A 70,119-nucleotide genomic window follows, 5' to 3' on the forward strand; every position below is an offset into this window, starting at 1 on the left:
ATAATATAACTTTTTTTCTCAAGAAACTTGTCAGCTATACCAGGTTACAAGAACTCTAGGCAACCTTCAAAGTCTTCTCAGAACTGATGATCTCAAGTGGTAATCTGTGTGTGTGCACATGTGTATGTAAAGATACACACACACACACGCACACACACATATAACCAGATCAATTGTGTGACCACTGAGGAACAGATCTAAGTATTATCTATAGGAATGTGAAAAAAAAATCTAACATGGTTTAGTCAGAAAACTTATATGTTTGCATCGATTTCTTGGATACCATCCCATCCTTCCAGTCTAGTGAGAAATGAGACACATGAGAAGGAAGAAAGGCTCCTATAAATAAGAAATGGACCTCAGGTTTAGTAATTTAATAACCTCCATTCCCATCTTTCCCTTCACTTGCCAGATGGCCCTCTTTCTTAAAGAGCAACTGCTTTTCGTTTAGGATTGTTGCTGTCATGGAGTCACGTTTCCTAATAAACTAATTGTCATTCATTTCATTTAGCATCCTAAAGATGATTCTTAATCAAGAAAACAAAAACACACAAAAATGTAGCTATATAACTAATCTGCTGAATCTTTCTGTTTTAGCAAAGCTTTATGCATATGTGAGTGAAACCTCACATAACAGTAACAACAATATTTTGAAAAAATACAATTTTCAGAAGAAACCCATTGTCCCTGTTCTACACTGTGCGCAATCTAGTCAAATTTCCTTATCGTCTGTGGTTCTTGAAGCACATATCACATTATCTGGGTCAAAAATCACAATTTTGGGCCTCACTTTTTCCAGGATGAGCCGAGCTATCTCATGAACCATTTTATCAGGACAGTATTGGCAAAGCTTCATGACTAGCTTCTTCCTCACTGGCCACATAGGCAACATCATGTGTGGCTTGGACACTGCCTCTGATCAATATGGGGAAGGTATGCTGTGTGCTGCCAAACCTTGGCAGCATGTTCTATATAAAGTAGCTCACTTTTTCAGCTACTTTTTCTCTCCAGCTCTTTTTCTTGGAGGACTACTATGCAAGATGAGTCAACTGATTGGGTTCAGGTGTTGCCATGATAATCTGAGTGGGTAGAGTTAGTTTAACCTTGTGAATGACTGATTCCCTGGAAATTAAGTGACTGAGCCAGTGGACCCCGTTCTAGTATTAAATCTCCCTCCTTATTAACACAGTTAAACATATTGTGGGAATAGGGTCATTTAGCTGAATTACTAATTGGCTGCAGTTATGTAGACCTTTTGGGCAGTCCATTTTTTAATTGGCAGGAACTTTTTTTTCACCCTGCCTCCTGCCTTATCCACTTTCAGCACTGTTTCCCTGGATCTCCTCTCTCCCTATATGCATTGTTTAGAGTTTATCTTCCCAGTCCCTGTCTAGCTACAGCAATGCCTTACATTCATGAGTACAGCTATTGGAAAATCGCCTGCTTATAAAATTGTTGATTTGCTATCATTTCATCCTAACAGAGACTTTTGAATGTAGCAAATGAGCAGTAGCAAGGCAGCTGGAAACACTTTGGAGGATTTCAGTGTTTTTTATTACATTTTTTACAAACCTCTTTTGTATGGATTCCCACCATGCAATCTCTCAGACTGTTTATTTTTGCAAACCATAGACATGTGCACATAAATACTGAAAAGCATAGGGGGTAGGAGCCCAGGCAGTTTAACAAACCATATTTACACAAGAGGAAGGTACCTCTGAACATAAATACATAAGCCTGGCTATTTGATGGATAAAGTCATTCACAGCCATGCCGAGCTGGACTCTGACTGGGTAGGTCCACCTGAGGTGCCAGGGGCTCAGCCTGATGGTGTGATCTGGGATGAGTTTGGGTTGGTGACTCTTGAGGAGGTGGTTCTCTGCACTATTAGTTCGCCCACCTATTTGTTGGACCCAAGCCCCTCCTGGATTGCTAAAGAGGTCATGGGGAGATCTGCAAGTGGATCCATGTGGTGGTGTGCCCTCTCCTCAAGAGACCATTGTTGAACCCAACTATCTTAGACAACTACCATCCAGTTGGGCTGCAGTTGCAGAGGACCTTGGGGGAAGCAGATTATCTATACTTGCTTCAGTCAGGTTTCAGTATAGATATAGTTCAATATAGATGTAGTATTCAGTATAGATATAGTTTTGGTCACCCTTGTTGAGACCCATGGTAGAGCTGAGATGGAAGGGGTGCATCCATCCTTATGCCCCTTGATCTCTCAGCAGCTTTTGATGCTGTTGAGCATGGCATTCTTCTGGACTGGTCCCAGGAATAGGGGCATTGTATTGCAGTGTTTCTCTTCCTTCCTTTGAGTACGGTTCCAGTTGGTGTTGGGGGGGGGGTTGAGGTTGCTTTCTAGGCCTCTATTTTGTGGGGTGCCACAGAGTTTGATACTGTCTCCCCTCTTGTTCAACAGCTACATGAAACTACTGGGTGAGGTAATCCACCACTTTGGGATTGCAGATGATATCCATTTATATCTTTCAACCCCAGGCTGGCCAAGCAAGGCTGTCAAAGTCCTCTCCCAGTGCCTGCAGGCTGTGTGGGCCTGGCTGAGGAGAAACTGACTCTGACTCAATCCTACCAAGACTGAGTAACTGTTGTTGTTAGGACCACCTAGATCTGGATTTTTCCTTCCTTACTCCTGGATGAGGTTGCACTTCCCCATTCAGGAGTGCTGTGTAATCAGCTCCTGCTCAAAGAGCAGGTGGCAGCTATGGCCAAGGGGTGCTTTGCACAGCTCTGTCTGGTGCACTAGATGCATCCCTTCCTAGATCAGGCAACCCTCCAGACAGTCACTAATGCTCTTGTCACCTCACGGCTCAACTACCATTTGTTCAATGATCATTCAAAGTTACAATGGCACTGAGCGAGGGGGACTTACGATAGGTCCTTGGAGTTCCCGCCATTGCAGCATCCCTGCAATCACATGATCATGATTGCCTGGCTTGCAATTACGATGTTGTAGTGAGCCACAGTCACATGATCATGATTTCCGATGTTCCCTGCTGGCTTCCCACAAGCAAAGTCAATGGGGAAGCTGGCAGGAAGTCAGAAGTCACAATCACATGAGGTCCTTATTTAACAACCCACATGATCCTCATTTAATGATGGCAACTGGGACTGCCAGAATTGCCATCACTAAGTGATGCAGTCACGTGACATCATGATTTATGACTGCGTCACTTAGTGACAGAGTTTCTGGTCCCAATTGCCATCATAACCCGAAGGCTACTTGTACCGCAATGAATTCTACATTGGGCTGCCCTTGAAGGTTACGTGGAAGCTTCAGCTGGTTCAGAATGCAGCAGTGTGAGCAGTGGTGGGTCTGCCTCAGCTTGCCCACTCCACACCTCTGCTTCAAGAGCTGCACTGGCTGCCAATATGCTTCTGGGGGTCAAGATGCAAATTATCACCTACATGGCAAAGGGACTGATTGTCTGAGGTACTGCCTATCTCCCATAGTTTCTCCCTGAGCCAGTGGAGTGGGAGTGCTCTGAGTCCCCTCAATCAATGTCATATGTCAGGTTCCAGGGAGAGTGCCTTCTCTGCTATGGCGCCTGTGCTCTGGAATGAGGTCCCCACTGAGATCCAGATGGCTTCCCCCCAATGGCATTCTGGAAGGCCTTGAAGACCTGGCTGTTCTCCCAGGCCTTGGGCTAGGATGAGTAGAACCCCTTGTTAGATGTGGTTGTCATATGTTGCATATGTTTTGATTTCAGGCTTTGCCATTTTGTTTATTTCCCTTACTGTATTTTCATTTATCTTATTTTACATTGTGAGCTGCCCAGAGTTAGTCTGGAGTTGGGCAGTGCTGAAGTAGGATTAAGCAAATAAATACATAAATACAATTTCCCACCTCCCAAAAGGAAGAGTAGATAGACAAAAAATAGACAAAGGTCCTGTGGAACATGAGGCTTTCCCACCTGGTCAAGCTAAGTTTGCAAACTCCAGCTGAAACCATCCCCAGAGTTTCCCTCCTCCCACTCCCCCCTCCACTGTATGTATGTATGTATGTTTGTGAAGAAGCTTCACAAAAAAGGACAGGGCTAGGACCAAAAAATCCATCTATATTGACTGAATTAATAACTTCTAATAAAACTGCTTGAACACTCAAAACCTCAAAACATACAGACATGTTCACATATACATAGGGGCATCCTCAGCAAGTCAAGATTTCATCAAAACGATGAAATGTGGTTGGGATATCACACCACAAGTTCTACCCCTAATGTACTTGCTTGCTTTGTCCCAAAACAAGTACAAAGGAGGTTAAGTTGATGGAGTGATGTTGCACAGTGCATCTCATTTGCCAGCCCCCAGCCCCTCCAGCAGAAACAAAAGTTACTGGTAGATGTTAAAAAGGAGCTAGATTTACCAGCAAAGAGCCCCTCCCAACCACCACTAACCTTCATGCTAATTTTCAAAGGCATCCGCACTTTGCAGCAGGAATGTCTGCAAACACTTGCAGTGCTTGTTCCATTGATTTCAACACTGGTTATGCAGGTGACAATAAAACTTATTCCATTGCAAACTTTCTCCAACTGATCTAAGCTGACAATAGTCAAATAATGAATCAAAGTCAACAGGGCCAAAAATATGTTTTGCTGACTCTAGATTGTGTCTTGGGCCTTGTCTTATATTTTTGCTGTCTTTATAGGATGCTTGGCTGTATTTCTTGAATCCTTATTTGTATTTACAGGCACTCAAGCTATATATGTCACTGCACTCATTATGGACTTTTCCTTTCTTCAAGAGGAACCCAGTGAGTGCTATAAAAGAGATCATAATCCTATCCCAAGACTTTTTCTCCTCTGCTCCTTTCAGTGAAACAGTGCTGTTGTGCAACTACATTATCTGGTTGATTTCAAACTCTTTGATTCTTTCTGTCCTCAGACTTATCTTTTCAGTTTAAATTACCATATGGCTAAATTACCCACACAGAGTACAATACTGTGCAATGTTATTCATAAATTTGTAAAGTAAATCCCACTGGTGTCAAGTGAGTCTAAATATGTAAGCAGTCTAAAACTACATATCCAAACATAAGCCCAACAGAACATCTTGAGAGTTACCCATAGGTGTTTAACCTTAAGATTACACTGTAAATCACATATTTGCCATATGGTCTTTCTTTTACAGAAATAATATATGAATTCAAGCTTATTATCATGAATGCTATCATAATATAGGGTATCAGGATAAAAAAAGGGACTAATATTTTTCCCCTGGGAAGTTTCATCATTGATGAATAAATCGATGGCAGGGAACACTTTTAATATTTTGTCATATCATTAGGCATACATATGTATGTATGTTTTCAGGGAATGGATCTATAAATGTAACATTTCCACTTCCATAAAGGCCTTCAGTTGTTTAAAAAAGGCAGCAGCATCTCAAACTTAGCTTTTAATGTTTAATTGAAAATAAATTTAATTAAATCATAGCCCTATACAAGTCATTATCAAGGGTTGAACTCCAGTGTGCCCAGTTGTTAGGGACAGTCTGAGTCTTCTGATTCAGAAGCTGGAGCTTGATCTTGATTGAGAAGGCTCAACCTGCACCCTAGGAATTAGCTGAAGAAAATACATCAGAGGAGAAATAGGTACCGGCTGAGTCAGCTGATCCCCAGCCCAAGCCAGGCAAGCTCTGGGGCCAAGCAACGTATCTCAGATTAAGAAGAGAAGAACAAAGGAAGTCAAACCCTCTACTTGAAAAAAAGAAGTGAGACTCAGCCAATTAGTCAAGCTAATAATAAGGGCTATATACAAAAATGGCTTTTGTTATTGGCTCTTTGTGGTCAACAATGTTAGAAATTTCTACCTGTGATTCTGTATGCTGTTGTTGACTACATGGAACCTTAGACCGGAAATGGACTATTCTTGGATCTTCCTGGACCAGAGATTCATTTCTCCAGGCTCTATTGCTAAAGTTAGCTCTTGTGCCTTTTTTTTTTTTTGTGCAGAAATAATTGAGTTTGCAGGGTATTTGGGGTTACTTCAGTGAAAGATTTATGATTGTAATAAATACAGTATATTGAGTTTGTTATCAGAAACCAGCTGGGTGTGTGTAACTGCCAGCATAGAACAATGATGAAACCAAAGGCACTTCCACACAATCAGGATTTTCATTTGCAAACCCCTTACAAAACAGTTTGAAACCAACCTGCTATTGATGGTCTGCTGAGTTCAAAATGCAGCAACCAGCACTCGTCTTCTTTTCCTTTAGCTGACCAACAGGATGGTGATCTTTCGGCTTGGTGTCTCCCACTAAGCCAAAAATTAAATAAATTGCTAGCACTATACCCCTCCATGTTTTTCAGTCCACATATTTATATGCATTTGCCTTATGATGAGAAAACAAATCTGAGTGATTGCTGTGATGGAAGCTATGTAAGGTGAACTTGACTATAAAAGCAAGCAAGCAAGTAAGCAAACAAACAAATGTATTAAAATGTTCTAAAGGCTTCCCAGCTGTCTTGCCAACATTCCTTTATTGCCTTTAAAGGTCTTTGTCAATTGTAAAAGTGAAATAATAGCATGCCAGTAATTTTGCAGTTGGGCACATCTGCAAAATATTGCATGTTGCTGTAACAACCGGGTGGTGGTGATGGTAAGATTAAATTCTAAACATACATACAAGAAGAGGTAAGATCTATGACAAAACCATTGAATTTCTATGAAGAATTTAATTAAAAATGAATGGCTAGCTGTGCCCCAATCTGGAAGGCAGGGGAAAATGGAACACATACAATATATGTGAACTACAGCAAATCAAAGAAAAATACCATGTTAGTTGCAGAGTAGAGTCAGAAATAATCTCATCTTCCAAATCTGACAATGTTATAAAATCAGCCAGTTCTGGAACAGATGCCAAGTTGTGTACAACATTGTTGTAGAATTGCTCTTATTTTTTTAAAAAACAAATGCATAGGATTGCCTTGGACACTTCTGAAAAATAAGTGTGTGTGAGTGTGCATAATATAGTCCAAATAAAGTCTGAACAGAGCTGAATAATTCAAGTGATAGAAATATTGGTCCAGTGAACCAATAATATAACTGACAACTGTAAGATATTCCATTTAACAATTGAATAATTGAAATTATTCAAGGACCCAGTGCTTACTGACACCACTAAAAGATGCTTAGCTTTCTTTGTAATTAACTATCATCCACAGATTATCAGAAGATGTTTCTTATTTTGGGTTCCTGAGTTGTTTTTTTAAAAATAATTTGGAACTCTTACACAGAATTAATCAACAGTACTCTAAAGATGAGCAGGCTTCCTTGTGTGTTGTTCATGCATATTTTAGTTCAAAACTACTTGTTCAATAAGCAGGCCTCTCTTCTATGGAGCCAAGGCTTTCTCGTGCATGCAGGCTTCCATTCAGCAATGGACAGCGTTCCTGATTAGGCAACCTCAGACATGCCAGAGATACGTCAAGCACCTGGGAAAAATCTGGCAGGACAAATGGATCTGGCACTCCACGTTATTTGCAGTTCTCTTTTTCAGGCTCCCTCCCTTTATACTGCTTGTGCAGCACTGGCTCAAATAACTTCCCCAGATTTAAGTCTCTTCTTGAAGAATGCATGGAGAAAACCTTTCAGGAGTTTTACTCTGCCCCAGTTCTTTTTGTTTTCCTCTTCCTGGGTACCAATAGTGTGGAATTATTCATAGACAGCTGGGGCCTGTGGGGTGTCACTCGGAGAGAGAACAGAATTTTCTGCAATTTCAGGGGCCCTGAAATTCCTTGCTAGATCTGTCCTCCTCTTCCTTTTCCTCCTTTTATCTTTTTTGCCGATTGAAACAATGCCTCACAATCATCCCAGGAACAACCCCAGTCCAGTTCCAGAGGTGACGTGGAACTCTGGGCTGAAGGAAATGAATGAAACCTGGAAAGGAGTGATTGCCTGCCTTGGGGTAGTGGTCTTCCTTCTGATGACTATTGGGATTATTTATTGGCAAGTAGTGGATCAGCCAAACAAGAACTGGATCCTGAGAGGTAGTACCAGTGGTCTGATCTGGGAACAAAAAGATCACAATCTCATCCTTCAGACTCTGAGAGAAGAGAGAATCTTACTGAAGATTCACATGGGTAGCTTCCCAGATGTGGAAGTGCCTTTCATGAAGAACATATGTTGGCAGAATCAGACTGAATTCTGTTACACCTGGGAAGCTATAGTGGGCCTGAAGGTCTTCCTGGACTCCAACCTTTCTTCCAACAGTGAGTGTTACAGCGTCAGCTGGACTCCCCTTCACTGCCAGGTGAAATTAAAGGTAATTAATTACAGCCTTTCTTTATTTTCCTTGTATTGTATTCTTCAAGTAACTTTATAATAAGACAGATCCAGCTGTCGTGATGTCAAGATAGTAGTAATATGAGGAAAGAATAAGCATTTGGCCAGCCTGGATTTCAGATTAGTGACTATCATAACAAACAGTTGCTGCACTGATCTTATTGTAAATATAGAAAATCTGTATTTCTACCTTCCCAGCATGCAAAAAGATCTTTAAAAAAATCTAAGAGGGGAATTCTTCTGCATAAATGCTATAAAATCTCAGGATGCAAGAGGTAATGAAGAATATTAAACTGGTGCTCATGAAATTAAAAATGACAATTATACTATAATTAAATCCCAAACTGATTTCAGTGCAGTATTGTGGGTGAATGGAGGCTGTATTATTCAATGAAGGTTCAAGCAAAGCATTCCCTTAGAACTGTTTCTTGAAGGAATGTGGCCCTCTCACTTCTAAGAATGAAGAAGTCACTTTACCTCCCTTCCATTTGCTTGCTGAACTTCCCTGTAATCTCCTCTAGTTCTTGAAATACCCAAAAAAGGTTATTGCACAGGCACTAGCCACACCTGCACAGAAGACTCTTCCAGCTTCTGCAAAGGCTGGAGCAGACTGAAAGGAGTCTGGAAGGCAGCACAAAGTGTGTCAACAAGACAAATTATGTTGCCTCTTTCCTTGGATTAAGAGGATGTCATCTCCACAGTATGAAATTCTTGAATCCAAGCTATCTTGCACAGCTTAATTGTTGAGCAGATGTTAAGATAAAACCATAAAATACATAAATGTACAACAGTGTCAGAAAATAGCAACCTAAGGAAGATGAGTTGTCACCAAAGCTAATTACTCAAATAATTGATAATAGAATGATAGAGGTCTTCCATGCTATATTTATCCTGTCTATGTGTGAGACAGTATGTGAAAAGGCTTTAGATTAAAGGAATTATGAAACTAACAAATGTCTCTGTATCAGAACCAAAATTTAAGAACTGTGCTTCTTTCTGGACATACAAAGCTGGAAATGATGTTTTCAAACACATGTATGGGCATACATAATGGGAAATCTTCTACAGTACTGTGAGAAATTAGCTTTCCTTCCAAATAAATATGTTAATGATTGAGATCTTGCAAAATGAATATTGCAGCCCAAGAGATTTTATATTTGAATTAAAGACAATAGGGATGCAATATTAATTAAAGAAACTTTAATTAAAATGTGTTTTGTAATCAACAGCTGATCTGTCTTATTCGCCTCCTTCTTTGTACATGTTCCCAATCAAAAGGCATTATGTAGTGGTTTGGTCACAACACTTTTATGGAAAGGGGTGGGGGGAAGGAGATACCATGAAAAAACATGAAATAGAGTGGCACCTGAACTGCCATACAATTTCACACCTGCAAAAAATTGCCTCACTTGGGAATTATTTACTAATACGTTAGTCATTCCTGGAAAAAAAACAATCAAAATTTATGCCGTCCATGTGAGAAATACTTTTCCATTTCAGAATTCTGGAAAGACAGGCAAGAGAAGAAGTCATAGCAGAAATAGTATAAACAGTTGAATGAATTTATTCTGTTTTAAGCACGAGGATTATGTTGGGTTAACTTTCCTCCATCACAGTGAATCATAGCTCAATTTTTTTTAGAAGTCCACCAACTGCAGCATAAATAAAGTCAAATCTTTTCAGAGTCAGATATTGGTGACTTGAGAGACCACCATGTAGACTCAAAAGGGCCTTGTTATACCTTATGCTATCAAACTACTCTGTTCCAGGAACCCTAGCCCTTAATTAAGAAGGGTTGATGCTTCTACTACAGGATCTAAAGAGTACCAGTCTTTGTCCTATTCATATGCTCTACATCTGGAACACTCACCATTTCTGCCAAAATGCTCAAATGATGTTTGCCTCCTATTTGATAAAGAAAAAATGACATAGGGCTATGTGTATTTTCCTTGTCTTCCATGCAAACCATTCCTTGATCACATGGAAGTCAAAGCTTGTATTGTTGAACACACAAAGACTTGTGCTACATGTATGGCTCTTTAAAGATGCCAGCATCATCCAAGCAAAGCTGGTGAGGATGGTTCAGTTTATGGGGTATATAATGCCTGAATATGACTAAGGTGTGGTATTAGCTTGGAAACAAATTCTGCTGTTAGTTCTGCTGGTGTTTCACAGTTGCATTCTTCATTCATGTTATATGGAACATACAAGTTTGAGAGAGTTCTTTTAACTTTAAATGACTCCAATGAAGGTGGACCTAGTCCTCTGAAATCCATAAATTCAAAACTTATATAAAGTCACCCAATGAAACTGAACCCTAGAAGAATCAGGACAGATAAAACAGGAAAAAAATTACACAATGTGTATTTAAACTTTGGAATTCACTACCATGAGATGTGGTGCTGGCTACCAGTTTGGCTGGCTTCAGAAAGTGTTGGACCAATTCATGGAAGTCATGGCGATCAATGGCTATTAGCCTGGATGGCAGGGAAGGCCATCTGCTGAGAGACTAGCGGGCTTCCTTGTGCAGTTGTTGGCCACTGTGTGAGCAGACTGCTGGATTTGATGGGCCAGGGGTTCAATCCAGCATGGCATCACTTATATTCTTAAGTTCTTAGTATCTTTAAAATCACTTTTTTAAGCCTGGCCATGTGAGACAAATCATTTTCACTGTCTACAGTGCCAGTGTCATCTGAGCCAGATTGTGTAATTATGTATCACAGGGACCAATTAGCAGTTTCTCCTTCATCAGCAACTGGTCAACATTGCAGTATAATGGCTAAAACTCTAAATCCCTTTTGAAATGGGTGTGAGGTTTTACACAGGAACCCTGGAGCAGTTTGCTGGTGACTGTTGCAATAATAAAGGAGGTAAAATAAACGGATCCCTTTGTTTAGTAGGGAATTATTATTAGGATTAATAATAGTGGGTGTAATTTAGCTACTTGAGCTGAAATAGCAGGTGATTATTGTAGGTATCAAAGCCAAATCAATGGGGAAGAACCTTGCAGGCTATGTAGTGGTCCTTAGAGACAAGATAGTATAGTGATTATGGCATTGGATTTGGAGGAGGGAGACCCAGGTTTAAATCCCAACTCTAACACAGAGTTCATTGGGTGACTCTGGACAGCTAGTATCTGAACTAACAAGATAATTTGGGGGATAAAATGAGAGGAGACACCCATCTGCAGAGCCTTAAGCTTTCAGGAAAAAAGGCAGGCTATAAATGCAATAATCAGTAAATAATAGCTTTGAGTGTTACTGCCATTTACATATATTTGTGTGCATGTGTACACACATGCCTGCCCATGTATATCACTTGATTCTTCTACAGATTTTGTTCATTGGTTACATTTTTATCCCGCCTTTCTTTCCAAGATATATACTGAGATCTTGCTCTGCACATTTTCTCCTTGCTTCCATTCTGTGAATTAGGGCTGGCTGGAAATGAAGGATCAACTCCGTCCAACCTATCTCAATGTTAGGGTTGAGATAGTATTTTAGGTTGGGACACCCATCCCAGTCATTTGCTTTCTGGAATACCACTGTTGAGCGTGAGTGATTCATAGAGGTGTTTAACTCAGTATTGGACCCATTCTGCCCTGAGGAACCCACAGAGACATAACAAGGCAGCACCAGCCTTTTGTCAAAGTTATTGGCAGGCTCCAAAGTTGTGTCAGTTATAAGATGTGTGGAGCTGATGGCCCTATCCAGATTATCCATGGTCATTATTATAATTATATAGATGGCTGTATATGCAGGAACCTTCTACTGATATTATAACAGCCATGCATTGGTTTAGAGATGGAGTCTGCTCCTCCAAACCCAGTCTTCATATCCAGCTACCTGTCTATACAGTAAGGTACTTTGTGGATAATGTGCAAATGAATATGTGAACTAGCTTTACAGAAAAGTCTAACAATGGCAGTGTTCTGTAAGAGAACATGTTAGCTAGCAGCATTTCTGTACGCCTGTTAACTGAAAAGAGATTTTAGTGCTAGCTTTAATCCCCTTCTGTCCTAGAAGTAGAGAGAGCAAGGGATTTGAGAAGAAAGCATTATCTTCTCAAATCCCTTGCTCTCTCTACTTCTAGGATTACCTTAATCAACTATAAAGTCAACAATTAATCAACAATTAACTTCTAGCATTACCTTAATCAATATAAAGTAATTCTGATGCAGGAATTGAACTTCCAGTGCTGCCAATAGATCCTGACAGCCATCTTGTAACATCCAGGGAAAGTGGCTTTTCACATTAGAGATTATAATTCTGGTAATAAGCAGTAAATACTGGAATTACCCCCTCAAGGTACTTATTATTAGATGCTGCCTGCTTGGTTTTTTTATGGCAACATAGCAAATCTTTGTTAATGATATTAGTACAGGATGGATTGATCAAGTTACATTATATTTTAATTGGCTTATATTGACATATAGCCATTGCCTTCAGCAGCCCTTTCTAAATCATACCAATTGGAGTTCTCTACCACAGGTTCTCAATTTGTAATAAGCAAATATTTTGATCCTTATGCCAATGATCCTGCATAAGAATCAACATATTACATTTTAATAAAGTTATTTTAATGAACCCAGTTAATTATTTTTTTAAAATCGGAAGGTTATTTTAAATGAGATCATTCATAACTGGATTCAGTTTTACTAAGACCTTTTCATGATGGGAGCCACAGCAAATAAAATGCACTGACATTTGCTGAAAGCTAATACTGTGACAAAATCTATCCTCCAATTTCATGTAGATTTTATTTCTCTGAAAAACAGGCTTTTAATTTTTCGATCTCATTCTAAGGATGCTTTAGAATTATTTTGATAGACATTGTGAATTTTTGTTTTTAAATATACTCTATTATTATAAAGTAGTGGATGAAGGGTTGGTGGGGTTTTTTGTTGTTGTTACACTTTTCTTCAATTTTCTGCATCCCCCTTGGCTGCCCAGCTCACTGATCTGAAAAATATAGGAGAAATTCCTTCATGATGTCCCTTAGGATGGAATTGAAGCATGGAAATGTATGGGAGCTGTAAACCACCAGATAGATAATAACACAGTGAAAGAATTAAGTATGATAATGGATTGGATGAAGGCCAGTAATCTGAAGCTCAAGTCAAACAAGACAAGGGTATTATTGGTGGGAGATCCATTTGCCCATCTCAATAGGGTTCAATCTGTTCTAGAAGGATTTGTACCCTTCTTGAAAAATTGGGCCCTTGAGGATGCTCCTGATCCACTGTTGACAGGGGTGGCATATTGATTTTGGTAGCTGGAAGCATCCTTTATAAGATGTTGTATTTGTTCTGGACAAAGATAGTATGGTACCAATTATACATTCTCTAATAACCTCTTGATTGGATAACTGTGATTTGTGGTATGTGGGACTATCTCTGAACAGTTTGGAAATGTCCTGTTAGTCCAAAACAAGGCTGCAAGGTTGTAATTGAGAACAGACAATATGATCATATCATGCCAGAGTTTCATCATCTGCACTGACCACCAGTCCATTTTTAGATTCAATTTAAGGTTTTGGTATGTTTTTTTAAGCACATAATGGCTTGAGCCAAAATATCAAGGAGTTCCTCCTCTTTTATGTATCTGTCCCAGCTCTTAGTTTGTTTAGTGGCCCTTTTCCAGGGGCCCCAACCAAGTGAAGTAAGGCAGAAGGCTACAAGAAAGAGGACCTTCTTCTCCAGTGTATGTGATCTTGTTTAGAGAGGTGTTCTTGTACCTTTCATATTCTGTTCTTTCCATTAAACCTGGCCAGATCACAGCTCATCCTCAGAAACTGATGATGCTAGAAATCTCTTCTTTCAAGAAAACACAAGATTTCATTTTTTAATCTAGTATTTTGTTTTACAGAATTGTTTTTCCATGGTAAATGTTTCCTGGTATGGAGGAGCAAGTGTCAGTAGTCAGCACTGGCCTCTGAACAGTGTGAACATCGAGTCCCAACCATTCACAATCAGTAACCTTAGTAAAACCCCAAATGCCTATGGGTCTGTCTTAGAAAGATATTTTTTGGGATCCACTGGTAAGTTTCCTTTTCTCATTTGATTTCCCAAATTGTGGACTGTAAGTAGCATACCACCCACAGCTTTGAAAATTTAGATAAAAAGAGCTGTCGGAGTATCGGGCAAAGTGGACTACTAGCAAATTTTTGGATAACTAATTTGTTGTCCTAACTTACTATCAGAAAGAGGCCTGAAATACTTGTGAGGTTTTCTGGCTCCAGTGCTAAAACAGCTTGGCCAGCATTGGCTACCGCTGTTCACCTTTATTGGTAGGAGGAGGTGTTATTGCTGCATTATTTTGGATGGCAAAATGTCTTGTTCTGGGCCTGGATATTATTCCACTTTCCTGAAAGACTAAGAAGAGAAGGGTGGCTAATTACCTTAAGTACTGGCCTCCCCATTACTCAGAATTGAGAGTTATTTGTCATATCTTAACAACACAGTGCAGTCATGGTTTCTACTGTCCATTCTGCTTGTGCATGAATGCATGAGCCTAGGCCAGCTTCCCCAATATGGTGACTTCCAGATGTGTTGAGACAACTCTGAGAATGTCCACCTAACATGCTGGCAGGATACTCTGAGAGTCAGCTTCTAAGAGTCAAGCTCAATTTGAAGGAGTTCTTACCTTTAGAAACAAGTAATCTGCCCAGCCTATGCTGTCAAGAAGAAAGGGGTTGCTTAGGGGTTGCCTATAAGAGATTGAAGAGGCATGGACCCAAAGACTGTCCTTTTCCAGAGCAGCTCTCATGATGTAGAATACCTTATCCCAAGAGATGCATCACAGATCTTCCTCACTGGCTTTCCACCAAGCTGTCAAAGTGATAGTGTTTCACCTGGTGTTTGGTAACTCAGCTGTATTTGTCTGATTGGTTGTTGGTACTGGGCTGTTTTCTTTTTATCCAATGAGTTGTATATATTGTATCTCTGACTTGTAATTCACCCACAGTCTTGGGAGCTAGGCAGTATATAAATTGGAATGGATGCATGAATGAGTGCTCCTGCTTTTGGTCCTTCTGGGTGTGCACATCCTCCCAGTCCCTAATACTGTTAGGCTGAGAAGACAAAAGACCAAATGGAGTTTTTTCGTTTGAATGTAACTCTATATAGAATTGTCTGCGTGGTCAGGGAGACTTCAACAAGGTTCCAAACACATGAAGAGTGGATGTATGGAATGGAATTACGAATTTAAACCCATCTTTCTACCAAAGAATGGCACAGCAGCACGGTCCAAAACTGAGTGGGACGGTACTAGCCCGTTTGGATGCAGGCACTTTCCATATGTTTAAATATCTTCTTCAAAAGGATTAGATGGGGAGAAGTTATTGCCTATTTAATCTTCCTTCTCACATTATCAATCTTTACAAATGGCATAAACGGCATGATAGCATTAAAAAACATTTGCCACACAAATATTGTAAAGCATTTTTAATGTCCTAAGTGTGAGGTACAGTATCTCTGAGCTTCTGGTAGCCTAGTGTCTGTACCCTGTTCCATTTTAGCAGATCAAGTGCATATGCTTCCTCCTGAAGAAAGATTTGCCACATTTCAGAACTGAGTATCATGCTGTGAGCAAGATTTATTGCCAGGATCAACAAGTTCGAAAAGCAGGGAACACCTCTCCCAGAAAGTGTTTGGTTTGGAGATGCTATGCATGTCCATGATCAAAAAGAGATCTCATTACACAGAGAGTTTCCATCAATGTTTGTAGACTATGGAATTAATTATAGCTATTATACATATTCCATCTATAAACAACAGAATGTTTATACAATCTGGCCCATAAGCAACATAAAGAATATAATGGAGAATTATAATGTATAAGGCTTATTTGATTTTATACATATACACACTCATACATAAAGACCAAAAGTTTTTCTCCACCTCAAATAGTCTTGTATTGTATTAGAACTCCCATTTACAAGGATAGACATGATGGGAGCTGTAATCCAATACATCTATAGAGCACTAGGTTGGGTTGACAAATTAAGATGCTACCAAAAAAAGTGACCTTGGAAATCAACATCTTCAAGGAGGGGTGAGGGACAGTTCTAATGTCCCACAATGTCAATCAAAATTTGTCTCAGCAGATGATAGCACATAATCAATCTTGGCTGACTATACTGGGAATCAGGAAAAAAATCTGAGAAGAAGGCATGAGCAAACCACTTGGGAACTTTTATCTTTTACAAAGAAAAATTATATTGGAAGGTATTGAATGATACATGGAGTAAATAACACTTTTCTGTGTATTATCCTTGAAGGGGTGACCATGATGATGGCTTCAGATATACCAATCTCTCTCTCAGTGGAGAGAAACAAACATTTTTGCCTTGAAAATACCCCTGGCACTGACATGGCTTCCCTGCAGTACAAAGTGTGTGTAAGTCAAAATATCACATCTGCTCATCAGGAACTGGGAAGCCAACTCCTGAGACAACAGCGAAGGTTGCCAGATACTGACATACTTAGGTAAGAATTAAATCAAATGTTCTAATATTGTCTGACATCTCACCCAAGCAGTTATTTAATGCCAAGACCTGGGAATTCTGGGAATTGTAGCACTGAAATATTAGGGCTCCAGATTGGGGAAGGTAGCTGTAGGTACATAAAGAATTCTATGCTTCCAGAGATCCCTTCTACTTAGAGTCAGTGAGAAATTATACAAATTACATGGTTATTTAGAAAGCAAAATACTAGGGGAAAGATTTAACTTTCCCATGCAGTCCTGATTAGATTGATCTTTCTGCTAGCTACATAAGACCACAAAGGAAAAGAAAGTTACTGTTTAACACAGTGTTTCTCAACCTTGGCAAGTTTAAGATGTGTGGACTTCCACTCCCAGAATTCCCCAGCCAGCAAGGCTGGCTGGGGAATTCTGGAATTGAAGTCCACATGTCTTAAACTTGCCAAGGTTGAGAAACACTGGCTTAACATATAGTTTGATCTTAAATCAGACTGGGAAATTCACTGTGGCTCCCAAAGATGCAGGGCCATGTTTTGCCGCCATTTTGAGTGGGGTACAAAAGAACTGTAATGTAAAACCTAAAATAGGTTTAGCAGTTGAAAAACTAAAAGCAACCATCTTGAGAACTCTCTCCCAAACCCAGGGAAAAGAAACAAAAAATCCTCTGCCCATATGTGTAGCATGGCTCGACCCATCTAACATAATCACCCTACCTACTGTGGCCCTCACTCTCAGAAAACAAGCAAAGTGTAGGCTGCCGACAAAGGAGTCCTCGTTGGGGCCCAAGGCTTCGTAGTATGTTTCCATCTGCCAGACACTGACTGAACACAATTGACAGAATGTGAAGGGGCCTAACATAACAATTCACTAATTATAAAGGATTTGAGTCATCTGTTGGATTATTTTTACTCAGTTTGGCTAAATATAAATTTCCCATGAACCTAAGAAACTTTGAGAAGTTGAGAAGAAAGAGGTTATCCTCTTTTTAAAAAAATACATTCATGGAAATTCTCCAAATCTGCTGGTATAACCCGATTATGTTGAATGTATGGTATTTTTCTCATCACAAAAAGTCTGTGATCCAGGCAAAATCTTCATTAACTCAAGAAAGACTCTTCTTTTTAACAGGTTGCCAGTCTGGAGGTATTATGGTGTGGCTGATTCTGTTGCTAAAATGGAGCGAGGATTGAGGTCCTTCCACAATAAGCTCCAAATGCATAATCTAGGAGAGGGAATAATTGCTCTCAGTGAAGAGTCTACAATGCTACTTCGAAATACGGTGTGTTCAGCCCAGCCAAGTATCATCCACCAGGTTCATTTCTCAACTATTGTTAATTCTAATATTCTGCATTAAATTATTATAGTTGAGAATATCATTCTTCAAATGCTTGGCCAACAAATCTTTTTTCAAAGCACTGGACATTCCCTTGATCATGGCAGTATGTAATAGCTATTGCTGTACTCATTAGTACAGAGTTAGAGTTTTACAACATCTTGCAAAGACTTAAGATATCACCACATGTGGTGTTCGCACCACTCTTAGATCAGCTCTGCACCTGTGAAATCCCACAATACCACCTTTGTTCAGCTACTGAACCTTTCTTCCATCTAGGGTTTCTTAACCTTGGCAACTTTTAGATGTCTGGACTTCAACTCCCAGAATTCCCCAGCCAGCCTTGGCTGGGAAATTCTGGCAGTTGAAGTCTAGACATCTTAAAGTTGCCAAGGTTGAGAAATCCCTTCCTTCCTTCCTTCCTTCCTTCCTTCCTTCCTTCCTTCCATTTTGCAGACTGGGCTGCAAAAATCTAGATGAGATTGCAACAGAGAGATACAGAAAACTTTAACTCTTTGCAGCTCATAGTCGAAGTTTTAATCAACAAAACAGAGGGATGGTGTCTTAGTGATATAGTGCCTTGGCAGCTTTGCAGCCTCCTTCCCTGATGGTGAACAATCAAATGTTTTCAGTACCAATGAAACAAACGGCAGGCCACTTGATTGGATATAATTTTTTCTGTCATTTTAGGTCAGTTGGAGAGTACACGATTACCAAATATTAAGTTAGGTGGCCATTTACTATAGTAGGAGTGCACTACAGCTTTAGGCTTGATGGCCACACCAGACTTGGACACAGTTTTGTACTCCCTGAGCTACACTGTTGAAATAGCTATTTGGACAAGACATGTATGTTATAATTAAATGCTATTATAAAGCTAAAAAGCAGCTTATGAGGCTTCCGTTAACACACTATCTAGGCCCTAATCAGATTCCCGCACTAAATCCAAGATAGGAGCATCCAGTACTACAGCATAGTTGAAAGTTATAATCTGATCAGCAGAAGGCCATCTAAGCATGCTCCCTTTCATTACAATATTAAGCTCCCTCAGCTTCAACCACCAAAGAGCTGATTCAGGTTTTGCCTACCCCTCTCACAATGTCTCTTTTGGTGCTATTTCCCAAGCTTCTACTTTGATGCTGAATACATAATTTAGGTGCTCAGCTGGAGTGTCTCTTTAATAAGCAGTGGTTTACATAATAAGCGATTAGTCTCAGCCTCCATGTCAGGTAGTTCTTGACCTCTGTGGCAAAGGTACAGTTTCGTTGTGTTCTCTCTTCTCACTCCCCTGCAGGATCGCATCTATTTACCTACGCTAAGAAGAAAAAGGCTGCATGCGCTGAGACTTACCATGAACTACTTTCGTATAAAACCTCTAAAACTGTCCATCACTCTGTCCCCTTATACAAGCATCAACTCACCACTTTTCCAGAGGTCTTTGCAAGAAGGGAAAGAAGAATTTTGGCTGAGCCGCCATTCTGAATCTGGTGACTACTCGGTACAGCTTGCTAATGTTGTCTCTTTTACTTGGCCCATTGCATTTACTGGTCATTTGATCATAGGATTGTTTGGCTGCTTGATTTATTTTAAAGGACAATGAAGGCCAAAATACATATAAAGTAGAGGTGAGTGATTGGATCACCTAAGGTGATGGTTTTCTCCTAAAAATTGTACCACAGTCCAACTGACTTGGATGGACCCTCCCCCTGCCCTGATTTGGGTGGCATGGCCGGAGGGAAGCATTCAGTCCTGCCCAGCTGCCCTCCTATATCATGACTCCAGTTTTTCCAAAGCTGCTGTTATCTGCTGACACAGGCACATTATAGCTTAATCAGGATGAAGTGAAATGCACGAACTCCAATCCAAGTTGCAAGAACACCTGAATGCTTTTTTAGAGTAGGCAAATTATGTCAGAAGGAAAGAATCACATTCTAATCTTTAGTTTAGATTTTATGGTCAATGGAACAAATCAAGCTATGCTTAAACAATAGCTTGCTTCTCTAATCTTATGCCTATCGTTGATTAGAGAAAAATGTGTTCTATCATTTCTGTCATTAATAGCTATTTGAGAAGAAGTATCAATTATACTGTATTATTAAATAACATAATATAGCAGGCTGTTCTTTTAAAATTTAAGTATAACAGGGCAAAAACATTATTCAGAGTACTCATGCATTAATACAGAGAAGTACCTCTGTTTTGAAAATACACACTAGTGGGATAATGCTGATGCATAAGTGTCATTCGTTGTGCATAACCTTGAAATCAAACCCTTATAGGGATTGTTAGAAGTGAAGAGAATTACAGCAAAGCAATTAAGTGGGTTCATTAACTCTTAAAAGCACAGCAAGCTTTTGGGATCTGTAGAAGAAAACTGCTCCAGCCTTCTTCCTTTATGTTTATGCTGAATCAATTATGTTCATACAGTATACTGACATAATACAGTGATCCAGCCATAAGTTTAATCCACGAGTGTTCCAGCCAGTGGGAACATCCCTTGTTTTAATTTCACATTTTGCTGATTCCCCCTCCCTCTGCATCCCCATTATCACTTCCCAAACTTTCTACAGGGTTCATTAAACTTCTGGAGGTCTTTTGACAGCAGAGGGCACTGAAAAAGAATTGCTGAAGACTATCTTCTTCCTATTCTGCTGGCTGAAATGTTCCTATAGATTAAAGTCATTCCATGGATGGAAGGGGCTGTTCCTTCCCACAGGATGTGAACTCTGAATCTAAACCACAATCTGTAATCTGATATTCACTACTGCAATAAGAAATTAGGGATGGACAAAGTTCCTTCCCAAATTGGGTCCCTCCAAATGTGTTGGGTCTTTCAGAAATTCCTGTTGCCATACTGGTTGTGAATTTTGGGCATTGCCCATCAATTTCCAATAGGATAATGAACTTTATTTGAAATTGGAGCAAAGTTGAATTTCCCTTTGCGGCCACTGCATCAAATGCAATCATGGATATAACTATAGAAAAGGTTTCTGGCTGCAAAATTGGTCATGTGGTATAACGTCACCTTCACAGCTTGTAAGAAGCTTTTAAAAGCAGCAGAGGAATGTCATCTTCTGCAGCCAGTTTGTCTCATAATAACTTTTTTTTTTGGTGCATTTGCAAAATATCAAACAACATTAGCGGAACACTAAGCATTTGTTGTATTTCCTTCTGTGAGTGATCTTAATTGCTCCAGGATCTGTGGTAGGTCAGGGGGTGGGACATTGATTGGGCAATACTCTCCACCTGATCAACTGGAAAGTGAGCACTGATTGGACTGTAGTGTCCCCAACATGTTTTCAGCATTCTGAGGTCCCCTGAAGTGATAACCTTCACAGTTGTGTTTCAAAGTGGTTTGTGAGAGACTGAGGAGTGGAAACTTTGGTGTGGAAATATTTTATTTTATATATACTATACATAGATATGCATGTTGTACGCATGGCCCAGAGTGTTTTAAATTGGAGCAGTACAAAAATGCTGTTAAATAAGTAAATATCTACCATGCAATTTCCTTTCAGTGTAAGCAACTATACAGTGTGCAGAAAAAGAATCAGAAACAGTAAGCCAAAGAAACTATAGGCCTGAAATAAGAGAAAGGAAAGGAAACAAAGCTAAAATCTGTTTACACCAACACCATTTACTATACCCATGTATACTTTTCTGCCTTGGCAAACCAGTCGTATTTCCACCAAGTTCATGTACCTTTCATCTACCGTCTTTTCTTTGTTAAGTTTCTCACCTCTGTTCACCTACCTACAGATCATATGTAAATTCTGTAACTCTAGCATTATAAAGAAGGCCGAGCTCCTTGTTCATCCAATCTAGCAGATAGATGCATTGCACGCTGTTTGCTAATCTATTGACAGGAATTAGTTTCTGCTTCTGTCACAGCTTTCTCATGTCCACTTTCCTGTTACAGGTGCCGCTCCTCACCAAATGGAAAGGGCAGTTTTCTGCCTGTCTGAACGTAACCAGCCAGGCTGGAGTGCTCTGGTACTTGGGCCAGGTGAATCTCCTGAAGCAACAACTGGGAGCAAAGTATGTGGTTTTTGAAGGTGGTGAAGGCAACATGTTTATGGAACAAGCCATCCCACCTCCTGTGGAACTCAGAGGGGATAAGTACATCCATATTTTTGCCTTGATGGCAGCAATGCTGGGAAATTCATCAATAATTACTGGTGGTACAAGGTTGGTTTCAGGAAAAATTCCCACACTAGGTGTTGTTCTAAGGCAGGCTGTCTTTGATGCTTCCAATCTTTGCTGCTTCACTACCTTTGTAAAAGAAACTGAAAGTTCTTGCAGTTTAACAATACTTGTAAATATATTTATGGTTCAGAGCGCTCTGCAATCATCTCCCCCAAGCTGGTGCTTTCCAAATATGTTGTCTGTCTGAGAACCATGGGAACTGACCTCTGACACATACAGTACGGAGAGCACTAATTTGGGGAAAGTGGCTGTCCTCAAAGATGGTCACAAAAACAACAACTCCTCCTTCTCCTCCTCCTTTTCAGAAGAAAACTGTTTTCAAGTTCAACACAGGATTAAGAATGCTGGGCTAGTTTACTTTGTAGACAAACAGTTCAACAAAGAATTAAGGAAAGTGCTGACTAGCCATGATGTCCTCCAGCTTCTTCTTCTAGCAGTGCTTTTCCCCAATCAGTTGCAAGTGGAAGCACTTATCAAGCATACTTACTACGGGCTATTTTCCCATTAATTTTCTGCAGCGAAAGGGTGGCATATCATGGATTAAAGGTCTTTCCAGCATTTTGGAAATGAGGAGTTCCATCTTATCTTCCAAAACCTATACAGTGATGCAGAACCTTTGAGGCCAAATTCCAGGGCTCACAATCTAGGGGGCACAAGAAAGGGTACCAAGAGAATGGTGGACAGTGGAGCAGTAAATGATGGGGTTCCTGGTTCACATCCCATGTTAAAGACCCTGGGATGGGGAAAGCCCATTCCTTCGGAGGGGGTGTAGCACACAAGCCCAGGCTGGTGAAAATACATGTAGGGGTCAAGCTGAGTTCATCAGTTAGGTTGTGATTGCCTTCACAAGGTATTGTTTTCTCTGATAACCTGCAACTGGAAAACAGAAGGATTCTGTACTCCATACTGCAAGTATAGGGACTCATTTGCCAACCCCCCCTCCATTGTGGACCCACTTTCTGTGTCACGCTTTCTGAATCTGTAAAGTGTGACTTAAGCATCCATAAATTCTGCTACTATTGAATAACAATTGATTCCATCTGAAAAAGACGTCTTTTTCAGCTGGGAAATGCAGAGGCTTTTTTGCTTTCTTAGAAGCAAGGTAGACATGCCTATGGGACTCAAGCTGATCACCCTTTCCTAATATTCCTGATTTATTTTCTTGGGACACTTCCACAAAGCCATGTTTTTCCTTCTCAAACCCCTCACAGACCGACTGTCACAGCCATCCTCACCTCCACCACCATTCTCAAGCCAATAAGTGTTCCTTCAAGCTGGCTAATAGGGGAAGGCAAAGTTAGCAGCCAACACCACCCCCCCCGGCAATATATTTCATCATCATCCCCACTGTAAGGAAAGAAACTATAACATCATTTGTTAGTTCTGCTCATTTTAAGCAGAAAAATGAAAGAATGCCAGTGTGTCGTGGCACTTAGTCTGAGTGGCAAGGAAGGAGAATTGTGGTTCCAGGAGGGAGTACAAGTCAGAATGCCTGCCAACGGGAAACTCCACGGAGATCCAGCAACTCATGCCAGGAATTGGAAGATTTCAGCAGGTTGCTTTGATCACAATCTCAGCAAGGGCCCTTCCTCAGTTTTCCTACCCTTCCTTGCCCGAGAAAGTCTTTACATCCACAAATCCAGCACCTCTTGCTCTAGGAAAGTGCTCTTCCACCAAAATTAGTAGGTATCTCAAAATCCTGCTTGAACATCTCTCAAACATCTCCTAACTCCATGCATTTGCAAGCAGCCTCCTTCCATATTTGGACCTCTCCTGCCCTCACCCCCAGCCAATACACTTAAACTGCTATTCTCATCCCATTTTTTTCATCGTTTTCTCTGATAGCAGGAGTTCCTACACATGCAGGTCAATGACCCCATCACTGATTCTAATAACCTTAGCGGTTAGAACTATCAGTTCACTGGAATGGATCTGAACCATAGAAATGCCAGTTAGTGTTTCTAAGTTCAGGCCTCAGTCTGAACTCTTTGAATGGATGCTTTCCATCCTTTTTCAATAATGGAATCCTTGTCTGAGCCTTTAATCCCCCAAATGCCTTAAAAGAGCTTCATATGAGTCTGAATTGCACGTCTGAAAATGGGTATTTCCCAGCCCTCCTTTTATCAAAGTTCTGCAAGTTCCTTTTCTAGAGGGATTGTAGAGAGGAAACTTCACCTAACCACACCCCTCCTCTGTTTGTTGTAATCTAGTGAGTAGCTGAGGGGTTGATCACCAAATCATGTGTGTGTGGTCATCTATTCTGGCCCATCCTTTCTATTTAGCAAGTTAAGAGTGATACATCAAAAGCACGGCCTGCTCCATGTTCAAAGTCCATATGGAACCGAACTTTTTGTGATTTTGATGCAACATTTGATATTTCTAATGAGTACTTAGTGTGTGTTTGAGTAATTCTATCTTTACTGTTTGATTATTTGCATTGCTTGTAGATCCAGCCACCTGCCACTCTTTCTCCAAATGAATCCACGCCAATCTGATTGGAGCTACACTGGTTTGAAAGGGATTATTCCATCAGTGCTTCATTACAGTCTTCTTGGTTATAACTTTTTCATTCCAGATGCAATAGGTAATATTATTGTATGGTCTGCTTCTTTCAAAAGCTGTTTTAAAAGGCTAATGCAGATTTAAATGAAGGATCAGGCAATAACTTTACAGTAAAACCCATTTACCAAACAGAAAATTAAAATGGTGTTTTTATGGTTTTTAATTCTGTAAGCTGCCCAGAGTCACCATGTGTGTGTTGGCTGGCCTTATAAATCTGTTTCATAAATAAATAATAAATAAAAGCCCAATGCCCCCTTTCTTTTGTCAGATTGGGGGCGGGGGGCGGGGAAATCCTTTCTAAAATTGCAGCAAGTCATTGCCAGTCAGTTTGTAGACCTAGATGGATCACTGGTCTGACAATAAAAGGCAGCTTTTAAGGTTCCTACTGGGGGATAAATGTATGCAAACTGCTTGTCTCATCATAATGCTGATTAATATTATACCCCAAACAGCTTATAAGGCATCAGTGTCCAAATTTGCTGCCACACTGGAGTTATTTGATTTCTGTTAACAGGAATTAGCCAGCATACTAATCAAAACAAATTCTATATAAATAGAATTTCCATATGCATTTGACTAGCCACTTTTTTGAATGATATCCCGGCTTCATTCATCTAACTCACAAGAGCGCAGGCTTTTTGGTTTGTAGCTGATTCATAGCATGGATTTCATCTATTCCAGAGCTCAAAGGCAGCAGAGTATGTTTTCTTTGTGAAAGCTTCCCAGGTTTAATGCCTTCAGACTCCAAGTAGAGCTAAAATTGCTTTGACCTAAAAGCTGAGGAGCTAAAGCCAGTCAGCATAATAATGTGTTATACTGACAAATGACCTGATTAGACTAAAAGACCGTTTCTTTTGATAAGATCTGAAACTGTGCTTCAGATTTCTGATTATGAATGAAAACTCCCAGATACTTCTGGCTGTTCCTCATTAGCCATCAATTTGTACCACTTAGTTCAAATTATGCCAAGATGCTTTCAGGACAACTGCAGAATCTAGAATAAAGCAATTGTGCATCTCTAAAATGTCAGACTTTGTTTGAAGAAACCAACCTCTTATCTTCTGTACTTCTGGAGGAGAAGAAACATGGTACCTGTCTGATTCTACTAATACATTGTCATGTTTATCTTTTTTTACTCCACTCACTTCCATTTTATGGATTCAGGCAACTTTCAACATTTAGTCTTAAATTAAAATAATTGAATGCAGCAGCATAAAGACAAACCTTTAAGAGCCTGGGCAAAGAGATTTAAGTCCTTTCCTAAACTGAAAGAAGAAGGCGACCAGCCTCAGGCCCAGTGAGGAGCCTGTCACTGAAAAGGCAGAGCTAGCTGTCAAATGTATCCACAACATGCCTGGGAAACGGTATTCTGCTGAAGATGGAATTGAATGGGGCAGACTGTGTGCAAGTAATTGTGTTGCAAGAAATTTGGACCTAAGTCATATAACGTAATTTCATTTTAATATGCTTCCATAAGCATAAAGGTTTAGCTAAAAGCCTAAGATTAGCTAAAAAAAAAATAAAAATCTGTAATTCCAAGTTCTCTCTGGATATTGGAGTTGACTGTTTTAAACACTGTTCCCATAATCTCCAACAAGAAGACATAAACTGTTTTCTTTACAAGTCTTGTTTTTAACAATTTATTTAACAAATGTACTGGCACTTCTGATTTCTGACATTTGGTTGTTTACATAGGATTAAGCCAAACTCCCAAACAGTCAATGAAATACCAAAGAGTCTTCATTTAATTCAATATTCTTTCATCCCAAAGGAATTTAGTGGGTATTTTGAGAAAGCAGTGATAAAACACATATAAGTTTCTTATATGATCGGAACAACTAAATTCTGTATTCGAAGTCATTAATAATTTTAAAAATCTCTCATAATCTATTTATAAAATCACAAAATCTTAGTGTTCATTGGATGCTTTCTGATTTGCAAAAGGCAAATCTGAGACACAATCCAACCAAACTTGAATCAGTAAATGAATAGGAAATAGTTAAGAAGATACCTAAAGGTGCCAGTCAGAACACATATATCTGTTGATGTAGAAATTAGATGAATGAGTTCAAGAGATCTTATTCCCAAATAAATATACATGGGGTATTGTGTGTGTATGTGTGTTCATACTCTAACTCTCATGAAAATAAATAAGATTAAATCTACAAATTTTGGTTGGATTATAACCCTGGATTTTTAAAAAAAATATTATATTGAGATATACAGACTTCTTCCAAATTATACACCTCTTATTCTTATGCGAACATTGGGAGAGGATCAGGATTTGGCATCCCTAATTTGCAACCTGCAGGCCCAAAGGCTACTTCCCAGATAAATGATTATGCTATATCAGACAATCATTCCCAAATCCCACTTTTTAAGATTAATAACACCAGAAGCTAGTTTTAGATTTGCTCCTAGACTGGGTTCCTAGCTGTCACATAGGCATTTCCATATGGATGTTTCTAGGACTAAAAGTCAAGACAATGCTTGTCATATTGTGCTAAGCATCACCTTTTTAAAACATGTTTCATTGAATAAAACACAGAAACTAGGTTGACATACTATGTTATGCCTTAAGCCATAGTTTGCAGTCCAGAGGAAGTAAGTTTGCACATCATACTAAGGACATATCCACTGCCAGGTTGCCCTGACACAAATATGGGCCACCAATCATTCCTGGAGGGCAGGAAAAGATGATGTTGTCTTCCAGTGACTCTCGGCCCCTGTGAATGCTTATATTTTCACTCACATTTTCCTGCTCTGAGTTTCCTGCTTCTGGCTTGTGCCAGCTCGAATGTTTCTGTCCAGTTTGCCTGAAGCACTTTGCTTTCTTTTAGGCCAATCCCAGAACATGTGTTATGTATTGCTTCGATACATGCTATAACTTACTTGCAGATATCATTCAATTTTGTATAACGAAGTAATTTCCGTGTATTACATTGTAAGTAATGTACAAAGTGGCCTCAATTTTTTTATGATATAACAACTCATTGTCTTGGTACAGGGACATTGGGTTGATCGAGAGTTAGGCACTGTTAGAACAGACCCTCAATGGTACTTTATTGTTTAGATGAAAACAATTGTAGCTTAGATGAAAATCACAACTGTTGAGTTGGATTGATCTTTATGAGCCCCAGATGCAATAAAATGTGTTAATAGGAATATAATGTTTAGCAAGAAAAGAAATAAAATGCCCAGAAATATGAAACACTCAATGGTCAGTCATATATTCTAACTCCTATGGCTTTGTCTTATTTTTCTGATTACTGTTGTTATATAAGAACAATGCTGTCTGAAAAATGAATGTGAAGCATGAGTTTGACAGAGGGAGATGAAAGATTTTCCTTCTTTTAGCAGAAAATTATCTGGGTCATTTGTCTGAAATTCAGCTATTTATATTAGTAGATCACTGTTCCATCTGGAAACATGTATCAGTTTAATTTTTCATAACCTAAACCAACAAGGCCAAGTATTTTCCTTTGTCTCAAGAGTTAGATAGTCAGAAATGTTATTTTCCAGTACAATCATTAGTAACATATGGCTGCGAGAGCTGGACCATAAGGAAAGCTGAGCAAAGGAAGATCGATGCTTTTGAACTGTGGTGTTGGAGGAAAATTCTGAGAGTGCCTTGGACTGCAAGAAGATCAAACCAGTCCATCCTCCAGGAAATAAAGCCAGACTGCTCACTTGAGGGAATGATATTAAAGGCAAAACTGAAATACTTTGGCCACATAATGAGAAGACAGGACACCCTGGAGAAGATGCTGATGCTAGGGAGAGTGGAAGGCAAAAGGAAGAGGGGCCGACCAAGGGCAAGATGGATGGATGATATTCTAGAGGTGACGGACTCGTCCCTGAGGGAGCTGGGGGTGTTGACGACCGACAGGAAGCTCTGGCGTGGGCTGGTCCATGAAGTCACGAAGAGTCGGAAGCGACTAAACAAATAAACAACAAAAGTACAATCATTATACAATTTTCTGATGTGCTTCAGAACATTTGCACTTACCAGGTTTCATCTGTGGCAAAATGTATGTAGGGTCAGTCTCTTCTCGGTTTAGTTCCTGTATTATTTGTGGACTTCATGTGTTTCTTTGGAATAATGCTGATTTTAACAGCCTTTCTGCTTCCCCCCACCACTTTCCCTGGTTTCTGTACTAGTGGATGAGGAACTGGGGCTGTAAAAGCACAGGAACTCAGCACTGGGCAGACCTGGGAGATGATATCGATTGTGCTGTGTTTTAATAGCGCCCTGTCATGTTCACTGATTCAATGTAGTTTATACATCATAACGTTTCACATGCCATGGCGCTGACACGTGTTTCTGTTTGGGAGGGAGCTGCTGTGAGACCTTGTACCAAGCTCTGTATGTGAAATCAGTACAATAGAATGTGTTTGGGTTATGTTCTCTGCTCAAGGCCTTTTCCCGCAGACCATCAGAGACCGTTAGGAGCACCTGGGATTGTGGACTTGAGAAGATTCTATGGGGGGAAGGATTTCATTTGCACTGAGGGTTTTTAGTTTGAATTTGGCGCCCTTTCATCATTCTCAGCTTTCTCTGTGATCCTGCATACTATTCTTTAATAAATCAGATATCTTTGAATTCCTACTCATGAGTCTGATGGTGTTTTAGAATAGGCAACCATTACACGCCCTGGTTATCAAGAGAATAGAGAAGTGGTATTATAGTGACCTGAACTGTATTATCAACTCAGTGTGGAAGTTCCTCATTTACTGAATCCAGAATTAAAGCTGACTATTAAAGATTTATGTTACATTTCATATAACCCACTAATTTAGTTTTCTGTATGTTTTGTAAAGGTGGAACACTTTCAGGTGAATTTCTGACTGATGAAGAGCTGTACATTAGATGGCTCCAAATTGTCACCTTCCTTCCAGTCATGTCTTTCAGGACACCACCGTGGGTCTGTTGTGATGACTGGGTAGGTGTACTTCAGTGGTTTACTTTTGTTTTCTAATGGTATCAAAATCAAAGAAATTTTTTTCTAGACTGATTGTTTGCTACCATTCAAGTTTCTCTGAAAAAGATGTCATTGTCCTTTTCAGTTGTTAACAGCTTGAGACATAATACAGATAGATAGCATCTTGCCATTCAATATTTCTATCCTGAGCGTGGCTCACAAATTATTTCAAAACAATTAGAACAAATGTATCTTGATGCCTTTGAACTTTGGTGTTGGAGAAGACTCCTGAGAATACCATGGACAGCCAAGAAAACAAACACATGGATCATAGAAAAATTAAACCAGAATTCTTACTTGAGGCACAAATGACCAGGCTCAAATTATCTTAGTTTGGACACATTATGCAAAAATCCAGGTCTATGGAGAAGGCTCTAATGCTGGGAAAGGTGGAAGGAAAGAGAAGAAGAGGATGACCAGCAGCAAGGTGGATGGACTCAGTTACAGCAGTGATAAGTGCACCATTGGAAGAGCTGAAGAGCCAGGTTAGGGACAGATCAGCCTGGAGAAAACCTATCTATGTGGTCCCTAAGAGTTGACAATGACTTGATGGCATGTAATAATCAATCAATCCAATTTTTTTTTACAAAATTATTGAAGCTTCCCATTGAACTATTAAGATTAGTCTCTCTCAAACACTCTCTCTGTCAGTTCATACTGTTTTCATCTCTCCAATATTTCCTTTGGGAGGCTTAATCATCTTGAAGCTTAAGACAGATACAAAAGAATTCCTTGAATGTCCTCTCAAGCAATCAATTTCATTTTCCTCTTTACTTCTATCTTCCTTTTTACAACATCAGAAGCTCATTCTATTTTCTTGTGAGACTGAGTGTTTATGCCTCTATGCTTTTCTTTGCCCTCAAATTCTAGTACATGTTCTTGTGATAGTTTCCTTCTTAACATTGCAAACTCTGCTTTTTAATTTTCTCATTTTATTAAGACTTTGATCTATGGTCTTAACCTTTCTCCCCTCATCAGTCATAAGAATATTTTTACTGTGCTTCCAATCTTTCATTTTAAGCCTCTTGCATTAGTACTAAATTCAGCTAAAACCTTGTTTGTGATCTCCACAGCACCATTCATGGGCTTCTTCTTTCTCTTAGTCAGTTCAAACTTGTTCCTCCCACTCCTCTTCTTCCTCCTTTGCTTTCTTCCTTCTTTGTCCCTCCACCTACTGCACCCCACTCCCCAGTTTCCTTTGTATTATTTCTTCTTCTCTTCAATTCTCTATTACTCACCTTCTCCTCATGCTTTTCCACATGACTGCCAGCTTTGCAATCCAAACCATTAGCAGCAATTTTGTGTAGCATTTGGCAACTGCCCTCACTTTTTTCTCCTTGCCTTGGCCAGGACTCCCTCCAACTGGCCAGGGAGGGGCACTAAAAATGCAGCTAACTGGCACCTTGCCCTGTTCCTTGTTTCTTCCTCACTGTGGCTCTTTTCCAGACAAGAAAAAGTAGGTTTAAAAGACCTCAACTAGCCACTGTGTGAGAGGAGTACCAATGCAGTTATGGAGAACGAGGGAGGGCAGCAAGACCTGATGGCAGAGAGACAGGAGGCAGGCAAGGTGAGAATGGCCACCAGTGGGAAATCTCCTGCCCTGTTCCTCTGCAGGAAATGCTGTAAAGCCATCTTTACCCTCAGACTGGCCCAGCTTTCCAGATGCCTTCAGCATTGTTGGGGATGCAGGGGATGGTGTTAGATTCCTATCAGAGATGCAACCTCTGCATATGGGCCTCATTCCTCTTAGTCCTTTGACACTTTCTTGTCTTAATCTGCTTTGCCTTGCTACCTCCCACACTTGGAATTCTCCCCCACTGCAATTATTTCTCATCTTGCTCCTTCTGAAAAGCTTCTGGAAGCCCCTTTCCTTTCCTCCCCTCCCTCTTTCTCTCTTGGCTTTAACTCCTTTTCAGAACTCGAGGCTTTGACCAGCTGACTTTAGACAAGTTGCCTTTCTATCCGTTTTCTTCCTTGCAGCATCTCATTAGATCATAATCCAGGAGGCATGCGCAATTGCTGCTGCCCCTGATAATGATGATAAAGCCTGACCATGTTCAGCTCAGGGAGGAAATTTCCATCAGTGACTAATTATGATGAGAAGCTGAATAAACTTATGTCAAAATACCAAGAAGTTCATATTTTCTGGCTAATTCTGTATCTACTTGGTGATCTGTTTGCAGATAATGCCTCTTGTGTCTACTACTCATTATCAAGACTTACTTTATTTATTCCCTTTTCTCATTCGCAGAATACAAATCAAGCTACATTTTTTTCTTTGTTATCATTTGTATTATAAAAAAAACCATGCTGTCCTCCCTTTCTTTCAGGTGTTGAACCTCACTAGGCACTATATTCAGAGGCACCGGCATTTTGTTGTGCCACTCATTGAGAAATACAGCAAGGAGTTGCTATCTAGGGGGGACCCAATTTTTCGACCCACCTGGTGGCTCAGCCCCACTGAGCCAGCTGCCTTTACCATTGATGATCAGTTTCTCATAGGAGAGGAGGTAAGACACGGATTCTTCTCCAGCATGTTTTAGGCCAGCTCCACAGAGCTGACTGACAAGATCTTTTGCACACGTATTAGAATACTGAAAATGTCAGCTCCCTAAGGCTTCTGGAAATCTCTATCCAGTTAAGAAGAAAACACTGAGTTAATCACAGTGTAACTTCTGAAAATACTTTAAAAAGCTATAGTACAACAAGTCAGCAAAAAGTATTTGTTAAGACTGACATTGTCAAAACATAAGCCAGTCTTCCCCAACCTGATGGTCCCTCCCATCAGAATTCCCAGCTAGTGCTGATGACAACCATCAAACAACAGTGACACATTTGGAGGGCATTCAGTTGAAGAAAAATGCAAAGACCTCTGCAATGATAGTTCTCTTTCATCAGCCTTTGGGAATTAATCTGCCAGAATGTCAGTCAGTCAATGGAAGTGAACCAGTGTGCATTACATGCTTGGGGCTATTGTTAAAGAAGGAAGGGAGGAAAGAAGAAAGGTAAATTGGGATTATTTTTTAAAGGCCTTTTGAAAAGCTGTCACAATCAGTAGGGTGCCCTGTTTAGAACACTGTGCATAGAATACTGTGTTTGCTTCATTTTAAATCAGATAATAGAAAAGGAAAGCAGGGAGAGAAAGTGAAAAAGAGATTGGAAAGAGGGCTTTGTTGTTGTTTTTTTAAAACGACTTAAGGAGGACATGATAGAGGTCTAGATTATTATTATTTTTGGTTAGTGATATATTATCAAAGACAGAGATCTAATATATTTCCATACTGCCTCCCATGCACATGCCTTTCCAAGCAGTTTACAATAGATGTATTAAATACATTTATAAAAACAATATAAAACATTTTCACTAAAAAGTTGGTGGGAAAGGAAATATTATCCAACATCCATGCAGAGAAGGATTGGCTAATGAGGTAGATCAAAAGGGGCTTACAGGATGGAATGACAAATGCATCCCAGGGTCTATATCAGTAATGGTGAACCTTTTGGGATCAGCGTGTCAAAAATTTGGAAAATGTCTAACTTGACTCTGCTGGTGTGTCATACACACACACACACCCAAACAAAAGAGAAACAATTCTTTACATATTCATTTATTTTAAAAAAATACAATCCAATTTTGGGCGGCCAAAAAGGCAGAGATGGAGGGGGGAGATAGCTGGGTGGGGGGAGCTGCACTGCCTTTTGTTCATTCAGTTTCTTTGGTTAAGCAAACAGGGAGAATGGTTGTTGTTGGGTGTTGGTGAATGCTGGCGTGTCACCCAAAACATTGTGGCATGTCACCTTTGACACGCATGTCATAGGTTCGCCATCACTGGTCTATATGTACCACCACAGAGAAAGCTGTTCATGAGAAACTAAAATGGCCCTCTGCTGGAGTTGGCACTTGCAGCTAGACTTTCAATAATCGTAGTGATCAACCAGGTCTGTAACAGCAAAGATGGTCTACCAAATATTCCAGTTCCCAAGTTGTTCAGGTCCTCGTATGGTTTAGGAACTAATTAGCAGCAAGTGCAAATTAATTTCACAGAGACAGCTAAGAGCCCCACTCTGCAATCTGGCCACCACATTCTGTACCCACTGCAGCTTCCAGATAAAGATAGGAACATCAGCCAGTCTATCAGAACTTGTTTCTTCCAGTCCCATTCCCCTCCCAATTAAGAGGGTGACTGGTGGATGTTTTCCCACTGGCTGGTAACATTTGGTGGGACGTGGGGGAAACTAAGGTGATAGAATCCACCCATCCCTTTCCTTAACTAGTCTTGCACAAAGTAAACAAGGACACAACCATTTAATAGCATATGGCAGGATAAGGATCAGCACAAGAGAAGTGAATGATGTGGCTGCCCCATTTTGAGCTAAATAGTGTGGCAGGCTATTTACTACTGTAGTGCTTCAGATTTGATTCTAAAAAGAGTTCTGGAGTGTGAGCACAGCACTTTGTCGGCTAGTCTTTAAAGCAGCCGTGTCATTTCCCAGGATTGCATGGCTGCCCTCTGTAATTTCCTTGTGACACAGGGAACGCCAAAACTGCTGTAAAGCATTGCCAGCCGGTGCTATCTTCAGACCCCTTTAGAATCCAAAATGCCTTGCCGAATCAAAGCCAAAGCACTGCACAGCCCTCTTATGACATGTATTTCCATGAGATATTTTGGACCATAATAATCCCAGCTATTTCAAATTTTGTTTGCCTATATGATTAAGATAATTGTGTGCAGTGTTCATGATATAATTAATTAGCATTAACAGGCATCTGGGAAGAGATGAGAGAATAATTAATGCTTTAATTACCTTTTTAAAGTTCAAATACAGTCAATATCTAATTAAATTGTAAAGCATTTTTTGCTGATTATGATTAATCTAAATTTTTTAAAAAATAATTGCTGCTATATCGAGACAAGGCACTGATTTTTAATACTGTTTGCTGTAATACTGCTACCTGACAGGATCTCCAGTGTTGCCTTTATTCCTCTTAAGAACATTTTTTATCATAGGATTACCATATCTATTGGATTTTTGCAGCCCAGATCTTGTAGCCTCTTTATCATTCTGGATTTGTTAAGCACCTGAAGTCCTGTGGTGTACGGTACAATCTTTTTAAATTTACAGTGTTGTTGATTTAAGAAATCAGTGCCTCATGAAAAACTTTTAAATAAATATTTCTGCTCTTCTTTAAATCAGCTGGTTGTTACTCATTAAAAGTAAGCTGAGCAGGCTTTTTCTCTCTCTCTCTGGATTCTTTTCCTTGAAACCACTACTTTATATAAAAGAGAAATTACCATATTATATACTCAAAATACATCTTTACATAAAAGAAACTAAATTACAATTATAAGTCATAAATATTTTTATATATAAAGTGAAAAAATTGGAATAATATTCCCCAATATCTCCCATATTTAGTATAGCAGAATGGTGGCACTTTATTCGAAGACTAGAAATATAAGACTAAGACTCTAGCAAAGTACAGAGACCTTTCAAGTCAAGCATCAAGGATATCAGAACACACTTTTTCTTACCATTTGGGTCTACATGGAAAACCTGTGAATGAAATGATTATAATATTCTTGTGGAAGGAAGCTAATGTAAACATTTATATCAAGGTAATATGTTAATCTGCCAACCTAGCAGTTCGAAAACTTGCAAATGTGAGTAGATTAATAGGTACTGTTTCGGCAGGCAGGTAACAGCGTTCCGTTCAGTCATGCCAGCCACATGACCATGGAAGTGTCTACGGACAAACGGCGGCTCTTCGGCTTTGAAACAGAGATGAGCACCGCTCCCTAGAGTCGGACATGACTGGACTTAATGTCAAGGGAAACCTTTACCTTTACCTAATATGTTAATAGCTTTGTTTATTATCAAATGGTCAAAGCAGGAATAGATGGCCTTTTCTGGCTATACTGAGACTGGCCACCATATTCTGCCATGTCAGAAACAGTCCAGGTTAGGTCTCAAGACTCTAGTTGTCTCATAGAATTGGAAGAGAACATTGACCCCAACCTGCACGCAGGAATCCAAAGTAAAGTATTTACTACAGATAGTTGTCTAGCCACTGTCTCAACACATCCAATGGAACCCCTATCCTCTGTCAAACTTTAATTGCTATTAGGGAAATTCACCTAACATTTAGCCAGAGTCTGCCTTTCTGTAACATCCATCCATTATTCCATGAACTGCCCTTCAGAGTCATAGAGAAGAAATCTAGCCTTCTTCTGCATTAGATCTTTTTAGATGCTAGAAGTAACTCAGCCTATTCCCCCTCAGATTTCTCTTCTCAGGGCTAAATGCTCCCATTTGTTTCAGTCTTTCTTCATCAGACTTGGTTTCTAATCCCTGTTCATCTTCCTTACCTTTCTCTGAATACTTTTTAAAGTGTGGTACCTACAGCTGGAAACAATAACCAAGGTGTGGTCTGATCAATGCAGAACAGAGTGGAAGTATTACTTCCCTTGATTTAGTGGGCACAGCCTAAACTTTGGGAGGGGTTTTGCATCCACAACAAACTACTGACTTTTACCCAGTTTGTTATCAACTATTATCCCAACTTAGCATGTTTTCTTTTATTTCTGTTATTTTCAACCCACTTCTCTAATTTAACAAGATTGTGTTAGCTATTGTGCCCAATTATGAGTTGCCTGCAAATTTTATAAGCCCTCCCTCCACCTCCTCATCCAAGTCTTTAATAAAAATACATATTCAGTTCTGGGAAGCAGACATCCATGGACCTCTCCTAATATTCATACACTGAATTTTGACCCTAGCAGCCTAATACTGACTGCTCTTTTCAGAAGCAACGACAAACTTCTTATTTAGCACAATATCACTTAGTACCAGTCTATCTCAGTTCAGAGATTCCTGTTCCGAGAACATACTAAGTTTTTAGCAAAGGAAAAGAAAATCATGATCACTTGCAAAAAGCCATTAATTTTTTAAAATTTCCATCAAAATTGGATGGCAAGTAATCAGCAGAAAAATATGAAGGTATCTAAAGAACTTGGTGTCATTATACTGCTTTCAGTTGATGCCTTTGTTTCACAATAAGTGAAGGTGGCTATTACTCCAACTCTGAAAGTTGCAAGATGTAACTAGACTTGATGGTAGAAAGATGCGTACCAGAAGCAGCTGATTCCTTAAAATGAGGATCAGGGGTAATATGACCAAGGCATGGGCCATCAGGTGAGTTAACCTTCTGAACAGAAGCTGTATTTTCAGTGCTTCTCTCAATCAGATTTACTTTAGTTCTGCAACCCCAGTAGGAGAAAAATGGCTTTAAACATCCAGAGTGGAAAAGTGGATAGTAGTAGTAGACTATAATTCTCCATTCCTGCTTATCTATATGTCATTTTATCAACTTACCACTGAATTTAGCCGCAGATCTGATTCTGCCAACATCAGCTGCTATCCCACATAGTTTGGCCCTTAGAATTGTTTAAAATCTTACTTTGAGGCAAAACAGCAGGCAAGGGAAATTTGAACTTAGATGATACTGATCTCACAATTCCCCTCCCAAAATCATAGAGAAACATTTCATCTGCAATTGAATTGGACAGTCTCTAATGTATAATATGACTTGCCATAATAGCCTTTTGTTAATATAAAAGCAAAGATTGTTCTAACAGCATCAGACCTTTCTCCAGAAGGATATGGAATGCAATTTCATTCTTGAAAATATGATCTGCTTGTGATGTCTGGCAATTCCATTTAAAATAAGTACAGACTCAGATGCAAACCCAGTCTGCTACTCATAATTTTGTAATTTGGAAAGAATTGTTACAGTTTGATTATAAGATTATATGTTGTACAGTTTAGTTTCTAGAATGTATAAAAAACAGGGTAAAGAATGTTTCAAAATTCCTGGCACCATTTGTTAAGTGTCCTTTTAGGTCCTCGAGATATTTTTATGATGGATGAAGGAAACAAGAAGAACAAACAAGTTTGGGTAATTAAAATCAAAAAAGCACACTTTCTCTAAGCTTAAAAGAAAGAAGAATAAAATTATATCTTTCCCTGTTGTCATGGTCAGATCATGCCCTGGTGACCTTGGGATTCTCATGTGCCACACCCCTCCGCAGGGAGGCAGGATCTACTCGATCGGTCTGCCCCCGGCGACTGATGGACCCAATGCGGTTTCAGAGGGAGCTGGGGGTTATACCCGAGGATCTGCTGCACGGTCCAGCGGAGGCCCTGGCTGCTGCCTGGAATAGGGAGATGGCCGGGGCCTTGGATAGGATCGCGCCTGTGTGGCCTCTCTTATCCTATTGAACCCGACACTCCCCATGGTTCATGGAGGAGCTGAGGATTCTGAAGAGGATTAAGAGACGCCTGGAGCGCTGCTGGAGAAAGACAAAGACCGAACCCAACTGGACACAAGCTAGAGCCGCGATTAAGGCCTACCTTGTGGCAGTAAGAGTGTCAAAATGCCAGTATTTCTCCGCTCTTATTGCATCCGCAGAATGCCGCCCAGCTGCCCTGTTTAGGGTCACCCAATCCCTGTTGGGGAAAGGGGATCCGGAAAATCATCTACAGGGCTGTGCTGAGGAATTTTTGGGACATCTGCAGGATAAAATCGCTCGGATTCACTCTATGTTGGACTCCAATTGTGGGATGGAGTCTGGGGAGATGCCTGGGGCGGTACTTACCCAGTTATCTGGGAACAGTTTGATCCTGTTGGACCTGAGGAAGTGGACAAGATCCTCCGGACTGTAAATGCCACCACCTGTCAATTAGACCCGTGTCCCTCCTGGCTGGTAGAAGGCAGCTCGGGAGGTGACATGTGGTTGGGCCCAGTAAATACATTCTTGCAAGAGGGGGTGTTTCTGGCGGCCTTTAAGGAGGCGTTGGTACGCCCCCTCAAGAAGCCATTTCTGGACCCAACTGTGCTGGACAATTTTCGTCCAGTCTCCCACCTCCCCTTTATGGGGAAGGTGGTTGAGAAGGTGATGGCACTGCAGCTCCAGAAGATCCTGGAGGAAGCGGATTATCTAGACCCCTGTCAGTCAGGTTTCAGACCCGGATATGGGACAGAAACTGCATTGGTCGCACTTATGGATGATCTCTGGTGGGAGCGGGATGGAGGCAGTGCATCCATCCTTGCTCTCCTTGACCTCTCAGCGGCCTTCAATACCATCGACCATGGTATCCTTTTGGGTTGGCTCAGGGAGTTGGGGGTGGGTGGCGTAGTCTTGCGCTGGTTCACCTCCTTCCTCCAGGACTGGTCCCAGTTGGTGTTAATAGGGGAGGAGAGATCGGGCTCACAGCCCCTCCTTTGTGGGGTGCTGCAGGGGTCGGTACTCTCTCCTCTCCTTTTTAACATCTATAGGAAACCACTGGGTATGATCATCCGTTTCCACGGGATGAGGTATCATCAATATGCTGATGATATTCAGTTATATATCTCCATCCCGGGGGAAGTAAGTGATGCTGTGACTGCCCTCTCCAGGTGCCTGGGGGCTGTGGGGGCCTGGATGGGGAACAACAGGCTTCAGCTGAACCCTGGTAAGATGGAGTGGCTGTGGGTTAATGGCCCCTCTGCTCCAAGGAACTTGCCATCTTTAGTCTTGGATGGGGTGGCACTGCCCCAGACAGACCCGGTGTGTAACTTGGGGGTCTTCTTGGACTCACGACTCCTGCTCGAAGAGCAGGTGGCAGTCATGGCCAGAAGGGCCTTTGCGCAACTTCGTGTTGTGCGCCAGTTAAGCCCCTTCCTGGAGTGAGAGGCCCTTCAAACGGTCACTCATGCCCTGGTCATCTCCCATATAGACTACTGTAATGCACTCTACATGGGGCTACCCTTGAAGAGTATCCAGAAGTTACAGCTGGTCCACAATGCAGCTGCTCAGGTGATTTTGTGTGCTCCAAGATCAGCACATATTACCCCGTTGCTGCGCAAGCTGCATTGGGTGCCAGTTTCCTTCTGGGTCCAATTCAAGGTGTTGGTTATCACCTTTAAAGCCCTACATGGCATGGGTCCAGGTTACCTAAGGGACCATCTCATCCCCGTTACATCAACCCGTCCCACCCGCTCATGGAGAGTGGGCATGCTGCGGACCCCGTCCGCACGAGAATTCCATCTGGCAGGGTCCAGGAGGCAAGCCTTCTCTGCAGCAGCTCCTGCCCTTTGGAACAATCTTCCCCTGGAAGTGAGGCTAGCCTCCTCTCTTTTGGACTTCAGGAAATGATTGAAGACCTGGCTTTGTCACCATGCCTGGAGTGGGGATAGGAAAAGCCACTCTTGGGGTTGGTTGGCTCCCTAGACTTGCCGAGACCGATCTTTCTCCCCTCTGGGTGGTATTAGATCTCCCATTACTTGGATCTCATTACATTTTACATTTATTTATTTATTGATATTGATATTGATGGATTAATGATATTATTTATGATTTTATTGAATTTTAAACTGTTTTATTGTGAACCGCCCAGAGACCCCCCATATGTGGGAGATGGGCGGTGATAAAAAATATGATAAATAAATAAATAAATAAATATCCAATGAGATTTTATTCTGAGTTTCAAAGGAATATTGTCAAATAAGTTCAGTAATTCTATCCACTTGTGTTTTGATTTTTCATAACAGTCTCTTGAATAGAGTTATGGAAAATATCTGAGGAGTCTCAGTATAATGTGGCAGCTCCATTGCCTTTACTGAGGGAAAACAAAAAACACAAGCAGTTTCCCAGTCTTCACAAGCTGTAACATCACTGAAAGTAGAAAAGAGAGAGATTGTGATGTAAGATGACTCCAGGATTGTTTGGCCGTCAATGACACTAAATGCCTGTTACAAATACATTACAATTCCTAGGATGGTGTGGTTATATTCCTTTCTTTCCATTTTTTCTTTTTTACAGCCGTGGCCACTGCTTGAAATAATTCTAAAGTCTTAGAACTATAGTTTTGTCATGCTTACTCTTTCTTTTATTTATACATAGGTAGGACATGTGGCCCTTGACAATAAATTGGCTATAGTTTACATTCTTGTTCCTACTAATTAGATGAGCATGCGACATCATATGAGGAAAGAGACTAGGAAGGCATCCAGGGACCAAGGTAGTTTTCCTCAGCCAACCTGTATACCCTTCAGTTGTGTGCATTTCTGCTCCAAAGTGCTCAGTAATGACTATGCTAGCTAGGGAATTCTGAAAGTTGAAGTCCACATCTGGAAGACACCCTGGTTGGGGAAGGTTGGGCTAAGGGGAGTTCAAAATTCTGAGGACCATGAGGTGACCTGCTGTAATGTGACACAATGTTCATAAGTACTTGATGGTGAATTGAAAAGATAATTGAGAAATGTCCCTTATTTAAGACCCAACTCATATTTAATTATAATACCAATTCCTTATTTCAGGTTATTTCATCATCATTTGTGCATCATGGAAGGATATCAGAGGGTGCAGGATAAAAATGTCTCTTACTGTTAAAGTTTGTCTGGGGAGCTTTGTGATATGCCTTGAGCTGGTATGATCAGATACCAGTCTGTGTTAGGACCAACTGTATTTATACGTGTTCCATCTCTCAGATACTATTAATGATAGTATCTTTGTTAACTGCAGGTCCTTGTTGCTCCAGTAACAGAACAAGGGAAATTCCAGAGGGATATCTACCTACCTAGAGAAGGTCAGAAGTGGATGGATATCAACACTGCCCATGTGTTTGATGGAGGAACCTTCCTCAAAAATTATTCAGTCCCTCTTGTGGATGTGCCTGTTTTCATTAAGTTTTCCTAGACTCCAGAATTTCCCAGACTTCAGGACGTTAATCCATATGCAGAGAAGGACTGCTGACAGGACCTCTGTGGCTAACTGGAAGTTCTTTTTTTTTGCACAAAGAGCTTGCAGCCAGAGTGCAATTTTTTCCAAAAATGATATAATAAAATAATTCTAAAAAGCGCATATCGAAATTGTTTTATTTCCATTATTTAATTTTTAAAATAAAATAGAGAAACTTCTGCCTATGCTACCATCACTATGTATTCTGAAATCCCATTTTTCATTGTCTAAGAGACATTTGAAGTATCCTGTTAATAGGGGAGAAATTATGTGTGATCTTTCTTATACCAATCCTCATTACTTCCCTGGAACAGTGATACTTTATCCCTAAAGGTTAGGAAATGTCATTATGAAAAAATAGGATAGGAAAATAAGGGGAACCTAAAGCTTTCCAGTGATATTGCACTGCTATGAATTGGTAAGCTAGTGCCAGCATAATCTCTAGGAGTCAAGAAAGATTTCTGAACTGTTTACAGTCTGTGTACAAGCAGGCAAAATGATTTTTCATGCATTTAACAATCCAGCCTATTTTACAGGTTAGACAATATTCGTATCAAAGATAGCATGGAGGTGTTAGACTACTCTGGTTAGTAAGTATGCTGAACTTTTCTTGTGTACCTGATCAACCTAGTTTTAAAAATTAATTAAATCGAAAATTATTTTAAGCTTTGTGAATGAAAACACTTTAAACCATTATGTGTCTTATCCATCCATCCATCCATTTTATAACTTATTTTTTTCATTTATGTCCACTGCTCACCTAGCAGTTTGAAAACATGCAAATGTGAGTAGATCAATAGGTACCGCTTCGGCGGGAAGGTAACGGCGTTCCGTGAGTCATGCTGGCCACATGACCCGGAAGTGTCTATGACAACGCCGGCTCCAAGGCTTAGAAATGGAGATGAGCATCGCCCCCTAGAGTCGGATTCGACTGGACTTTACGTCAAGGGAAACATTTACCTTTACCTTATGTCCACTGCAACTGTTTAGATGCTTTGTAGTTTACAATAATTAAGAGCAAATAAACACAAGGCACCCAGAATTCAAAAGTCCACAGCAGGACTAAAATAAACACTATAAACCATAAAAACATGAGCATAGATCAGACAATCGTGGTCATCCTGTTATTAATCAGGATCAGCAAGTTCTCCCAGAATGCATAACTTGAGTGGGTCAAATCCATTGGAGGAGGTGCTTTGGAAAGTGGCTTGCTGCCAAGCTGTGAAAGGCTTTACAGCTAACAACCAGCATTTTGAATTGTACCCAGAAGCTCATAGGAAGCCAGTACAGGGCCCAGAACATTAATGTAATAGGTTCATGGTGACAAGAGTAACCAGGCTACTACCTTATAGACTAAATGAAGCTTCTGAATGTCTAGCACCACTGCTGGTTCCAGTGTCTTCCATGGGTCCCAGCATCACAGTCATGGTACAGTTGATGGTAAAATCTGCAGCTCCTCTCAGTTCCACCATTACTGTGAGCTTCAGTTCTCCTGTAGTGAGGCTTCAAGCCTCCTGAGATCTCCCTCTTCAGGCATCTTTTATGTTTGTCATTCTGCCACTAATGGTGACCATAACATGGTGTCACTGTACCTTTGCTGCTGCAGCTCCACCTAATAGCAGAGATGAGTCAATTGCCTTATTTGCTGCTGTTGTCACCACTCCTGCTAGATGAGCTTACAACACTGGTGGTTAGTAACCAGACGTCTTCAGTGTCCCTATGCCAACGCCAACTAAATTCTTCCTGTTCTCTCCTAACCTAACCTTCACTTTCTGTAGACAGCCTAACTCCTGAGTTACAGATCTGGCTCCATCCAAGCCAATACAGTCACCATTTAGTTCCAAGAGACCCGATCCAGGACCACTCCAAGCACACATTTATATCTACCAGCTTTCTCTCTTACCAGCAGCACCATTTCCAAACCAAATTCACAGAACAGACCGTCTATAAAACAATCATCACCAGATACCAGCTTAAAACAAACACACACACACACACACACCCTATCCATCATTCCATTTGTAAAGTCAATACCATCTTGGATAATTTCTTAAGGCATGTGTATACTGTGACCAGAGAGAAACAAATGAGGCATCACATTAAAACCCAAAGCACATATACTACAGAAAATCAGCCATCATTCCCACTTATCCTCAGGAGTGCAGTCTACTCTGCAGTTTTTGGAACCTCCACAACACAGTGATCAAGGGCAGGATGGCTAATGATACTGTCAGGCAGACATACCTGTCTGAAAACCATTCCTCAATGAGTGTTTATTAATTGTATTCACCAAACTGAAGAGAGGACTTGAGTGAGTTTCCACAGAGCTTTACCCAGGGCCTTCTACATCTCAGCCATTTGATCAATGACTCAAGATGAAAGAATGGAGGCCTTTTTACCAGCATTACAGATGGCACAGACTTGGGAGGGTTAGATAAGACTCCGAAATTAACACAGAATGACAAGGGGGCCGAAATTAACACAGTAAATAAAATTCAATAGAAGCAAATGGCATTCTCTGCATTAGGCACATCATCAAGGGCATAATTACTGTCATGGATCATGGATAAAAACTAATAAAAACTAAAAAAAGAATAAAAATAAAAAATAGGTGTAGAAAAGAAAAAATAGAAAGAAAAATAGAAAAGAAAAAATAAGAATATAGTAAAGGAAAAGAAAATATATAAAGAAATAACTTCCCCCTTCATCACAAGTATAAACAATTTTAGTGACATCACCTTCTCTTAAAATACAACAAATGATCTCTTCTTCCCATAGCTCATCTCTTATCTATAAACAAATCCTTAAAAACTCATCATTTCAGTCCTGATCAGCAAAAGTCCATTAAGGGTTACCAGAGAACAACATGTCTATTTTAACCTTGATCAAATAAACCAACTTTATATTCCTTCCTTTTACTTTTAACAATCTTGATCTTTAGTCCCTTCAAATAATGTCCTAGAACTTGATTTCTTTTCATTTTTACTTTGTCCCTTCTGACAAAATTCTTCAAAGCTTTAACAAGTCTCTTTTGTTAATCCAATATAGGAAAATTATCCAGGTTACCCTCTTGGTTTGTTATTTCTATATCCCTTTTAATTATTAAGACATCAGCTGGTTTCTTTTGTATATCCTATGTCCAGTGTAGCATCTTTTTCCATATCATTCTTATAGCCTATCATTTTTAGATCCACTTTCAGATCAGTCTCAGACTTGTCAGGTAAAACGTGTTCCTCTTCCATAACATCTTTTAAACACAATCTATCTATAGAGGCAGACACTCTTAAAATTAACTTCTGGGTCCACTGTTCAAAAATATCCTTCAGTATGTCCAGTGTTAAAATATTTTGCTTCATTCTGTATTAATAAGTCAAATTTAAGTGTTCTTCTCCTTTAATTGTAATCTTTAGTTCCTTCTGGTTCCCTCTAGTGTCCAACCTTCAAAGTCCCATCCTATCATTTTTTTTAAAGAATTCAAAACAACAGCATTTTCCCATGGGAAGGATTCTTATAATTAATTCCAAAACCTTATTTCAAATCCATTTGGATCCTTAGTCTGTTTTTAACTTTCCAAAATCAAGGTTCTTATCACCTTTTTGCTGTTTATTCCAAAAATATATATAATTTTTTAAAGTCCTTAAACTTGTATTTAAAACTTCTTTCGCTAAGGATTGAAGGGAACCCACCCGGTGTTTTCAGACTTGTTGATCCAAAGATTCCTAATAGCTGAAAAGCATTAACAAGCAATTTCTAAAAGTGACTAGAAAAGGAAATATGTGAACCCAGTGTCCTTTGAAAGGTGCTGACCATGGTTTGTGCAAGATGGCTATTTCCACATTTCCCAGAGCTCTAAACCCTCCAGAGACCCCTGTCTTGTGGTCTCCTCACAAGGAGCAACTGTCTGGAGAACTTGTGGGTGACCTCAAGTCCTTTCCTTGTCTGGAGGGGAATTATGAAGAGCAGGTTTATTCACCGGCTCTTCATTCCGCCACAGTCATCAGCTCTGTTTAGTTTGCCATTTCTTTCCTGGAAATCCAAAATTTTATGCCTTTTCCATATGATACCTATTAATTATTATCAGCTTAACTCCTGGCTTCACTTGTATTGCAGGTACGAAACAAGAACTCCAACAGCTTACAGAGCAGGTAACTCAAGCAAGCAAACTCAGCAGTGCAATATAGCTCAAGTCACCCATATCAGTGTCTGCTATTGTATACAGTAGCACATGAAAAGCATTTCAAATGAGAAAGTAAAAAAATCATGTAATTGGGAATGCAGACAGAAAAAGATGGTGGGAAAGCTCCCCAAATTGACCAGGATACTTGTTCTCCCGTTGTCTGACAAACTTAGCTACTAAATACATCACTGCAAGGACCTACTGTGGGAGATGTTCTCATTTAGTCCTCAGCATTGTCAGCCCTTCAAGGAAACCAAAGCCTGGTAGGTCAAATTCTACTTTTATTGTAAAGCTATAGAAACAGAATCTTGCAGGTCTGAATGCATTTCCCCCTCCCTCCATCTTCATGTGGAATAGGGAGGGGCTGGTCTGAGACATTTACTCATGTTATGTTCTTGCCCTGGACTCAGGCCCCTTTTATCTGATCATTGCCTTGGTAGAAGCACTTCCTCCTTTCTCTCAAGCAATGCCCTCTGCCCTCTACAGCATTGACTTCCTATTTGCCTCCATGACTAATTCAAAGCCATCCGGGCCGATGTAACTTACAAATCAGTTCCTACTTATAAGTCTGCTAAAGCTATATTGCCCTCACCCTCAACCCCCACCCCCCAGCATTTGTAGCCAGTCTTATACCCCAATCCTGTAGCAACGTGTCCTGTTGCAATTAAATATTTTTGTCAACAGAAGTCTATAGGATTGTTCTTTTCTTGGAGTTCAATAGTTAGGTGAAAACTGCTTTGTTCTTTTTTTTAGAAAACCCAGTTAGGGTGTCAGAGTTTTTTCTTTCTTTCACTATATGAATATTTTGTCAATATCTTTCCACACATTTTTAATGTAAGTAGTTGCTTTTTGTCTTTGTCTTTAAATGTAGAGTCCGTATTTTTAGACTGCTTTATTTTATTACTGAAGTTTATAGTATGCACCTCAGAAATCTGCTTGACTTGGAATGTAATCCATACATTTTAAAAAATAAATCAATAAGTCAGTTCAGTGTGCATAAGCCATTTTATTCAGTCAGAAGTAACAGTTCTACCTCCATTTAATGGCCAAAAGTTTGGTTTAAGAGCTTTTGTGATTCCAACTATGACATTATGCCTTTTTCAAATGATCCTTTATCAAACTTTATTTCTTCCCATGGTGCCGGTCTGTCCTGCAGTTGAGTGCTGGGTTGTAGTGACATCTAATGGAGAAGTACTTTTAAAGCACAGCCCTCATTTAATTTCCCTTTCTGGATAATTTCTTCTATTATTTTAGTCCTTATATCTTGTACAGTAAACTGAAGATGTGTAGAATTTTCATTGCCATTGCAGATACTAATTTCCCGTAAAGAAAAATCCAGAATAGGTATCCTGAGGAGAAAACCCCAGCGGTTTAGACCATAGAAAGTGTAGTCAGAAAGTTGTATTGAAGTCCTACCCAAGAAATGAAGAATTTCTGTAAAAAGCTTCTCACATATGACTCCTAACCCCTTGTTTCCTTACAGATACGATCTTTAAATAAACATTCACAGCTTTTTTTCTCATTGAGTTAATACAATTATATGCAGGAAAAATGGGAAAGAATTTATAAAACTAAATATTGTTTTAAAATATTTGTGTTATGCTCAGCAGTTTTCATCCCATCAGATTTATGCAGAAACCTCATTTCACCTCTGAAAACCAGTGGCCTTACTTACAATTCAATTCAATCTAGAAATGTAACATTTCCAAAACGTTTGAAGTAACAACAATAAAAACAACAACTAAAGGGGGCTAGCTTTTCCTTCTTTCCCATTAAAAAACAAAAACAAAATAGTAGAGAAATTGAAGTAGGAACAGCAGGCTTTTTCCTTACATCTTTAAATATATAAAGTTATTTTGTTTCTTTATAAAATAAATTATGTATAAGTTAATATGGTCATACAAGTATATATGCTGTATGCAATTGAAATGTGCAGTTATTCAAATAGGTTCCATAAATTTATTGAGTGGTTGTTGTTTATTCGTTTAGTCGCTTCGGACTCTTTGTGACTTCATGGACCAGCCCACACCAGAGCTTCCTGTTGGTCGTCAACACCCCCAGCTCCCCCAGGGACGAGTCCGTCACCTCTAGACTATCATCCATCCATCTTGCCCTTGGTCAGCCCCTCTTCCTTTTGCCTTCCACTCTCCCTAGCATCAGCATCTTCTCCAGGGTGTCCTGTCTTCTCATTATGTGGCCAAAGTATTTCAGTTTTGCCTTTAATATCATTCCCTCAAGTGAGCAGTCTGGCTTTATTTCCTGGAGGATGGACTGGTTTGATCTTCTTGCAGTCCAAGGCACTCTCAGAATTTTCCTCCAACACCACAGTTCAAAAACATCTATCTTCCTTCGCTCAGCCTTCCTTATGGTCCAGCTCTCGTAGCCATATGTTACTACGGGGAACACCATTGCGTTAACTATGCGGGCCTTTGTTGTCAGTGTGATGTCTCTGCTCTTAACTATTTTATCGAGATTTGTCATTGCTCTTCTCCCAAGGATTAAGCGTCTTCTGATTTCCTGACTGCAGTCAGCATCTGCAGTAATCTTTGCACCTAGAAATACAAAGTCTTTCACTGCCTCTACATTTTCTCCCTCTATTTGCCAGTTATCAATCAAGCTGGTTGCCATAATCTTGGTTTTTTTGAGGTTTAGCTGCAAGCCAGCTTTTGCACTTTCTTCTTTCACCTTCATCATAAGGCTCCTCAGTTCCTCTTCACTTTCAGCCATCAAAGTGGTATCATCTGCATATCTGAGATTGTTAATGTTTCCTCCAGCGATTTAAACTCCAGCCTTGGATTCCTCAAGCCCAGCATTATAATCCCCTATAGCACTAAATTTGCTCAGCAAAGACTTTAAATGATGGCTTGCAAATGCTTAAGTGTTCTTCTCCGTTTCTTGTTGCAATTGAAATTGCTCTAATGCCTCAACAATTGTTTTTACCTTGATTTAGTTTTAGTTTTGCCCACCACAATCAAGAGACACTGTCTTTTCACTCTTACCACTGCTTCATGCAATGCATATGACCATCCAATGATTCATGAGTTTTAAGACTGTCCACTAAATGCTTCCATTGATGACTCCATTTTATACTAACTATTTACAGCAGAAACAGTAAACAGAATCATTCAGATCAAATATACAAACCAATTGTGTTCAACCCTCTCCCTATTCTTCAGAATTTTGAAGAAGCTACTTGATGTAAACCTTCTGCCATTTGGTACTTTATCTTCCTCATGAATTTTTTCCCCTGTAAGTGGACTAAGTCTCTTTTCGGTTGTGATAGATGCTTTGGGCACACTGCAAGGTCTGGGGTTAATGTGGTCCTAACAAATTCACTGTCAGGTGAACTTTGATCAGCCTGATGTATCTGTGACATATCATTCTCCTCTTCAAGGCTGTAGTTATGATGAACAAGTTCAGCAAAAGACCCCGCACCTGCATCTTCGGATTCTTGTGTCAGGAACTGTACTTTTCCTCTTTTGAGTACCAGTGATATTTATCTATAGTACCTTGCAGCTTGTTTCCTCTGATTCCCTTGTTGCTTCTACTTTGTTGCCCCAGACTGATAATTATATGATGCCATCTGGTTGATCTGGAAAAAAATGATTGGGGCTTTCCCTTCTAAAATTAGGCTGCATCAGATATCATACAAATACATTGATGCAATTAGCTGCTGGCTAAGGGGAAGAAGCCAGCAAATAATTCATCTTAGCTTTCCTTTTCTATTTATTGCAATTATGCAAAAGATATGATGAAGGTGAAAGAAGAAAGTGCAAAAGCTGGCTTGCAGCTAAACCTCAAAAAAACCAAGATTATGGCAACCAGCTTGATTGATAACTGGCAAATAGAGGGAGAAAATGTAGAAGCAGTGAAAAACTTTGTAATCCTAGGTGCAAAGATTACTGCAGATGCTGACTGCAGTCAGGAAATCAGAAGACGCTTAATCCTTGGGAGAAGAGCAATGACAAATCTCGATAAAATAGTTAAGAGCAGAGACATCACACTGACAACAAAGGTCCGCTTAGTTAAAGCAATGGTGTTCCCCGTAGTAACATATGGCTGCGAGAGCTGGACCATACGGAAGGTTGAGAGAAGGAAGATAGATGCTTTTGAACTGTGGTGTTGGAGGAACATCCTGAGAGTACCTTGGACTGCAAGAAGATCAAACCAGTCCATCCTCCAGGAAATAAAGCCAGACTGCTCACTTGAGGGAACGATATTAAAGGCCAAACTGAAATACTTTGGCCACATAATGAGAAGACAGGACAGCCTGGAGAAGATGTTGATGCTAGGGAGAGTGGAAGGCAAAAGGAAGAGGGGCCGACCAAGGGCAAGGTGGATGGATGATATTCTAGAGGTGACGGACTTGTCTCTGGGGGAGCTGGGGGTGTTGACGACCGACAGGAAGCTCTGGCGTGGGCTGGTCCATGAAGTCACGAAGAGTTGGAAGCGACTAAACGAATAAACAACAACAACATGCAAAAGAAGTGGTCCCACAAATGTAAGATCTTTTGCCCATCCTGAAGCCACCACTGGTTGCCACTTAGTGGCTGCCCTGATCTTTATAGCCCAGATCTGCTAGCCCTAGTTTTGTTACGTACAAACCTGGGAAATGTTTTGTTGATACCCTTTTCAGGATACCGAATCCTGATTTGAGCCTCGTTTGTAATCTACCCTTCTGTCATATACACAGTGCTGAACCAAATGTATAACATGAAAGTAAAGCAGAAGCTTGATAGCCAAAGTAGTATGAGGAGTAAGCTCATGTGCCTGTGGCTACCCCAGACCATTGCAGTCACCTAGTTCATGACTTGAGTTTCAGGGATTTCTCAGTCAGCAACATTTCCAAGTGTCTCTCAGGTCTAATTCCAAGGGGTTATATAAAGCACTTGCAGAAGAATGTTGTCAAAATTTATGAGCCAGCATTAAGTTCCAGGAAAGACAGCTGATTCTGTATTCTGAACTGAGCTGAGAAAAATACACTCTTTACTACCAGATGTATGTAAGTACTGCATGTGTATTTTAAAATTCCAATCTCCAATGCCCTCATTTTTTCCAAGAGTTGTGTTCAGATGTTCTTCCATGGGTTCATAAATCATTTTATCCAGGCTTCTGCAAATATCCAACCACATTTTACGAAGCTGTGTACAAACTTCCAAATGTAGCTGATATGTTTCCTGTCTAGAATTTCCTGTACATTATCAGGCTCTTTTCTTTATTGCAGACAAAGAGTTGGCCTCCATTATTCTTTTAATTATCTGAAATCTTCTTTGAAGTTATCATTCCTCATATTTGTATATGGCCGTGAGGGTGCTGAAATTACTCATCTTAAACTGCTCATTCTTCTTGTTACAGTGACATGTTATATACACATATTATTTCCCTCAGTAGAAATATGAGATGAAAAATTTCCCCAAAGAACAAAGCAACATTGCCTGTGGAAGAAAGGAAGTTTGGTTAGATATATTTTATAGGGGCCTTAAGCTGCTATAGCTTACCTCACCCATCTCCCATCCTTTTTGGTTACAAAAAAGATCAAAACTGACTTTTTGCACCTTGTTATCAAAATTCAGCAATAGGGTTTGGGAAGCTCCAGAAACCAACACCAGCTCCACATCTGCCAAAGTTTCTGTAACTCTGATATGGTGCCCCTACCCTGGCTGCTGTATGACAGAGCAACTAGGTTCAGTGGATTCTCAAGGCCCACTGTTCATGTGGGCAACCTTTCTCAAAGCCTGGATATTGCAATTGAGTCAACTGATTTCAGAACTTGCCTAACAAGCTAAACAAGTTTGGGTGAGTTCACAGATTGCATTAATTCATGGTTTATTTAAGACCCATGGTTTCTTTGATTTGTACCAACCCAGCTATTGGATTTATTCTCAATGCTAAGCTTTAAACAATGGTTTGTGAACTATACTGATTTTGCTCTTGCATTGCACTAAGCCACAACCAACCAAAACACATTATATATTAGGCTCCTTCCACGTGTGAGTGAAGCACTCATATAGGCCTTGCCCCATTAGTCCCCACATTCTTATGGGGCTTGGAAAGTTGAATTAATCTTTTGTCTCATTTACTGCTCCGGAGGAAATGCTGCAGAGACAGATTTTTCTGCATTTCTTCTGCAGCCCTGGAATTTTCCTGGAGCCAAGATGCCAAGCTACCTTGTTGTCATCATTCCCATCCTCCTTGTTTCTCAGCCGGCTGACAACACAATGCCTGGCTGGGCTGATTGTGTTTGTCTTGCCACAAAAAGTCCATAATGTGGGGAAAGGGAGGGGTGGGTTGCTTGCTCACCTTGTTAAATGCAAAGAACATAGATTGGTCCTGTTGTTCCATCAGTATATTATTTTACACTAAGCAGTAAGGGTCACAAAGTTAAAGACCTTACAGCTCTATCAGCTGAGAAGTCTAGCTCTAATGCACAATTCCGATACGCACTATTTAAATTTATCAGCTGCTGATTGTTTCCACCATTCCACAGAGGATAGAAGATGGTGACATCCAAGTATCACATTGCAGATCTGTGTTTGTGGCAGGGAACCATTTGCATGTGGCTACTACAGAACTGCTAGAGGAATTCCTTGATAAAAAATGTAGCGGTATTTTGCAAAATTAACTTGTTGGATTAGAGAAAGATCAACAACTACATTTATCAGTGACTGGAAACCCCTTATTGACTTTTTGCTGAAAACAGAGAAAAATTAACTTGTGATCTATTGGTTTGAAGATTAGAAAGAATAGAAAGAAGGAAATTATGATATAACTTTAGAGAGGGCAATATATAAACGTATTTATAACCACTGTCAAGAAGATTGGAAGCCGCTTCTGTATAATCTTTTCTTTTCCTTTCTTTTTTCCTTTCTTTTCTTTTCTTTTCTTTTCTTTTCCTTTTTTCTTTTTCTATTTTCCTTTTTCACTATTTACTGTTTTTCTTTATTATCTTTATTTTCTTTTATGGTTTTTACTTTGTTCAAAATTTCTTCGATAAAGATATAAATTTGAAGAAAATTATATATATATATATACACACACATACACACATACACATACACACACTGTGTGTGTGTGTGTGTATATATATAATTTAATTTATATTACCACCCATCTCCCCCGATATATAAACACACTGTATGTATGTGTGTGTGTGTATAATCAGTTCACATCTGGCGACTTCAGTCATTGACTTTGTTCTGAAGACAGACTGTATTCATGCATGGTGAGGTGTAGCAAAAACTATACATTTGATTTATACTGAATTCCAATCTGGATTCTGACTTTTACTCCAAAGTTTCTAATGGATGGTAGAATGAAAACATGTTTCTGCCGAACTATTTCTGGAGTGAGCAGAACCAAGGGATTCCTATCACCCCTGATTTACCTTTCCTTGCCCCTAATTTTCTTTTCAAAATAATGTTTGTGTGTGAGCTGAGTTCCGTCAACTCCAGTTCAGTACAAGTCTGATGCTCCATTGTACTTGCTAAGAAAATATTCACCTAGAGAACTGGGTAGTTTCATAGCATTAAATTATGTGCAATGCTGCACAGCTCTTCAGTTTATATGACATTATGTTTAGGCAAAAATTAAATAACCGTATTCTCAAAATAAATAAAGCTTTTACTCTGCAGACATGAGGATGGATTTTTGCCAGAATCTTTGTGTATCTTCTATAAATATAAATGGCACTTTTCCCAAAGGCAAAACTGATTGCACTGACATGCAAAATAATCAACAATTGTAGCGCTGCTTTCTCAAGCTCTACCATGCAAAAAGACCAACTGGAATGTGTAGCTTTTCCTTTTGTTTGCTTTTGGTAAGAGACTTATCTGAGAATAACAAAGATTTTTGTATCATATATCCAGGACTCTGCAAAGAAGATACCTAGCTCATTCCACTGATGGTGTCCCAATTCAAAAATTCATAGCAGGAGGCAAAGGATGGCTCAGGCTGGGAATGGGTCACTATTTAACCAGATCTTTTTTTTAATCCATTCAATTGTGTCTGGTTCTCAGAGACTGCCTGGACAAGTCCCTGCAGTTTTCTTGGCAAGATTTCAGAAGTGGTTTGCCATTGCCTCCTTCCCGGGGCTGAGAGAGAGTGACTGGCCCAAGGTTACCCAGCTGGCTTTGTGCCTAAGGCAGGACTAGAACTCACAGTCTCCTGGTTTCTAGCCTGATGCCTTAACCACTACACCAAACTGGCTCTCTAACCAGATGTACTTCATGGTAACTACCATCCAGAAATGTCCAATGTGCACTGTAAGAAACTGCAGTCTTGTCATCCTCATAACATCTTTCTGAGCAATAAGAAAAGTTCAGGGAAGCAACATGAGGCTTGGTTTCCTTTGGACCGAAGTCACTTTAGACATATTGGTATGTGCGGTATTTGTATATATTTGCTGAGAAACCACTTAACCATAGGCGCAAATGTAGCATTGAACATCCAACAGGTATTTCTGGGCTGTCACTTTCTTCATGGAGGAAGAAAGACATGCCTGTTTCTTCAAAATGGCTCTCCCAAACTGTATTTGGCCACTTCTGCAGGCATTGCTCTAGCCAGCTATTTATAGATGTTTTCTGGGAAAGGGAAGGTCTTGGGCCACTTCATTACTCAGCACAGCAAAGGCTCAGCTCAGGTGTAACTTCAGCAATCAATAACCCTGATAGAAAATTAAAATCGTGAATCACTTAACTGGATGAAAACTGAAAATGATTCCATGCACTTTTATCACAATAGGAACGCTTGCTTGATGCTTGCTTCAACACTGATCCATCACGCAGATTTGAACTCTCCTAGACAGTGGAGGACAGGAAGGCCTGGTGTGCTATGGTCCATGGGGTCACGAAGAGTTGGTCACAACTTATCAACTAAACAACAACAACAACAATTGGTCAAATGACATGCCCAACATTGCTCACCTCATGATGTTCCATTCTTGTTTTAAGGTTAGCAGAAGTGAAGGCAAGCAAAGGTTAATTTGAAATGATGTGTGAGGTATTAGGAAGGTGAGAAAAAGAATGAAAACTGGATCATGCAAAATGCCTTTGAAGTCAGATATTTCCTTCTTCCCCAACTTTCTCTTCACTCCCCTTAAATAACATGTTAGCTTCAGGACCAGCTCACAACATATTATAGGGGCCCTGGAATTTATCTGAGATGCAGCTTTGAGGCTGCTTTGGACCTGCTGAAAGGTTAAATGAGGTTTAAGGCAAATATTCATACTATACCATTGCTTCACATAAGCTGAGTATGTGGCTGGAAACACATCCAAATACCTTCCATATTGGACAGAGAAAGAATGAATAAAGGACAAGTCCTTTTTAGGGCAGCTTTTCCTAATTTGACACCTTCCACATAGGTTAGGACTATATCTCCTCAAATTTCCCAGACAGAATGACTGTACCATTGTCCCAATGCATCCACACCTGCTAACCCCTCAGAGTCAGAAACAGGGACACGGTTCTGGCATGCATTCTGGTCATTCCCCCACTAGCACCTTAGAGCATCTTCTAGAGTCAACCCACCATTGTTTATTCAAAGCAACAATGTTGAGGGCAAGCTTTATATTGGTGCAGTGGTGGCCACGTGATGCCATGAAGATGCTACAAGCTTCTAGTATGGAAATGGCCTCTGTCTCTCAAACCCTAGAGAGAGATTCAGCAAAACAAAATATTAGTAACTGGAGGAAGAAGTCTTCACCTAAGCCCAAAGCCATGTAGCAAAGCTAGCTTTGGTGCACCCACAGGCATATTTCTTAGTCACTTTATTGTCTGGAAAAATTCTGCCAATCAGTTTACTGAAATAACCATTCATAACACATGGCCAATTGTGGTGCTGTGATTATAATCAAAAGTAACTTTGTAAAAGTAGTTCTGTGTTCACTGCTTTGTCATTGGTCTGTGTGAAATAGATCAAATTCTTACAAGTGCTCAGGTGAGTTTTAAATTCATTTGACTTTCTAGCTTTTCCCTATGCATGACAATTATTTATATGTCTCTTTTCACCATAAATCCCACCATGGGATACTGAAAAATCACAAGAGTAGGTATCACATATTTCCTTTCCCATAAGGTTTTGCAAATCCACTGCTCTGCAGAAGAGAAGGAACTGGATGTACTTTCCTAATGTTTTGGCTTTCTGTTTGGCCATAAGCAAACTATACAATTCTGAAAATAAAATGCTGTTCTGAATAAGAAAAGAGCTTGACTTCAGCTCTGATGCAAATCTGCAAAGTAAGGTTTAAGAAGCAAGGCACTTGATTTGAATAATGAAACAAAAGATTTTAATGAATGAAAGGTTTTAAAAATAAATTACTGTTCCAGATAAGAGTGGCAAGCAAGTCTTCAATAGAAAATATTATCCTAGATAAGCAAGTCTTTCACTCCACTCCTCTCAGCTGCTTTTGATTTTTTGCAAAAAGATCTACATCAAATATTTAAAATGAAATAATGGCATCATACCTGCCTCCCCAAAGCCTTTCTACTCATGAAGAACCATCCAACACCAGTCTCCACAGAATATTAATTCATTATTTCATTCAATTTATATGGCTACCTACTCACCATGCAACTCTGGACAGCTAATAGCCTGTTTAAAAGAAATCAGTAAATAATAATAATTTTAAAAATATTAAATCAACTCATTGCACTCTGGGTGACTCAGACTCCACACAATCACTTCCCCAAAGACAGGCTTACCCAGCATCCTGCCCCACTGCCCAAGGAAAGAACCAGGTCTTCAATGCCTTAAAAAAGGCTGGTGGTGCTGGGCTTACCTGAACCTTGGGAGGGAGGTTTCCTATACAGTAAAATTCTAGTGTCTATTTAAAATTAAGTTTGTGTTTTGTTTTATTTGGGGCTTCTTAATATTTTGGACAACTAATTCTACCCAGTGATAGCTTTTTAAAATGATAGCCAGTTTTTCTCTTGAGATTTTAGTTACCACCAGAATATCTTTAACTCGATTATGGTTTCTGATGTAGGCAACTGTGATACAGTGAGATTTTTACATGTGATATTCAGTGTTTCTATTTCCAGTGTTTAAAAACACATTGGGAAATGTGGATATTTCCCCGAAATCCATCTGACTTCATTAAAAATACGTCCACAAGTTATTTCTTCTTTTTGAATGGATACTTTAGCCAAACATGTTTACAACCTGCCGTTACAAAACCCTAGCTTGGTTTTTAAATCTTGGTCAACATCATGCTTTTCAGCTTTCATGCATCAAAACTGTTCCTTCTGTAAATGCAGAAAAGTCACGCATGCTACACCAAGGGTGAATTTGTCACCACCAATTCAGTTTTGTTTGCACAAGAGCAAGGTCCACTGAACACTTCACCGCTGTTACAAAATGCTCCTCTACCGCAGAAAAGTGGAAGGCTGCTGGCCACTCTGATGGAATCTGAGGTCAGGCTGTATCAAGCTTAGATAAAAGGCTTTACCTTTCACATCGTAATACACTGTAATGTGGACACATTCAAAAATTGAAAATGGAATTATTTTAAGACATAACTGTTGGTACCTTAGAAAATCACGTTGGCTGCTATTTCAATGATGGATTAAAGCTCATAATCCCATGCCATCTATAAAGTGGCCTGATAACAAGACAGGGGGGGTGGGGGGGTTATGCTATGGGGTTATGTTATAGAATGTGTATGGTGTGGTTATGGCTGTGTGGTTATGGTAGGGAAGAATAAGGTTCAAATCCCCCTTTGTCCTGCTTTAAACTCAGCAAACACGCCACAGCACTTCAGCAAACACAAGGGCCAGTAGAATGCCTGGCTGCATGGTCATACACATGCAAAAGGAGAAATACAGGGGAAGCAAGTTCTTGCTGTGTAACTGGGATGTCGTGCTAGGGGAAGAGAGTAGTCCAGAGCTGTAGCGGTAATAGACGAGATGAGGCTAGAAGGTGGGTAGCCAACACAGCACAGGTTTGGGGAAATGGGGCAAAGTAGTGGCAGAGAAACAAAAATAGTCCATGTCAATCCATGAATCAAATGCCACAGAATTTCACAAGCTGACAGCCCTAAGACATAGATCAGACTAAGACACCAAGGCCACATACTGTAGGTCTAAAATTACTTTTATTGGAAGAGCTATAGTAACAGAATGTTACAAGTCTGAATGTGCTTCCCCCCTCCCTCACTTTATCTTCATGTGAATTAGAGAGGGGCCTGCCTGAGAAGTTTTTTCAAGTTAGTTTCTTGGAATGGACTCAAGCCGCACTTGTCTGATCGCTTGCCTTGGTAGTTGCTGTCCTTCCCATCCTTCAAGGCCATTCCCTCTGCCTTCTACACAAAGGTAAAGCTGAGAGTCCAAGAAGCAAGAAATATAGGTCTGAGGTTGAAGGTTGTTTCCAGCACAGAGCCAGATCTGGTAGCTGCTCCTAAGTAGCCCCAGCTGCTGGTGGGATTCAGGAAAAGGACTTACCTTGTTTGCTTCTTGAGTAGCTGAGCAAATCACCTTTGCTCTGCTCTCTGAAGCTGTTAGCACTTCTTGGTGCCCTGCCAGGATCTGGTCCTTCATCATCTAAGTCTGTCCTCACCTGTTCTTGCCGATTTGTCTGCTTGGTCAGGGGGTAGACTGCTGGCTGGCTCCAGAGGCTGACAGCTTGATGGATCTGGCCTTTCAGCTTCTACCACTGAGGAATCAGAGTAGACCATAACATCTTTTAACCATGAAGCTCCCTGGTATTTGGGACCATTGATGATCCCTTTGCAGAGTCTACCTCCTTGTTGTTGGTAAGATTAAAATGCAGGGGAGACTCCTGTAAGCCCCTTTGAGCTCCTGAAGGAAAAGTCAGATATAAATATAATAAACAAACAGGATCTAAATTTGAAAAAAATGTAAATTCAGGAAGATGTGACATACAAGCCACCTATTGATCTGTTTTGTACTGGCAATTGTCCACTCTCTATTGACATGTGTCATATATTCTCTGTGCTGATTGCATGTATGCAGCTATTTGCCCATTGATCTGTACCTCATTTCAGGGGTGAAGGTATTTGACTTCCCAGCAAATGATGGTTTGAAATGCTAAGTCAGTCCTCAGAGCATCAGCAAACAAATCAAAGTGGAGAGTTTCTCAACATCAGAATGAATGCATCCTCCAGCCTCATTTTACATGCTTGAAACCCTGTTGCTGATGATCTATGGGAAAACATCCCAGAGGGTGTAGGGCTTTGTATTGTTCTCCTTCCTGGCCAGAACAATCTACAGCTATTGATTTCCTGCTGTCAGTGCTCTGGTGATGAAAAGGGCAAAAAGCTGGCATTCAGGAAACACCTCTGAAGCTGTTTTCCCAGCATCTCAAGCATGAAGCAGCAGCAGCCAGGCTTTCAGCTTGAGTCTGATGCCCTTCCGCTGGGAGAAACATTCACACACACAAAGGGGGGGGATGGTAGAAATCAGTAGGGAGGGGGAGGGGAAGAGGAAATGCTGCAACCTGCCTTGCAAGTGAGCCTAGGAAGAGATGATGTGGCTGTCTTAGATCCTTGCTCTCCATCCTTGTAATGGTATGTGGGAATGACCTTGGGAGACAGGAGGAAGAGCCACAGCCTAGACAACCATCATGCAAAAGGTATCTCAGCCCACAGAAGCAAAAGCGCGGTGGGAAGCATCTCAGAAGAGACCCTCCCTAGTTTTCTGGAAAGTAAAAGGAGAGGAGAAGTCCTTTCAGACTTGCAAAGTTCTGTTAATATAACCTTACAATAAAGATAGAGCTAGTATTCATTGATGTGCTTCTTGTCTGGACTACCTTGAAGGGCTGACAACCCTCCTATACTCTAGCCTCCACTACATTGTTGGAACCAACTGGTTTGAATCTGTTAGAGTAACTGTGTGGCTGCTTCATTCACTCAAACATTTTTTCTTGTTCTTTCTCTCATCTATTTTTCAGACTTGCCCTATGAGATATTTTTTGATATTGATCAAACGGCAGGCAGATGCCTCTGACTCTGCAGTAGGGGCCGTTTTGATTCAAAAGGATGAGAACAGTTTCCCTCGCCCATGTGCGTACCTCTCCAGCAAGTTCACTTTCCTGCAAGTGAAAGTGCAGGCAGACCTGAAAGAGGAACTGCTTCAGGCACTCCCTAAGGATCCTTGGCTACAATGTAACAAAGCCCAATTGACTGAAATTGACAACATCTGGTATTGCAACAGCAAAATCTATGTTCCTGAATCTTTGCACAAAACCATTCTGCACCGTTCCCATGACAGTAAATCTTCAGGGCATTTTGCCTTCACCAAAACTCTGCACTTGATCAGGTGGCAATTTTGGTGGCCCTCCCTTCGCTCTGACGTGCAAACCTGCCACGTCTGCGCCCAAGCAAAAAGGAAGGGGGGGAAGCCACAAGGACTTTTACAACCTGTTGCCTCCCCCAAAGCCCCATGGAAGGAAATAGCCATGGATTATATTGTGGACTTGCCAGAGAGTAAAAATAAGACAGTGATTTGGATTGTTATTGACCTATTTTCAAAACAGGCACACTTCATTCCTTGTGCCAAGATCCCTACCACCCCAAAACTCGCAAAATTGTTTTTGACACACATCTATAGGATCCACGGATGTCCCGACTGTGTGATCTCAGATCACGGCATCCACTTCACTGCTAAATTTTGGCATGCATTTTTAAAATTAATTGGAGTGCAACAATCCCTTAGCTTGTCTAGCCATCCTCAGACAGATGGGGCGACTGAACGAGCTCAATCTACTCTCAAGCAATTCCTACGTTGTTACATTAGCTTTCAGCAGGATGATTGGGTTGATCTCCTCCCCTTTGCTGGGGTTGCTTACAACAATGTGGTTCATCAAAGCACTGGGTTTTCGCCTTTCCGCACTGTCTATGGCCAGGACTTTGTTCCAATTCCTGAACTTCAGCTCCAATCTCTTCCTGATTCTTCAGTTGCTGATTGGGCTACTCAGATCACCACAGACTGGCCGACCATTCATCAAGCCCTGGATCATGCCCATGACACATATAAAAGATTTGCTGACCGCCACAGGCACCCAGAATGGAAAATGAAAGTGGGCGATTTAGTTTACCTTTCTACAAAATTCCTTTGATCTCAGCAACCTTCTAAAAAGTTAGGCCTTAAATTTGTTGGACCTTTTCCCATTGTTAGAATCATTAACCCAGCAACTGTACAGTTGCAACTGCCTTCAACTCTTAAGCGACTTCATACTGTTTTTCATTGCAGCTTGCTTAAACCAGACCATCCGGACCATTCTAAGTGGCACCAACCTGTACCAACCCCTCCACCCATCATGACTGATGGCCATCAACATTTTGAAGTCAAAGAAATCCTGGACTCTCGTTTTCATTGCAAAACATAGCAGTATTTGATAAAATGGAAACACTTTCTAGATCCTGAGTGGGTTGATGCATGTCATGTAAACACACCTCTCTTAACAAAGAAATTTCATTTCAGGTATCCTTCCAAACCCTCCCCTTACTAACAATTTTTCCCCACCCTATCCATTCTTTTCCTTGTTGGGTTTTTTTTTTGTATTGTTTTTTCTGGGCGGGGGGGGGGGTTGATATGTAAGATTCCTCCGATCAAAAGTTTCACAGAACCCCTTATCGGAGCATCTTCCATTACTTCCTTATCAATGGGGCAGACTCTCTGTCACCAGATGGGAGTGGGTGTTGGGTTGGAGTGTGAATTGCATTATTATGGCTACAGATTTATGGTGGTTCACATCAAGGCAGGTCAGTAGAGATACACCAGCAACACCACCTGGATGGGAAGGGGGGTGACATACTTTTGTGGGAAAGAAAGGCAATCAAGGGAATGTAGTTTTAAATGTATGTTTTAGTGGGAATTCTCCATTCACAGCTTTACTTCTGTCCTAGTCATTTCGCTTCATTAAACAGTTAAAGGATCCCAGGCTCCTGACTGTCACTGTGTGAATGCTCGAATGGTCTAGTGCTGACAACAGCTGCAGCAAAAACCTATCCAATATGGATTGGTAAAATACAAATGAAGCCTATGATAGTATAAGGGACCTGAGGACATGGCTTATGCTCTTCCACCAATACAGTATGTTGTTGCATTGTAATTGCTGGTCTTGTAGTACCCCTTTCTCCATGACTCTGCTGTGGAGTTTTGCTGACTGCAAGGAGATGGAATTGCCAAGAATTATTTGGGAAGCTCATTGTACAACATGGTAAAATTGCTCAATCACATTAGAAAAATTCTCCTAGCTCCAAAACTCATGCTAATTGTAAATGGGAGGGATACACATTAAGGTTGTATATTAACAAAGTCTCCTTTAGGTGGAAGTAGGCCCATTGCACTCAAATGGACTTTGCTTCCAATTGAGCAGGTTGTAAAAACAGCTATCTGTTTTACTTCTCATAAAGTATGGTTTCCTTCTTAAGCTACTAAACTGAGATAGCTCTTTTAAATCCTCCCATTGGTGTTCTAAAATGTTGGTTTTCATTTTGATTTTTTAATACTAATACAATGTTAGGTTTATCATGATCCAATTATTTGCTTGGAAGTAATATTCAACCAATGATTATATAATAAAGTTATTCTAAGATTTGTTAGGATGTTTACAGTTACAACAATATTGAGCTAATAACAAATTCAAATCCTATACTTTAATTTCAAAACACTTTATTTCAGCTGTGATTATGGGAAACCATTAAACCATTCTGTTATGACTCTGTCCAGTAGATGGCAATGCTGTCTGTATCATAGCTAGCTCATTGCAGAATTTAAAAAAAACAAACATAAATGAGGGCTTATTGTCCTTTCCAGAAGTACCTGCAAACTCATTTTCATATAATTGTAAACTGCATGTAGTGAACATATTTATCAACTTTCACATACATCACAATTACAGGCACAGGAAATGTACATGATTTGGTAAATATGTATTTGCTATTGTAAAACATTTTACATTTATATTCCACTTTTCCTTCAAGAAGATAATTTCACTGGGTTCTGAATTTGGATCTCCCCAGACATCAGCTCACTCATGTGTTTTCTAATCCACCTTCCTCTAACTTGGCAATCTGAAGATGTGGTCCATTACCTCTATTCAACAGAGCTGAGCAGGTATGTCATGCAATGAATTCCAGCAAATTTCTAACCAGTTCACCTCAGGGGCTCTAAATATAGGACAGTTCCATAGCAGTTATATGATCTGCTTTTAGCAGAAGCTTTTTGAGAATGACTTGCATATTCGTCTAATTCTTCCTCAACCCTGCACATGGCACCCAAATGTTTTACTTTCCAGATTTTCAGGGATTACTTGTTTGTTGCAGATGATACCACTTTGATGGCTGAAAGTGAAGAGGAACTGAGGAGCCTTATGATGAAGGTGAAAGAAGAAAGTGCAAAAGCTGGCTTGCAGCTAAACCTCAAAAAAACCAAGATTATGGCAACCAGCTTGATTGATAACTGGCAAATGGAGAAAATGTAGAGGCAGTGAAAGACTTTGTATTTCTAGGTGCAAAGATTACTGCAGATGCTGACTGCAGTCAGGAAATCAGAAGACGCTTAATCCTTGGGAGAAGAGCAATGACAAATCTCAGTAAAATAGTCAAGAGAAGAGACATCACGCTGACAACAAAGGTCCGCTTAGTTAAAGCAATGGTGTTCCCCGTAGTAACAGATGGCTGCGAGAGCTGGACCATAAGGAAGGCTGAGCGAAGAAAGATCGATGCTTTTGAACTGTGGTGTTGGAGGAAAATTCTGAGAGTGCCTTGGACTGCAAGAAGATCAAACCAGTCCATCCTCCAGGAAATAAAGCCAGACTGCTCACTTGAGGGAATGATATTAAAGGCCAAACTGAAATACTTTGGCCACATAATGAGAAGATAGGACACCCTGGAGAAGATGCTGATGCTAGGGAGAGTGGAAGGCAAAAGGAAGAGGGGCCGACCAAAGGCAAGATGGATGGATGATATTCTAGAGGTGACGGACCCGTCCCTGGGGGAGCTGGGGGTGTTGACGACCGACAGGAAGCTCTGGCGTGGGCTGGTCCATGAAGTCACGAAGAGTCAGAAGCGACTAAACGAATAAACAACAAACTTGTTTGTTGCATCTATTTATTCTCACTTTTTTAAGCTAAAAAATGAGCCATTCAATGAAGTTACAAATTAACAAGAAATAATTAACGTACAAGAAGAGGTCTAGATACAAAAACACAAATACAATAATTAAACAAATGAGGTTCTGTGCCTCTAGCCACTAACACAATACAGATGGTTGAAAATTTAGGTCTTCCCCAACAGACAGACAATTATGAGAACAAGAAAGGGCTTCAGATCTGAACATGGGATATCAATTACTTAAATCTTTCAGATATACAGTAGACAAACTGAAGAATCAAGATTTTTTTATGAAACAGAAAAAAATATGCATCCATTTTTCGTTAGGCCCTCTAGTTATATATGTTATAGCTGTCAATGAGAGCACCAGAGAGAACGAAGTTAATAAATTCTGCAGATATTTTTACAAATCCACTAAATTGTTACTGCTGAAGTTTCAATTAGAGTTTTAAGGCCATTTGTATATAGGGTATTAAACACAATGCTGGACCCTGCTCATCAAGAAAGAAGAAAACCTGTGCCAACAAGTAGGAATGAGAACCTCATAGGTGTACAAGGTACATTTTTTTCAAAATCAGTCAGTACTGAAAATGCTAGACAAGTTCACACAATTCAAATGGAATTGAAAAGGGTGATTATTTGGACCCTTTTCAGTCTGGGTTCAGTCTGGGGCATAGTACAGAAACATTAGTCATGCTTGTGGATGACCTTTGGAGTACTCGGGATGGAGGTGATCCTCCTGGATCTTGGGGGCTTTCAATACCACCAATCATGATATTCTTCCAGACCAACTGCAGGGATTGGGAGTGGGAGGCACTGTTTTGCTGTAGTTCTCCTCCTTCCTCTGTGGCTGGTACCAGTCAGTGTTGGTGGAATGGTAGAAATCCAGCCCTAGGCCCCTACAGTTGGGGTGCCTTAGAGCTCAGGTCTCTTGCCACTCCTTTTCAACATCTACATGAAACCACTGGGTGAGGACATCTGATGGTATGGGGTGCAGTATCATCAGTTTGCAGATGATACCCAGTTATACATCTCCACCCCTGGTCACACAGGTAATGCTGTTTCAGTGCTGACCCAGTGCCTAGAGGCTGTGAGGGTCTGGATGGGGAGGAACTGGATTCAGCTCAACTCTAGCAAGACAGCAGAGGGATTCAGTTTTCAATGGTTTTCATGTGCACAATTAAGATAAAGATTTAATATAAATAGAAAGGTAACTGGAATTGCACAACGTAAGACAGAATTCAAAATCAAACTGTGTACAAATGATGAACATGTGATTGTTAAAATGTATAACATTTTGTTGAGGTTTGAAACTGAAGAACAACAAGTTAAAGAGTGCATGATAAAATGGGCTAAGAATTTTGGTTATAATATACAGATGGATCAATGGGAAAGAATGTGGTGAAAAGACCTGAAATTCACATTGTGTTATAATTTAAGAGAGAACTTTTATAAAATGATGTACTGCTGGTATATGACACCAGAAAAACTATCCAAGATGTATCCAAGGTACTTCTAATCAATGTTGGAAGTGTGAAAAATATGAAGGAACATTTTACCATGCCAGATGGACTTGTGAGAAAGCAAAAAAATACTGGATACAAATACAAATCATCAGTGGGAGTGAGTGTCAGGTTTGTTGCCTGTTCATACTGTATGAAGTAGCTTGCCCTCCAGTTTTGGTAGGGATGTGGTTTTCTCCTTGGTAGTTCCTTGATTAGGGTAACGTTTTCTGCTCAATTGTTTGTCTGGTGTTAATCCCTGCTTATCTGAATGTTGGTTGCTGGAGGGCATGTGTCCTAGTTTTTTTGTCTCCTTCCTAGTTTTTTTATAGTCTGTTTTAGTCTTCACAATTCATTCCTGAGCTACAAATATTCTCCTTTATTGGAGTTTTAGAGTTTTGTGCTGTTCTTAATTAAACTGTTCTTAAAACTGGACATTGCTCAGGAGACACTTTTGGGTACAATGGCAATTCATAAATATTTACATAAATAACTATATATAAGCATAGATTTTGACTGCATATTTGCTAAAACAGAGCCAGTCCTGCCATTAGAGAAAGTGAGAAACCTCAGAGATGCTAATAGCTTCAGAAAAGTCCTAAGACACTCACCCGCACTTCCTGGCAATCTCCCTCCATTGAAGTACAGAACTGAACATGCTATAATACCTGCTCTTCATTCCCAAAGCAGCAATAGACACGATCTGTCACTAGCTTTGAAGTAAAATTAGACTGACAGTGGAAGTAGAAGATGCCATAATGACTATTGTTCAGAAAGCAAAACTTCTCCCATTGTTTCAATCATCCTGCCTTGTTTTTGTCTTTTTAAGCTTTTTTCTGCCCTCCTTCCCCATAATACATGTATGCATAGAGGTATCTGTGTGCATGTGTGCAAATTAAATCCTCAAGGGATTTGTTCCCTGCTTAAAAACTTGGCAAGAATACAAGTGGCTGATGGAATGTGGGTGTAACTTTAGCCACAGCTTTCATGAATAAGTTGGAAGGGTATTTCATTTGTCACCACTTTGATCTAGTCTCTGGAGTAGCTGTGGTTCTGAGTTCCTAAGCAGCTATCCCCATCGAATGGAAGGAAGGAAGGAAGGAAGGAAGGAAGGAAGGAAGGAAGGAAGGAAGGAAGGAAGGAAGGAAGGAAGGAAGGAAGGAAGGAAGGAAGGAAGGAAGGAAGGAGATGTAGTCTGATTTCTTTAGAACTGTAGAACTGTCTGGCCTTTTACTACAAGTGTCATGTTTGTTAAGTGGCCAGCAGCTGTGGAAAATACTAAGTCAAGACAACTGGCTGCCAGTTTCTTTTCTGTTTGAAAAAATATGCTTTGATGGCATTATTACTTTAACCATACAGTACTTAAATGCCAACAGTATTATAGGAAGAAATCCTATACCCTTTTATCTGACAGTAAGCTCCACTGAATTCAGTTGGACTAACTTCCTGTACACCTACAAGGGATAATTCCATCTTAACCCAACATGTTCAGCTTGTATAAAAGATAAATAGCAGAAACAACGGAGCCCTGAGATCACTGATTAGAGGTAAAGCAATAAGTTTGCCCATTCTCCTTGCCTCCCTGCACACCCACCCTTAGTCTGATAACACTAAGTACTACCCCTTCAAACTGAACTCCTTCTCCAAGCTCAGTTTCTTTCAACAGAACTAAAGACTTTTCCTTTTCCAAGGCAGACATGTTCTTTCTCTTCACAGTATTTCTGACAAGGCAGCTGGCATCCCAAGCAATATACGTACATGATCAGGTGCACAGATGTTGATTTGCTATTAAAATAGTTCCTTAAGCACAGCGTGCATTGGTGTGTGACTCTCATGGTGCAATTCACTTGCCACTTAAATTGCAATATCGAAGCATCAATCAGTCCAGGCACTTAGCAATAATGTTAGACAACCAGCTAACTATATTTTCATATTGTGGACATTGGCTCTAGAGTGGCTAAGCTTTATGCTTCTCAGGATCCATCTTCAGGTTATGTTTACTCAGTAATCACGTCCAGATGGTAAATCATATCTAACATGCAAAAAATTGACACTTCCGTGGGGAAGTTTTGAAAAGGTTAATCACAGGAAAAATCAAACAGGGGCAAGGAGGTAACTGAAAAAGGGCTGTTTCTTTGCAATACTTTTCCATTTATAAGCTAACTATTATTTATTCAGTTAACCCCATTTTATGGATTTGCAAAACACATGAAACCTTAAACTAACCATAAGGCCTGGATTCATACAACGTACTTGGCTAAAATATGGTTGGCTAATTTGTGGTTTAGTGTGTTGTATGAAAATACCTTTGACATGATGATGGGGGAAGAACTCCAATTTACAATCAGAATATTCCACATAAGCATGAAACTTAATTTAGGGTTGATAAGCATATGACTAAATAAGCAGATCACTGGCTGGAGGTCAGTGATCCTAGACTCAGAAGGAAGGTCTGCTTCTTATACAACACAGGGTCAATATTATGAATTTCTAGCTTCAAGCAACTTGCACAGAGAGATACTAGGGACATATTTGTATTTTATATGGATTAAATTTTAATAGCTGAATTCCGCTGATGGAAGCAAGAGAGAGGCAATTCAGCCCCCATTTTTTAGTCACACATGCTGGAAAATTTACTTGCAGAGTGTTATATTTCACCCAATGTTTTGTTTTTTTAGTTATTTAAACACAGATAATATCTCATTATTTATGCTAACATACAATACAAGCAAGGATGCCAGTACATACTTTGCATGAAAAAAAATCATGGACCTCAGAAAATCATGGATTGCTCAGTTGGATTTTTGACACAGCTATTTTAATTCAGACTGGCGTGGGTTTAATACACAACCCTACAACAGGATTGGCCATGAGTGTCAGATTTTTTTTCCTGTGTCAAGCTCCCTCCTGTGACTAAATTATGCCCCCTGAATGGGGTTAAATCTATACACACACCACGCCCCAACTTTTTCTAGTTGTCAAGAAGCTGCTACTTCTAAGTGCTTAGAAGAGAAGTTATCTTCCCTGGGAGGTGTGCATTTAAAGTTGCTCCTAGCCAAGTGTATATTTAAGTACCAGCTCCAAGGGACTTGGCTTCAGCCACATAGCACCTTCCCCTTCAGAGAAGGTCCAGTGTGGTCAGAAGCAGAACCCCCTTCAGGCACGCTACCCGTTGCATTGTGAGCACAGTTCTACCACTTACCACAGGAGGGATGAGACTTGGGAAGGAGCAGGAGCTTGAGGCCCATGGACTGACAAACTAATGGCATGAATTAATTGGCCTTTGCTCCACCTGCCAAGTTTATTGTGCCCCAAATAGTAAAAGTTGAATTAGACATTCAACTTAGTAAATATTAAACAGTATAGACTGTCACTACTAAAAACAGCATACTTGACACACAAGCATTAAAAAATAGTTACCTGGGATAGAAATTAATTTAATCATATCACTCTAGTAGCCTCAGTCTGAGGCTGACTTTCAGGCTGATTGAACATATGAAAGGAAAGGGAAACAGAGGGTAACTGCCTGCATAGCACCTTGGTTCTTCTCCCCTTTTGCCTTTAGGTATGTTGCCAGGAGAGAGAAAAAGAGAGCAGGTTAAGTGCTAGAAGAGAAGGAAGTTGCTTTTAAAAAGTAAATATTATCAACATTAGTTTCATGTAGAGCACTTACTGTAATATAGTTCATTACAGTATTTTTATACAAGCAGTATGTCAGTCCAGCACATGAGAGACTGTAGAGTTCTTGCTGTGCTTCCTTGTGAAGCAAAGCAGGCAGAACTACAGGGCAAGGTACTTGGAAGTGGTGGTTGCAGAACTTTTCAGGCTAGCTGTACTCAGACTATAACTGAAGAAAGGAACTGGGAGGTTAATACCACAGTCCTCAGCTGGGCAAAAGACAAGTACGAATGGCCTTTGTTCTGCTTGGTGATAGCACGGGACTCCTGCCTTAATAAGAGAACAGAAGTAAAGAGTAGCATGTAGCAAACAGCTATGCATTTTCATGGAACAAACATTAAATAAGCTGGTTGTAGGATTGAGAAGACAACACACAGTGGAATTCCTCCATTTCTAGCTTACCTTCACTGGCTGCAGACTTACCTGAAAACCTTGACCGGCTTGAATGGCTGGATAGCAGCCATTTCAAGTTTTCCACAATGCCATTCACATCCTTCCATACACAAGGCCAGCTTGGCTCTGCCCTTGTATCTCTTCATGATACCATGGAATTTCCAAGGCTTCACACACTGAGTTCAGAAGCTTAATCAGTTCAGCTGCTGTTCCCAGAGGATATACAAGAAAGAGAGGATTGCTGAGCTTCCTCTTTAGCTGCTAAGGGCAGTTCTCTATTGGCAGAACTCTTGCCTCATCCCACCCAGTTCCTTGGATTTTACTTCCCCTTTCAAAACAAAGGCATCATGGGGCTTGCTGTAGTTCTTCCCTTGCTTTCTAGCTGCTACTGTATGCCAACTGGTGGGGCCCTCTATTGGCAGGTTTATTCACACATATAAATAACACCTCCCATATTCCAGTTGGGTAGAAGATGGCAATAGTAGTTCCCACATATAAAAAAGGGAATAAAAAGGACCCTAGCAACTATAGGACCATTAGTCTGGTAGATATTGTGGCTAAATATATGTTAGGTTCCTCTTGAGCAGATTCGAGAGCTGAGTAGATGAAAAGTGTATTCTTGCAGAAAAACAAGCAGGCTTTAGACA

At 40.2% G+C, this 70,119-nt stretch overlaps 1 protein-coding gene across 1 annotated transcript; it reads left to right on the forward strand.

Moving 5' to 3' along the window:
* Positions 1-7,746: 7,746 nt before the first annotated feature.
* LOC134487450 (SITS-binding protein-like) lies at positions 7,747-41,769 on the forward strand. Its single transcript, XM_063289251.1, has 10 exons — positions 7,747-8,283; positions 14,171-14,342; positions 16,584-16,791; positions 17,915-18,065; positions 19,414-19,617; positions 22,039-22,307; positions 24,773-24,909; positions 29,709-29,830; positions 32,200-32,379; positions 41,434-41,769. Exons 1-10 carry the CDS (start codon positions 7,816-7,818, stop codon positions 41,605-41,607), a joined length of 2,085 nt encoding a protein of 694 aa, XP_063145321.1. The 5' UTR covers positions 7,747-7,815; the 3' UTR covers positions 41,608-41,769.
* The last annotated feature ends 28,350 nt before the right edge of the window (positions 41,770-70,119 follow it).

Source organism: Candoia aspera, chromosome 1, assembly GCF_035149785.1.
Source record: "Candoia aspera isolate rCanAsp1 chromosome 1, rCanAsp1.hap2, whole genome shotgun sequence".
Lineage (NCBI taxonomy): Eukaryota > Metazoa > Chordata > Lepidosauria > Squamata > Boidae > Candoia > Candoia aspera.

Bases quoted from the DNA above. Each gene is read 5' to 3' on its own strand.
- LOC134487450 (XM_063289251.1), top strand. From the start codon at position 7,816: ATGCCTCACAATCATCCCAGGAACAACCCCAGTCCAGTTCCAGAGGTG. The intron at 8,284-14,170 runs GTAATTAATTAC...TTTGTTTTACAG, and splicing joins ACTGCCAGGTGAAATTAAAG to AATTGTTTTTCCATGGTAAA. The intron at 16,792-17,914 runs GTAAGAATTAAA...TCTTTTTAACAG, and splicing joins CCAGATACTGACATACTTAG to GTTGCCAGTCTGGAGGTATT.